At 41.6% G+C, this 71,871-nt stretch overlaps 2 protein-coding genes across 5 annotated transcripts; both read left to right on the top strand.

Annotated features, from left to right (window-relative positions):
- The first annotated feature begins 7,108 nt into the window (after window positions 1–7,108).
- TECTB (tectorin beta) lies at window positions 7,109–18,805 on the top strand. 2 transcript variants are annotated; one of them, XM_049810407.1, is made up of 11 exons: window positions 7,109–7,200; window positions 8,039–8,127; window positions 9,973–10,163; window positions 10,557–10,699; window positions 10,781–10,853; window positions 13,424–13,527; window positions 13,607–13,690; window positions 13,890–14,052; window positions 16,014–16,083; window positions 17,009–17,041; window positions 17,528–18,804. In XM_049810407.1, exons 2-11 carry the CDS (start codon window positions 8,052–8,054, stop codon window positions 17,578–17,580), a joined length of 990 nt encoding a protein of 329 aa, XP_049666364.1. In that variant the 5' UTR covers window positions 7,109–7,200; window positions 8,039–8,051; the 3' UTR covers window positions 17,581–18,804. The 2 variants fall into 2 exon arrangements, with proteins under 2 accessions (XP_049666364.1, XP_049666366.1); XM_049810409.1 differs by having other exon boundaries at window positions 7,117–7,204; window positions 17,528–18,805.
- A 27,413-nt stretch (window positions 18,806–46,218) lies between these two features.
- Window positions 46,219–66,378, top strand: ACSL5 (acyl-CoA synthetase long chain family member 5). 3 transcript variants are annotated; one of them, XM_049811125.1, is made up of 22 exons: window positions 49,507–49,647; window positions 50,829–50,942; window positions 54,189–54,374; window positions 54,923–55,031; window positions 55,722–55,786; window positions 55,865–55,966; window positions 56,300–56,399; window positions 57,620–57,798; window positions 58,495–58,527; window positions 58,746–58,797; window positions 59,351–59,424; window positions 59,878–59,955; window positions 60,162–60,296; window positions 60,761–60,895; window positions 60,971–61,066; window positions 61,594–61,666; window positions 62,575–62,663; window positions 62,744–62,860; window positions 63,308–63,451; window positions 64,415–64,516; window positions 64,894–64,965; window positions 65,381–66,378. In XM_049811125.1, exons 3-22 carry the CDS (start codon window positions 54,219–54,221, stop codon window positions 65,519–65,521), a joined length of 2,052 nt encoding a protein of 683 aa, XP_049667082.1. In that variant the 5' UTR covers window positions 49,507–49,647; window positions 50,829–50,942; window positions 54,189–54,218; the 3' UTR covers window positions 65,522–66,378. The 3 variants fall into 3 exon arrangements, with proteins under 3 accessions (XP_049667084.1, XP_049667082.1, XP_049667083.1); XM_049811127.1 differs by lacking the exons at window positions 49,507–49,647; window positions 50,829–50,942 and adding an exon at window positions 46,219–46,324; XM_049811126.1 differs by lacking the exon at window positions 50,829–50,942.
- The last annotated feature ends 5,493 nt before the right edge of the window (window positions 66,379–71,871 follow it).

Here is a 71,871-nt window from a genome sequence, read left to right on the forward strand (position 1 = left end):
GGAGCCTGTAACATCTCTCTACTACTATAAAATATGGTGAATGGAAAGAACCATCTCAATGTATATCATCAGTAGTGTGTTGGTGCAAGCTGAGGAAAACTATATCCTTTAACTGATCTGAAATTTGGTCTGTTATCTATGGAAAGTCTCAGAAAGTGACCTTTTTGGAGGTTGAATGCACTAAAGGCTATGCCTTGACAAAGTGGGAAGAAAAATTTTGTTTACGGTATCAGAAGAGGAAAATCCACTGAGACACTCAACTGGTGATGGACTGTGTGTCATCAAATCATCATTAGTAAGCTATAAGGCCCAGTGTGAATAGTAAACTGACACACAGTGGGGTGATTAGTACTTTAGGTGGTAAAATAGCCTCTGAAATAAATGGGAGTCCTCTGTTTCAGAAGACATGGCCTGACAGTCCAGGCAGTCATCCTTCAGCTTCCCAGGAAGCTTTTCTTATTCACAGGACAGACTCATCCAAATTTTGCTTGGATAGCTTCTCCTCCAAGCTGCTTACCGTTTCAATGACATGGGAAATAAGAGCAGTATGGCCAGCTCAAGAGACCTACACTGGGCTTTGTCTTTCTGTGGCTCAGTTCCATTATCTGCAAAACAGAGATAATGGTACTAAGATTGCGATAAGCATTATTATGATCACTTTACAAGCACAGCACAAGCTAATTAATATAGTTAAGTTTGATACATGTAGCTCTCAAAGCCACGTAATTCTTTATAACAAACAGATCCCTTTCACAGCAAGAGAGACTGTCTCCAAGCATGATGCTATCAGACTGCTGAAAAATCACAAACTTTTAAAAATGGGGACAACAGTAGTATAATGGATACAGTGTGCTAAGAAAAGTAGGTCTAGAGAATGAACTAGCAGGATTATGTAGCTTGGGAAACCAGAACTGTGATTTTAATCAGCAGCTGCTATTGATAGAAGGGCAGAGGTTTGTGTTTGATTTGAGAGGGCAGCACTACAGATGCTGAAAGATTATTTCATAGGGAAAACAAATGGATCTTAACTCTTCAAAGGATAGGAAATATAGTGAGTGTTTCTAGAACCCGATTTTTACCAGTCCTTCACATGTGCAATCCTATCCAGATCCCACAAAGTAGGTTTATAATTCAGCTGGCTGAGACCATTGGGTAATCGGGAAGTTGGAGACAGGCTCTGTAGCTCAATTAAGGGTAGAGGTGTTACAGAGGGAGCAGGAGTACTCCAGGCTCCCAAGGCAATACAGATTGCAAATCTGAGGAAGGGTTTCTAGGTTTAGGAATGTGAATGGATGGAGGCATTTCCAAGCCAGGTGGCAATCAATTCCTTTATTGTAATTCTGCATTCCTCCTGCTTCTGAAATTTCTTTATCAGTTTGCCTCTGCATTTTTCTTTGCTTTTTTTTTTTCTTACTTAACCATATTTTTAAAATAAGCAGAATACATTTAGGGTCAGTTCCTCAGAGGTCAATGGAACTGCAACTGAGGGACACCAAAGGAGAAATTTGCCTTTAATATATTTTTAATGCCTCACTGCACTGCAGTCCTTTTTTTGTCAGCTTTTCTGTAGCAAAGCATGTAAGCCTGGGCAAGCAGCATTATTTATGGCCAAGGCATCATGGCCAGGAACCAGCCAGAAGATCAGACAGCTGCTACAGACCCTTTCAAAGTTGTAGTGACATACCCCAACCCAAGCTGAGAAACACTATATTGCTGCAACCTCCCCAGCACTAGTGAGATAACATCCAGAAAAGAGAGCATTACTGGAGCAAGAAGAGCAATGGTTACTGTGTCAGAGCCAGCTGCCAACCTGAGAAGATTAAACTAATGAAGGACACAAAGAGTCCATTCTACCTTCTTTCTCACCTTCCTCTTAAAATCCCGCCCCCCCTCGCCAAGAGATCAAGACCTGTTGTTGAGATAACAAGAACTAAAAGGCTTACAAGGTGTTATACAGGACGGCATGGTTGAGATCCAAAAAAGCACTTAAGCACCTCAGAAGCCATTTCACCACATTCAGGTGACTCCAGAATGCTATTCCCCAGCAACGTCATTCTGCTACAAAACACTTAATCCACGGATTCTCAACAGAGAATGCCTGCAGTTCTGCTAGGGCACATACCAAGTGTATCAGTGCTATGGCAGCACTGATTACAGCTGAGGCCAGCAGCCACAGCCAAGCTGTCTTCAAAGGACAGCTGGAGGAGACAGGCCTGGTGGTCAGATCCCTTGCCCAGGACTATGGGAGACCCAGATGCAATTCTCCTTGCCTGTAGAGTTCAAAGCCATCTTTCCCCAGAAGTGCTCTAACATCTACCTAGAAGCTAGCCTTGGGCACTCAATGAATAATTTGAGGGCACTGTGCCGACTGGAGCAGGTTCAGGCATGTGTGCCGCACAGCGTGCAGGGGTGCTTAGACTTCCAAGGCAAACAAAAAAATGAATGTCAAGCCAACCAGAGCAGCGTGCCTTGTGGGTCTCAATTCAGATGCTCACACACAGACATCCAGTGCCATTTAAGATGTCCTTGAGTAGTCTGCATGGCCTCTGGATCCCACTCTAAAAGTGCTTGAGTCTCCTAGATGTTCTGTGTCACAGCTGCAGATATCTTGGCCCACTTACAGCACCTGTTAGTGCAATGCACGCCTCGTTTAGGCAAATGAATCAAGTGCCGGGCAAGTTTAGGCATCTCCAAAAGGTGGTAGCCCAAGGATGGCTGTGGTCTCACATGACCAGTGTAAGTCATCAGTCCTGGTCTTGCATGACCTGTTTTACATGTCTCATGCCTTTATTAAATCAAGCCCCATGCCTTTATTAAATGAAGCCCAAAATCCTTAGCCTGCATAACTAGCTAGCTCCAAGACAGCCCATAAAAAAATACACCAAATAAAACACTTACCCACACAAAAGCTTCAAGGAAACTCAGCTGAAAACTGATGTTTTCTTCCAACAGTAGCAAACCCCAGGCAGAACTTTGCTGGAGAAGCTTCCAAAGAATATTACTCTGAATACGCTGGCAAAGCTAAACAGCAACAGGATCAGGCATTCAAATGAACATAAAATATGATTATTTACTTCAGCCAACTCTGTGCTCGGCAAGATTTGCTCTTGTAAATGTCTGTGTGAATGCCTTGGAAAGCAGAAATGTCAAGGGAATGCTTCTTCAGCCGAGAGTCTGTGCTAACCCACACCCCAGGGAGTGCACGTACCAACGGCAGCGCTGCCTCACCAAGCGTATGGCTGCAGGTGATTACTGAAAAATTATGATTCAGCATTGCGTAGTTACACAGGCAGACAGGTGATGCGTGAGGTTTAGAGCAGAAGACTGTCTCTTCCGGTGGCCTGAACCTCCATCTCCGATTTTTACGGGACTCCTTCTTCCACAAACACGATTTCCTCTAATTTCCCCTCCTTCTGATTTGCTTTGTGCCATTATTGAAGAATGAGGACTTAGGGGGCAGGGTACCTGTGGGTCCCAGGTGCTCTGTTATGCACCTGCATGGTTCTATCATTTGCTCACAAGGTTGAACTATCATAGAACAGAATCTTAGTGTCATTTAGGTTGGAAAAGACCTTTAAGATCGAGTCCAACCGTAACCCTAACGCTGCCAAGTCCACCACTAAACCATCTCCCTAAGTGCCAAATCTACTCGTCTTTTAAATACCTCCAGGGATGGTGACTCAATCATGTGCTGAAGTGAGTGACCAACCACGTGCCATGAGTAACTAACTATTGGAAAGGTATTTATTCTATAAAAGGCAAACCAATGCTGAAATCCATAAGGTATTTATGACTCGAGGCGGTGAGTCTACACAGCACAGCTCACTGTAGACTTAGGATCCAGGACAAGTTTGACTGTACCAACATAGCGCTGCAATTCCAACAGGACCCATTAACTCAGAGCAGGCCCAATATAAATGCAGTTACCATGCTTCCAGACCCGGCATGGGTGTCTCCATGCCTGTGGGATAAATACACTGTTTATCTCAGACAAAACCAAGTATGCCAGGTTTTGGTGCATCGCTGGAAACACCATCATCAGTACATTGCAGCCTAGAGGTGAGTGTCACCAGATCTCACTCCTCCTGGAATCAGCTAGCTGTCTCCATTGATTCTCATTACCCCAGAAAGTCCTTCCATATAGCTAAGGGGCTCTTCACGTTTATTGTTTTATCCAAAACAATGAAACTTGGATGTCACAATATCCCTTGCAGATTCAAACAGCAGAACCTCGTTTTCTTCATGTAAGAACCAGACAGTAGATACTCGCACAGCTTTCCATCACAATGGAAGGAACAAAGCTGGAGAGACAAGCTGCCCTTGTAGGTGAAATTCACAATAAGGCCTTCATTTGCTCTTTGTCGAAATCTTTACAGATACTTAGATTGCTGAGATTATTCAATGGGCTTGGAAAGAGTCAGGGAAATGCAACAATCCTCAATGGTCTGGTTTGCAATTTAATGGCTTTCCTTTTTCTGTGTATGCAGTTACCGAGAGAAACCTAACCCCTCCCCAAGCCTTCACCTTTGATCAGAGTGGGTATCAAATGCTTGTTGGCTTAGGTACATTTTGTGCTTGTTTCTTATGCAAATGCAAACTACTATACACCAGCTGGCACTTCTGCAAATTTGTTTCATGGATTTTATTCTGTTTGCTACCTTTCACCTAAAAGGGCTATTATGTCCATGGAGATTACTTTTCTGTGAGAAGATAGCGAGAGATTTATTTTCTTTCAAAAATTATGGGACTAGATCCATCTTGGAGTAATTCCACTGAAACCTGTAGCATTACACCAATGATAATTTAATTGCAGTATTTGCTAAAAATCATCAGAACAAAGCTAATCTGTGTTTCAGGTGCTTTCTTAATGTCATGGCGAGGTTGACCACTTATATCATTTTTAGCAAGGCATTTACACAATGCCTAATCAAGCTTAGCCAAATATCTTATGCTCAAAATCAGCCCTGTGTGGGCAGACCTGAGAGACCAAGTCCAACCCCAGGGCTGAATCTGGTCCCTTGACCTCGAAGAATCAGTTTGTACAAGGTCATGAGGCCTTCCTCATGCACAAAGTCACAAGCTTTCTCCTGCAAGCCTCCCCTTGTTTCTGGACTATATATGCTTGATAACAGGGTGGGTCATAATGTCTCACCAGAAACTCTGGCTTCTGGTCCAGACCAAATACACACTCACACACACAGACAGACAAAAATAAGTGAATGCTTACACAGTGTATATTCTGAGTTGGGCTTAGGAATTCAAATTTGGGCCTCAATGCCTGTAGGATATGGGGTGAGGCTATAAAACAGACACCTAGAGCTAAATCTTCCTTATTTTAGGATTTCTGATAAGGATAATCCCTAGTTAGGTCACACCACATCATCTATGAGCTTTGGTTCTTGTTCTTGAGTCAATTAAATTCTTTAATTCAATTAAAATAACAACAAACCCTGGCTGAAGGATTTTACTCATGTGTACATCTTTCAGTAATCTCATTTAAATCAGAATGTGATGGCTTGCAGGACTTGGCTCGCAAGAAGAGTGAGAGCAGCCTGTTATGTGCTCTGTATTGCAATCCTTATGAAGCTTCAGGTCTAGGTTCAGGCTTATTATTTGAAATTAAACACAGAAATTCATGGGCTTTTCAACCTTTCTTTAGGGCTTTGGATCAGTTTGCAAGAAGCAGAAACCACCCTAATTACTTATAAACATTTTCATATCATTGTAGATTCACCTGCACACCATCATCACTGGGCGAGAGCTGGCATCCCTTACAATGCATGGTGTAGTCATGGCCATGCTTTGCTAATGCCATCTGGCTTGAGACGCTCCTTGTAGTGAACGCTTTCCTGAAGGTACACCCATAAATCTCACCCACAGGAGAGCTGAAAACTCATTGTCTAGCATTTCAGGTTAAGGTCAGGGCCACTGTGCTCTTCCATCCCACTCCCTCCTCCCTCAAAAACTCCAGACTAATGACAACTGGTACAGCTGTACTGCTGCGTAACCCCTACGTGCCAAAAGTTGCTTGAGAGAAGGCAGACCCACACCAAACTCCTGCCACAGATGGGGCAGAATGAGGCTCTCCACCGAAGGAGACACCAAAATCATCTCTGGGGAGCCCCACAGGACTGGGTCCCACAGGCAAGGTCAGCGAGATCCTCTGTGTTTTGTGACTCAAGACAGATATCAGAGCATAAGTATCTCAACAGCACCCGGATCTGGGTGGATACGCCCGTGCCCCAAGTTGAGGCCGTTTATGTGACAAGACTGTTTACAACTCACGTTTGTTATGCAAGCGTGTAAAATAGCAGTAGCGTACCCAAGTCCTTTTTCTGGGCCTATCACTAAAAGCTAACACAAACAGGATGTAATAGGCCACCAGAAAATCTTACCAGCTAACCAAGGCTTTCATACAGCAACCACATGATTGATGGTCATATGAGGAGCAAATTTGTTTCAGCTTTCTGTGCAATGGCCAATTTTACACATTCTATAGTGTAATATTTAATGTATATTACATAGTCTTATATGTAGGTATATAGTACCTTATATAGGTACTATAATTATGTAGTATGATACTTAGGCTTATGGAAGATCCGACCTAAATTCAGATTACATGCCTGTGAACTTTTAGAAAAAATAAGTAAAAAAACCCCAAAACGCAAGGTGGTATATATCTGTTGAAATTACTTTTGTCCACTTGCATGGCACAAAAGGTTGACATTGTCAATAAGCCATTCAAGACAGGCATCTAATTCCTATAAATACATTTTTGCTTAATTCTAGAAGGCAGCTGCAGCTTCACCTTTACAAAAATTCTACATTTTCCTAATTAACTTGTAAAACAAAAATTTTGTGCCAGTTATATACCCTCGGCAGGTTTCTGTTCAATTATTTTCAAGATCTGTAAAATGCCACCATAGGAAGTCTTTCAAAAAAAATCAAATAGCTGCAACACAGTCCCATCCAGGGGAAGAGAACAGCTTTTCTATAACTCTTTTTTCCCTCCCTCACTGGACAATACTGGTGGGTTGAGATTTAACCAGAGATGGGCTCCTTTTACAAGATTGCTTATATAAAGCGAAGATAATGCCAGCTGGGTTCATTTGAAAGAGGACATCTTGGGAAGAGCCGACAGCGCAGCTATTGGAATAAGACCGGAATGAAAATCTGAAATACTTAGCCCCTTCCTGTCTCGTAGGTATAATAATACTTAATTTCTTGTAGAATGCATAGGATTATAATTAGAAGGAATTGTCATTGAAATATACGGTATAAGCCATTTATAAATATGCATTTTTAAATAGAGGCTGAGTGAAAATGGTGAAACTGATTGTTTTTGTTGGAAATACTTAATCAGGAAGATTTTTTGTCTTTACCTAAATGATAATTGTTATTTCTGACAGTCTGCTCAGTAATATGTATATGAGGGCTGACACTGAGGAGTGTCTACTAAGGGAAAATATGAGAACTCCAGTCCCAATCCCACAGGCTGTACATGCTTCTCCCTGTTTTCCTAAAAACTCAACATTTAGCAGTAAAGGAGAAAATGCATGATTTACCAAAACTGAGCTACATGAAGTTAAGATTATATACATCAGGATAGCCATCACCACAGAGAATAGTTTCAGCATTAAATTTATAAGCACAGTATGTATGTTATTGCATCATATTTCTTCTAGTAATTTCTACTCCCTCTTTTCTCAGATTACATTATTTCAGTTTCACTTGGTTATACTAACACTTCAGATTTAGACCCTTTACAGGAACAAAGAAAAACTAGAATAATTAAAAGCCACCACTAAACTGAAATAGTACAATTGTCACAATAGTGACCCAGTGATAATAAAGGTCTTGGAAATATTTATCCTGTAGATGCAATTAAGTTGGGCGACAGAATATCAGTAATGTTATTTGTTTCTTTCTGCAAGAAGAACATATTTAACAGTAGCTACACTTTCAGGTCTGCAGTCAATGCATTGTTTCTCTTTCCAATTTTAAAGACAATTTCAGCTTTTATTCCCTGTGTTCTCAGATCATTGCAAGAAATGGTGACTCTTACTATTTATCTGCTGGTCATCTTGGCTCAAGCTCTTGCAGGGCCTTGCAATCCAAATAAAGCAGGTAAAATAATTTAAGTCTCTTATGATCTTCTCTTGTAATTAAGCTGCCAAAGGGTTTTCTTCTATTTAAAAGTGGAAAGTTTTTCTTCAGAAAGTTAACCTGTGGATTCTGGAGTGCTAATGCTTACATTTTTTATTTACATTTTTATTGATCTGCTTTCAGCTAGCACAATAAAGCACGTAAAACTAAAGTCCTAGCCCCACAGAGAATTAGGCATATGCTTCACACTGTGCAATAATCATAGTGCAATAAAGTTAAGTACAAGCAGAATTCAGGCATAAAATAGCAAAGAAAACAACAATTAGAAATTATCTGCAATAGCACAGGCTAGATGCAGCAGATCTTTGCTGCCCAAGCTGGGCTTCAGTCCCACTGACTGCAGATGACTTGTGGTGAATGCATGTGCTTGGGCTGAACTCCTGAACCACACTGCTAAACAAGAAAAAAACCCAAAATCACTGAAGGTAAGGCTCTAATTGCACACTGCTTTCTGCCTAGAAACTCAAATGATCTGATGCCAGGCCCACCTGTAATGTAGAATTCATTACAATTAAGAAATGTGCTTTAGAAATGTTTTGGAATACGCCTCAGTATAAAGTGTTTGCTTTGCATGTGTGTGACTGGCGCCAGACTACTGTCACTAATTTCATGGTATACCTTAAGTTTATGGCCCTCTAGCCGTTTATTTCAGTACCTGCATTTACACAAGCAGTTTCTCTGAACTGCAGGAATTTTCATAGCTGTAAAGTCACCAGAGTTACAAACCTGACCATCAACACAAGCAGAATCAGCCTGCGTGTGCTGAAGGTTTGTTAACCAGAAAGGAGTGAATTGTTAAGGTCCGTTATCGACCTTCCCTGAGTATTCCCTAACAGATATGGAAAGGCTACAAAATAAGGCTTTTATCATAAAAATGAGAGTGTCAAGGGCTTCAAAAGAAATAATTGAGTAATTCCAGGCAGGGTGCCTTTTTTCTGACTGTGGTAGTTGGAAGTCTTTCTCAATTTTCAGGTCACTAATGGTTAGTCAATATTTGCCCTTTAAATTCCCATTGAACATTCAGATTTGCACTGCCTGATTCTCTGAAAAATGTCCAATTCTCCTATCATGAAGCAATCAGTCTTTAAGTTATGATGTTCAATATTCATGGTTGTATTAGCAATCACCATGTTTGGAAACATATTCCACTGCTATTAACCATCACTGTTAACAGGTCTAGGATTTCAGTTCATTTACTATTGCTATTGACAGGGCTAGGCTCTTCATTTATTATTGCCATTAACAGGGCTAGGCTTTTCAGTTCATTTTTAGATCTTAGCTTTTAACTTGAGAATGGTAAAAATTCAGTTTGCGCTGGCACTGCAACACCAGTGAAAGGAAAGAAAGGGCAGAATATCTATCGTGGCCTAGATCTAAGACTGATACAAAAAGGTGCAGATCTACCAAAGCCTAACAAACAACTTCACCAATATTATTTTTACAGAATCAGTGGCGTTACAGAAGCCAGCTCTGCCAGCATAAACTAATCTGACAGATTTCAGTGCAGCCATTTTTCACTTCAGATTTCTCAGCAGTGTCTCTGCTCCTCAATCAGCTATTCCAGAAAGATTAAAAATTTACACAAAGTTCTGCATTGATTAGAAGGCCAAACTCTTCCAAAGAGGACAGAATTTAACAACCCAAAGGTTAGTTTTGTGTAGCAAAAGCTGCTCACGTTAGAGGACCCTCCAGCACATACCCCTGCTCACAGAAGTTTAATCCCAATGCAAAGTAGGTGTGCAGACCCACGTCTTTCAAAGAAAAACACCACTGAATATCACTCTAGGTGTATTATTTTCCTTTCAGATGTAATTCTGGTATACTGCTATCCTAAAACCATCATTACCAAAATTCCGGAGTGTCCTTATGGATGGGAGGTTAATCAGCTGGCACTCGGAGGCATTTGCTACAATGGGATCCATGATTCAGGATATTACCAATTCACGATCCCAGACCTGTCACCTAAAAACAAATCATACTGTGGGACGCAGTCAGAGGTAAGATTATCAAGGTCAACATTTCTGAGCTGGACTCAGAAATCAACTGGACTCACTTGAGAGAGTCCTGTTTGTTTCAGCTTGGAGTAGGCTTTAAGTACTGATGGAAGAAGGCAAACTCCAATATCAGGGAGAAGGAAGAATCAAATAGTTATGCTTTGCACCTACAGGCAAAATGTCTGTGTGTTAGTTGCCCATTTGCATCTCTATTACACAGAACATCTATATAGTATGGCATATGTATAGGCAGCACAGCATATAAAGAACTACAAAACCATGTTTCCTTGGGGTTAGTGTTTTGTCACCAGGGTCTTCATGTTTCAAACTACAAAGTTGCTCCTGATGCCTCAAAGACTCAGTACTGCCTACATTTCTCTGTCTCGCCATCCACAGTTCAAGAACCCCGTTTATCATTTCTACAACTCCATCGTCTCCAATGACTCCTCAGTAATTGTGAAGAGCCAGCCCGTGAATTACTCATTCACCTGCACATATAATGCCAACTACCTGGTGAACCAGGCTGCCTTTGACCAAAGGTACGTCCACTTCTGGGAGTGCACCTCACCTCATCTTCAACACCACATCTCACTCATACAGAAACCTTGTTACGTCCCCAGGGTGGCCACTGTCCATGTGAAGAATGGGAGCTCCGGCTCGTTTGAAAGTCAGTTGTCCCTCAACTTCTACTCTGTAAGTGCTCTTTGCCACCCAGCTTTTCGCCTTCACCTTCCACAGGCTTCAGCCTAAGAGCTGGTAAAAAAGGGCTGCTGCTCCTGACTTTTATGTGTCATGGAGCATGTCACTAGTCTGGAACAGATAATTACAGTGGAGTTTGCAGGGGTCCTTGTTTCTGCTGATTAACAGGCATATACTTAAACTGATCAGAGCAGACACATGCCAACTGTTCTTTTAATCTGTCCAAATCAGGCAGATTTTTCTGCTGAGAGGCACATTTCTAACATGCTGACAGGTTTTATAAGAAAAAGCAAAACTTGTTTGTAGTCCCACTGAAAAAGCAGCATGCATCTGCAGGCACTGCTGCTATCCCATAGTCTCTATAGATACAGCAAAGCTCCACGCATTTCTCTTGCAGTTTGCTTCCTGGTCTGCTCACCCAACAGATACCTCGTGTTCCCCAGAGATCTTTAGGTCATGCTGCAATTTTTTTTCCCAACAAGATATTGTCCCTGGATATCAGGTTGATCTTTTGAAACATCCCCCTCCTCTCCACAGCTCCGCTGTGCTGCTGGAGCAGCCAGCTCCTGATCCTGGAGCCTTTTTTCCAGCAAAGCACAGTCAAAAGCACCAAAACAGCCCCTCTATTTTAGTACAGCTAGAAAAGGCACAACTAATAACATACTGTGTTAAATTTATAGGCCAGGTAGAGGGAGTATTTACCAGAAGGTGGACTGATGGAAATCTCTCCCCCTACACCCTGCATTTTGGGCACCAATTGATCACTAAACACTTTGTCAGGCTTTGGGTGCCACATGAAAGCCCATGTGGTCTTTTTTTTTTTCTGATATATGGTACACTGGTAGTAGATACTGGCAAGGTCCCAGGAGGCACCACACTGCTCCTGTCAAATCCTGACGGAATGGCTACAAAAATAAATGATGGACAGTGAGCAATGAATCTCTGGTACCTTTAATTTTTTGCCAAACAACTGTTTTGTTCTAATGGCCATGGGGCTCCCAGGAGTCAAGGAGGGAGTGCCTGAACTGTACTAATACATTTTCCCACAGACGAGAAGTACAGAACAAGCTCAGAAAGCTAAAAGACCACTCCTTTGTTATTTTGTTCACGTTTGCACTGGGGAGAAAAGGTTACTTTCAATGAAATGTTCGATTTTAGGGTTTTTTTTTTTGCAAAATGGAAATAAAAGATTTATTTTTGCCTTGCTATACATCTCTGCTGCTGCCTGACGCAGCCCTCTGCCTCTGGTGGGCTATACCTCCAGGTGCTTCATGTGCCCATTTCCTCACCCAGAAGCAGTGCCCAAGCTGCAGTGTGACCCAGTGGAAACCCTCCAGTCTCACCTGCGCTTTAGTCTGTGACACACTGTTAACAGAAAAGGACTGTAATGCAGCATGAGGGGCTGGAGCCTGAATGGAAATCAGACCTTCAACACTGAAACCTGTTGTGAAGAAAAGCAAGATAATACTCTAAAACAGTGTAGAGCAATAGAGTTTGGAAAAAGAAGCATTATACCAGGTTCAACTCATTTTAGCACAAGGACAGATAAGAGTTTTGTGATAGTACTTCTGCAAGTTCTCTCCTTCGGGAGAATTCTTTGGTTAAATGAGAATTTCTCAGGGCACTTAACAGCCATAGGTCACTAACCTAAACACAGCCTTAAGCCTTAACTTCAGTGCATGTAATCTATCAGATGTTGCAGTGGGAATACTGTAGTGCCTCACAGCCACCTCGCTGTGTAGGCAATGAAAAGTACATAAAATCAGTACCAGGGAACTGAGCGAGCACCGCAGGGCAACATAGTCCAACAGCTCCAGAACTACATATACCTGAATCCTGCTGTGTAGATTTAACAAAGTAAACAAATTCTACAACTAAACATGTTACTCTTTAATAGTTCTGGTGCTAGCTTCATTCTGACCTTATGCAATAAAAAGCAGTGTGATTTAAGTAGGTACTTCAGTGTATTTGTAACAGAACTTTTTCATCTGAGCACCACACGCTGCACTACTTTGAGCAAACGGGCTTTTTAGTGGGTGAATGACTACAGCTGGCAGAGGTCTTTCCACACACTTGTGCCCCCACAGCTCTCCCCACGCTGGCCACCACAAGTATAAATCTCTGAACCCTTTGCACACAGGCACGTGATTTCTGCTAGTTTTCATTCCTTTTCCCTGACATGTGGCCATCTCCCAAGCCCCTTCCCATTCCATACGGTTATCTCCAGTCCCCTACTCCCACCAGCTTCCACCACCACCTCTGGTGTACCAGAGGCAGCAGCAAGCTCACTTCTCACCCATGCTGTGATATAACACATCCCACAACCCGAACAGCATCAAATTCTGTCACTTATTATCATTATAAGCCAAACATTAACAAAAAGATTTTTAAACACCATCTTGGGCTTGCAATAGTCCTACTACTAGGTGTAGAGTTTGCAGCTTGCAGGTAGTAAGAGCCCAGACTCCTGGAGTCCATGTCTCCAGAGCCGTCTGAAGTTGCCACCTGCTTTTGCTTTGCATGTCACTAGTAACGTATGATGCCTTTCTCTTTGTCTTTCAAAGAATGCCAAGTTTTCAAGTATAAAAGAAGCCCCTTTCGTCGTTGAAACATCAGAAATTGGTTCTGACATATTTGCTGGAGTTGAAGCTAAGGGCTTGAGCGACAGGTAGGCAAGGGAAGGAGTAATAATTAATAAATTGGCAATCAGGACATTCCTTGCTAATCTGGGGTTTATATCTCTCCAGGTTCAAAGTTGTTCTCAACAACTGCTGGGCAACTCCTTCCTCAGAGTATTTCTACCAGATCCACTGGCCCCTGATCACCAAGGGGTAGGTGCCGGTGGGACCGGGGGGAGCACCTCTGCCCAGCCCAGCCCTGAGGATGGCAGAAGGTCGGGGACTGGGGGATGAGGGGGCAAAAGAGAAGCTGGCCCACAGCAGGCCAAATGCATTCATCAGACCGCGACCTCAGGAGACGTTTCTCTGAAGCCGTGGAGGCTCTGACACTGCTTCTCCATACACAACACAGGTGTGCCACGGACAACTCCATCCTCGTGCACGAGAACGGGAAAACGAGCCGGGCGACGTTCCAGTTCAATGCTTTCCGCTTCCGTAACATCCCCAAGCTGTCCAAGGTCTGGCTGCACTGCGAGACGCACGTCTGTGACAGCGAGAAGTTCTCCTGCCCAGTGGTAAGGCCTCCCTCCCAGAGAAACACGCAGTGCTAAATTTAGACAGAGGATGCCGAGACCTTCCTGAGGGCACGCTGGGTGCGGAGCCAGCGCCAGGGCTTTCAGTAAATGGGGCCACCGCAATGTGCGAACCTGAGTGGCCAGCCCTGCACCCCGACCCCGTCATGCCACAGGCACTGTACGCAACATTGGGCAACTTGTTTAAACGTATTGAGAAACAAGGCAGCCATTGAAAAACCCAGTTCTTGTTGATATCCCAGGCTACAGTCCTGTCTGACAAACAGCTACAGTTAAACACAAGCCTGAAAAAAGGGAGAAAGTAGAGCTTTTTTCCATTTTACCAAATATCTCAGTGCTGAGGGCACCCTGGGGGCAGCAGGAGAACCTGGGTCAAAGCCCATCGCTAGTCAAACAAAACCTCCCAGTCCCCCTTCCCAAGGAAAGCCCTCTCTGCTATCCTGCAACGAGCTGCAGTAAGTTCCTGCTCTTGCAGCCTTCCTGTTCTGCATGAAGTACATAAATTGTCACTGGAGCAGGAACTGAGGTGGAAGAGTAGGCTCCTGTGATCTTAGGTGGGAATGAGGTGGGGCTGCTAATACGGGACTGTTATTTAGCACGGGGAGGTGCACACTGCTTGCACCAGCTGATGCAAGGGTAAGGGCTACTCAAGTGTCTGTCTTTCAAGACTTCCCTCTCCCTCCTTCACTAAGTCAGAGCTTCACTATTCTTTCTCGTGTGCAATGAGTGTGTCATTGCTATAAAATGAAGTCAAATTTTATTTAACCTGAAATGAAAGCCCAAAATATTCCTTGGCCAACATACTGTCATTTCAGCAACAAATATTTCTTGCTGGAGAAGAGAAAGCATCACTCCTGGTGAAAGCAAATTTTATTTCTAAACCCTTTCTCAGTCTAGGAGCCAAATTAAGATAGCAGCTCATTACCCAGCCTCAGTGCTAAGCAGGGGGGCACTGATTTGTGCAAAATTTGCAGGTTTGACAAAAATGCATTGTTAGAAATTCTATGTTTCAAAGGCGAAAGAAAAACTCTGGGCTTGGATTTTGTTGTTTGTTCTTAAAGATTTCGTCAACTTTTTATCCAGGCATAGACCAGGGTTAAAAGAAAACACAAAACCAGTACTCCATATCTGCCTTTCTGACAGTACTGCCAAACATCTACATCATCCTTTCAGGCACAGGGTGGAATTCCCTCCTCACCATCCAGCGTAGGTAGGATAATTGCTCGATCAGGCTAACATCCCTCAAGTCCACTTTCAACCCCAAAATGCAGCTGGTGGTCTGCTGCAATTAAGGTTGAACCAAGCTGGGGGTCTATGCTTACAAGCAACTCATAACCAGAATTACTACACGCTGAGTTTGTAAAAAATAAATAAATATGCCCACAGCTGGGGATCTGCAAAGGTCAGGGGATGGACAAAGACCTTTAATCTGTAGAGCACTGCCTCCAACACAGACCTTGTCAGCTGTGACAGCCATCATTAGTGCTGGACATGAGATGATCTATATGGAAGGGATTTGCTGCTTCCTGTTTCTACCCAATAGGCAACAATAAGAATTAGCAATAAACAACAGAAGCCTTCACAGGTGTCACCCTGTTTAAGGCAGGGTGGAAAGGGAAACTGAGGAGGGCCTGTGATTAGCAAGCGGACACCCATCTGGGGTCCTGCCAACTACACCTGAAAAGAGCACTTTCACTGACAGTCACTGTAAGGGCTGTGGCATGCCAAACCCCTCAGAAAATGCACTGTAAAGACTCTCCTTAAATCTCTCCTGCACCAAACCCCCCCAATAATTATAGGGGGAAAAAAATCCCTAGAAAATTTGCAGCAATATTGACACATTTAATTTCCTTGGATGGAAACATGAGAATTGGGTTTGGATCTTTTTTTTAATTATGTTTGACTTTTTTTGGTATACATGACTTTCTCTCTGATCTCTCGAGACATGTGACAAACGAAAACAGCGCATGGAACAAACTGGAGGTGTTTTAGTGGCAGAGATCGCTGTACGGAGTAAGTGACTGGGTTTCTGGGGTGTTTCTCCCTTTGGGAAGCAATGAAGGTGGGAGCCACCCGTGGCTTGCAGCGTAGGAGCAAGCAGAAGGAGCTGAAGCCCTCTGCCAGAGCCCTTTCCCCCGTGGCAGCAGGAGTCTTGAACTGAAGCTGGTCCCCTTTGGGCTCTGGCAGAAGAGCTCAGTGAAACTCTCCTCATTTCCAAAGTGAGTAAAGGCACCCATTTGGCATTAATGACAAACGGCCAAACCACTTACACAGCAGGTTAGCAACGTAAACTCTGCTCACCTGCATCTGACCTCAGCAGCAGCCCAGACAAGCTCTGATAGATTGCACATGAGTGGGAGAGAGGTCAGGCTTAGAAGCAGCAGGAAAGCTTTTCTTTACAGCGCGGATTGGTACTTCAGCATACCCATACCTCTGGTAGGTTAACCCTTTGTGCCTATCCCTCCTGATACACAAATTGAACTGCCATAAGGTTTCCCCATTATAAAGCAATGCCCATTTCCTTGAACTGCTGCCTCCTGGAGCCACCAGGAAATTCTCCCTGAGCTGGTTTAATTCTGCAGATCCAGCACATCTTTTGAAACAGGTCCTTGGAACAATGTATGCCTAAATCGTGTTTTCACTAGAGCCCTTCGTACTAGTTTATCAACTACATGACACCAACCTCAAAGCCAATTTAAAATGACAAGTACATGTAGAGCAGCATTATTATAACTCAGTATGTTGCACCAGTAAACCCCCATCAATTTTAGAAGATAAAAGAACTGAGGATCCTTTTATAACCTCAGACAGCAAAGCCAAGAGGAAGAAATATCCAGAATTTCAATGTGGCAAATGTTATCTGTTCTGCACACTGGTGCACTTTGCCCTATTTTAAACATGCCATCCCAATGTTGTCTTCTTCTCTTATTTTATACAGGCAAAGGTTTATCCAGATTTTACACACTCTCAGGTAAATAGCAAAGTATGACAATGAAAATATCAATCCCAAATATGGGTTTTTGAGTGACTCTGTCAACATAAACCCCATAATTCAAAGAAAGAGCTGAAAAATCTAGTAAACTTGACAGAAGGAAATATTTCAAAATGAAATTTTATTTCTCAACATTACACACTTTGTTTTCCTCTTTTTGGCACATCCTTCACTCTGGACAATAAAATCATACCAATAACTTCCAATACTGAACATTACTTCCTCGTATTTTCATACCCTCTTCCCAAAAAGGAACAAGCATGTTTCACTGCATTAACGGAGATGACTGAAAGCATTGCTATTTGGAGAGGGTTTGAAAAAGGACTTTCAAAGCCTATTTGTTAAAACTTGATATGGTGACAGAGCCACATTAGGGGCACGTAGTTGCACTGATGAGGGTGGGAAGAGAACGTGAAAGGCAGCTGACAGGGAAGTACTCACATTTAGTCTATGTTTCTCTTGCAGATATCATCTTCCACCTACTTTTTGTGATTGGATTTTGTGCTGGTTTATTATAATATGCAGCACAGCTGTGTTTCTTATCTTTTCCCAATCCTGTTTGGACCTGGACTTCTTAACTAAAGATGTTTATTTTACAGAGGAAAAATGACAGTCACAAAAAATCCTTGTGCACCATTTTACCAGATAAATAAAACATTCCATGAGCTTTGTGCCTTGAATACTGGAGAATCTCATAGCAGATTTGCCTCTCCCCAGTCTCTACGGGCATTTTAAACTAGCGGAAACCCAAGGGTTATGTATTCCACCAATGTCTCCTTTTAAAGACTTGTGATGCCAACAGTACTTGCTTCTACAAGGAACGCAGGGATGTGCAAACTCAGCATTTTTCAATGCCAAATTTACCTTCAGTGTCCCCCTTCCCTGTCAGGCTCAGTGTGGTACCAATCTCCCCTCCAGGCCTGGTCTTGCAAGGTCCTAGCTTGATCTGTGAAGCCTTTGAACAAGATGAAAACTAACCTAACATGTCAAGGATGGGAGAAAAAGATGCTTTTTATGTAGCAATAGTTAGAAGGTCCTCAGAATTAATTACCTGATATTTCTTTCCTGCTTCTCAGCGTTGTCAGTATTGATTGGTTAAGTAGAGTACGACATGTGCTGCAGTAGGTACAATACTGTTAGGAGGTGGATGTGTTGCTGACTGGAAAGCCTCAGTGCTGGATAGCTGCACGGTATGGATGCAAATTAAGCACATCTGAGGTTGGAAAACAAGCTAATGAGCTTTACACTTCCTTGAAGACATAGCTGGTGTCAGATACAACAGGGTCCAGGCGTTAGCTCTGTACCTGAGTAACAACAGCTCTTAAACAGCAAGAAGAAATCACTAGAAAGGGAAACCATGATTTCTAAAGCGCAGGAAATATCAGGACATGAAACAATTTCCCAGCAAGAGTGATGGTAGGTTCCTTCTGGTAATGACTAAAACAATACTGAACAAAACTCTTGAAAGTGTAAGAAACATTCCTAGGCCTCTTCCATGAAACTTGCAGGATCCTAAATGTGAAAGAGAGGAGAATGACTACAGCTGTTACACTTCTGTTAATGAACACAGTGGGTGTAACTGTGTGTGTACATACTGCAGCATAAGCACATTATAGAATTTTTGCTATTGTTTGCAGAGAGGAAACCTCCTGAATAATTCTATTAAATTAAGGATTTTAAGGTCCCTTTTCTTTTTGAAACCTCATTGTTATGAAGATAATGCATAGCTAGAACATTCATACATTACAGCCACACTTTTCAAAGACACATAGATCCCCCTTGCTCCTCTAGGTGCATATATATGCATACGTATTTATAAGTAACTGCGAAAAATAAAGCTGTTGAGAGGCTGAAATTACAGCAGACAGCATCCACCCCGACAGCCTGCAGAAAAACTGCCCGTTGTGATGGCATGCATTTAGCCATTACATACAATAGAGGGCACTCTCTTGACAGAATTGTTTGATTAGACAGACCAGAGTTAGAAGATCTGTCACTCCAAAATTAATCCTAATTTAAACACCAACTTCATCTCTTTATTCTGTAAATCCATGACATTTCGTTTAAATGTCCCAGTCAGGGACAAGGAAAAACCCTACTTATCTCAGAATATTATCATAAGAGCCTGACTCGATACACACAAAACACATCATAGAAGTACATAGCCTGTATTCGTAGAGAACCTCCTCACTCCATTCTGAAGATCAGATCTTTTCAAGTTATCTCCATCCAAAGGGCAGCTGTCACTCACAGGCACAGACGAAAAAATAGCTATTGATTGATTGGACCCCACAGCCCTTTCATGTAGGATATCGTTGTGGCCATGCAAAGGTCAAGTCCAGTGGCTTCAGAAAAATAAATAATAATTCTTGCAGCTAGGCAGTCAGGCAGGCACTCAAGGGGGAGACAAGTGTCCTGAGCTCTGTCAGAAGCTGCCTTGCACCCTGAAGCATAGAGATCAGCCTGCTGTCCAATACGTTTTTCTTTACTTTGTTGTTACAAGGAAAACCTAGTACCTACCTAATGTCTTAGCCTGCTCTTTAAAAGCAATTGTTGGACGTGTTTCTATTTGAAATTCTAAGAGAAATGTTGTTAAATTCCCCTATATGAAGCCTACCTGCAATGCAAACAGGTGCTCTATGGGGCAGCCAGTCTCCAGCCTTCCCAGATTGCTGCCCACATTGAGCAGCCCGTGCCTCCTCTCCTGCTAAATTTTCTCTGCGTGTGGTTTCATCCACATTAACACCCTCCTCCCACAGTCTGGCTCCCTCCGGGCACTTACGCACTGTGACACAAAGAATCACTGGAAGGGATTCCCCCCTGTTGCAAGACAGTCTGGTTTTCTGCTTACACTCATCTGCTCTAACTGGAAAATAACACCAGCGTTTTAATTCTGGGAGCAAACAGAGCAACATACGTCAACACGCCTAAGACACAGACATTCAGGATATATATCATATCGACCTTATTTTAAAAAGACAATTAAGCCACACTAGGTAGCACAGGCTTGTCAGTAACATGGCCCTGAAATACATTTTTGAGATCTTGCAGTTTTAAATTGCATTCTGCTTTTCTATAAGCACATTCAGCAGAGTCCAAATGATGCAGTACTGCATGACATGAAGTGGGGCATATAGATTCTATTCCTTGGTGAGCACTAAAACTGAGGTCTAATGCTAAAGCAGAGGTCTAATGCTAAAGCAGAGGTCTTATCACTATGAAATGTTTGCACAGCACTATAAATTTACACAGTGATTAATAAGCCCTGATAAGAGCATTCTGAGCACTTCTCATTGTCTGCACGCCCAACACTTCTGTGCTAGCACCTTTTAGTGAATACCTCAAAGTACTCTAGAAACAGTAACTGATTAATCTGGAAGATTTAATCTTCCCTTTACAAACTGAGAAAAACTGAGGCAGAAAGAATGACATGAGCGGGTCACAACAGGGCGACATGTCAAATAGATTGGTACTTACTCCAGTAGAGAGGAATGTTACTGGAACAACAGAAATAGTCATCAAGGAAAAATATGTAGCCTGATCTGGTATTTCTGAGGATGAATTGTGAACTGAGAAAATTTGCAAATTTTGCATTTATTTTATCTGTACTGGAAAAAGAAACTCCACACATACAGAAAATCAAGACAACAAATTTGAGGGTTCTGATACATGATGAATTACGTACCTGGTGACCCACAGTAACAGATCACAAGCATCCATAGCAAACATAAGATAAAACTCAGAGGTTAATTGCCTGAAAGGAAGTTTACACCAACAGGTTTTACTTCACACTTGTGAAGGTGTGCCACCATGCCTCAGTGGGTGGCAATCCTTACCCTCTGATGTACCCAGACCTCCATCCTCAGCTCACAACCAGCCAGACTCAGGCTGTTTGCCTGTGTAAAGGCCAATAATACTGTTTCAGCTTCTCTCTGGGTATATGGCCTGTCTCTAAAGTAATCATGGCACTCAGGAATTTCACAGACATAATAGCCATTACTTCAGTGTGGTTGATCCCACTGCAGACGGGTAGGCTGTTAGCCACCCGTGCTAGCAGTGCTGCATCACTGTGGTTTCTACCTTTAGCAACAAAAAGAGCACGACTATTCTTATTGCATATCTTAGATGTGGGGTGCAGGGTGCAAATAAATCTGAACCATCAATCCTGTAGTGACTATTTTCCAAAATGTAAAGAAAAGTGTGTGGGGGGAAATCCAAAATGTTTTGAAGTTACTGTATCAATGGTCCTTCAGTGGACTAAATGGAAATTTTATTCATTTTTTTTTCCTAGAAGAGATCTTCAACCACTTCACACCTTTCTTTGGCAGATGGGGAAACAATTTTCTTCCTTGCACCCATTAACAGATTATGAAAACGCATTTGCTACTAACCTGCCTACTGAGTTATTCTAGCAGAGGTCCCTCTCCAAAGCCAGCAGAAGAGTCATGACAAAAGCTTTGCTATTTCATGCCTATTTGCTCAATAGCCAGAAAGTCCCAAACACCATGTGTTTTCAGGATGTTATAGAAGAGGCTGTACAGGTCACTCGGGACTGACCACTTGAAGGGGGATGCTGAGAGAACACAAGTTGCAGCTCCATCAAGCAATGAGCCACTTTCTCCAGTGAAGCTAGGAAGGAGGAGGAAAAGGGATTAATTTATTTTGTGACCACTGTTTCTTGTTGTCCATTTCCTTCATTTGCCCTGATTTGTTTTGGAAATAGGCAGAAGTTACTGACGGTATTTTCTAAAACTTCACTAGGAATCAAGGAACGCAATGCATGTACATCACTGCCTCTCATGCTGACCAATATTGCCTTTGTATTTCTTCCCCTGCTTCTGATATTCCTTTGCATCCTCCATTAGCTTTTGTTTCCTACTTTCAAGCGTGTTAGAGCAACGCTTTGGTTAGCAACACATTTGTACAGAGCGTCAGTCAAAAAAACCAGGCAACGTTGACGACAAGAGCTCATCTATGTTCCTTTTCTCTGCCACAAACTACACCAGTACCTCCAAATGATCAACATATTTTCCCAATTTGCTCACCATGTTGTCCAAGATCTTAATGTGCCTACTGGGGCATACACAACGAGGTCACGTGTTTATCATCTGGTGCCAAGAAACACAGCATATAGTGTTTAGTTTCAGGTTCCAGCAGTTTCCTCCTGGTGGCTGGATTTCATGGCAAGGGAGGGAAGAACATGTCTGTTCCATGTTCCAGGCCTTTTCATGAGGTGCCGTGGTTTGATCATGCTTGGGTCCTCCTACCACATGTCTCTGCAGAATCTACATACACTGCTAATTACGTAGTAATTTCTCACACTAGTTTAAAGGGGTAGCTTGCTGAGGGAAGAAATAACTTTGAAAGTAAATAATTTTCCCATCTGGCATAGTTTAACACTGGCCTCACTGGAGCAGAATAAAGGTTCATCTAATTCAAAAGCCTCCCTCTGACAGTAACCACCACCAGCAGCTGCTTACAGAAAGTACAAAAGCAACAGAACATGGACACAGTGAATCTCAGGGTCCCCTATAATAACTATTGTAACCTACAGCTATCTGGCAAGACACAAAGCTGTAGGTTTGCATCCTGGCCAAATTCTATCATAGATTATTATATAATAAATATATCAAAGTATACTAAAATATAATAAAACTGAGATGTTGAAAGGAATAAAATGCAATTACCTGTGAGAAGGGGTTGCAGGGAGGGGAGATCGGGGGTATCTACCTTTTGGTAAGCACAACAGCAAAGGATGAGGCACTTTTATATATTTTATCCTTTTAGCTTATTTTGAGGCTTTTTATATGTAGCAAGATTAATGTGACCTATTTTGTTTCAAGATGAGACTTAGGCAAACATTTGCAATGAGTAGGGAGAGTACTGACCACATATATAGAAAACTAAACACGAGACACTCCGTCATACATGACACCTCAGGCAACCACAGTCTGTATTAAAAAAAAGGGGACTAGCTTACTATTTGCCTAATTAGCATGACATCTGGTTTCAACTGGATATTAATTGTCTTCATTTCCTGCTCTAAACCACCGAACACTGTCATTGTGGGCTGTTCAGCAGCTACTCTTTCCCTTCTCTGCAACAGCCGCGTTTGAGTGGTGAACAACTCCGGCACATTTCACACAGTCTACAAAACACTTTAGATACCTGTCAGGTGAAAGGAACAACGTATTTGGGGTAACAAGCCTTTCACAAGTGAGCGAAATTCACCCTTCATGGCTTGCTTCTTTTGACCACTTTTTCACAGAGAAGAAAATTAGTCTCTGCTCTGTATTTTTATCCCAACAAGCTCTTAACGTGGTGATGGTCCTTGCATTGCGCTTCTCCACACACACCGGGGTGGCTGTAGGGATGAGTCCTTGATTCTGTTGATAATCTCTGAACACAGCAAGCATGATTCATCATGGTCCCAGGTACCCATACGGCTATTCTCATTTTAGTATCACCCATATTTGACTGAAGATGTGTATAACAACAAAAGGGATGTGTCCTTCTTATAAAGGGTTCCAGCTTCCCACTTGGGAAAGCTTCCAGGCCAAGGATTACATGTCACCAGGGAACCAGTAGGAATTAGTGCCAGAACTTACACAAATAAGAATATCAAATCACGAGAAATTGTCTTTCAAATATGCAATGGACAAAAAGATATAATGTGAGTGCTTTAGGTACACTGGAGAGAAAGAGTGGCCACCATTGCTGAAACAGATGTAAAACTGCCAAGGAATTTTGCTGAGCTGCTTGAAATTTTGGGCATGGTGGAATTGGGGGGAACTTGGAGGGGTGCATGTGGTTAGGTTTTTTTGGTAATAGAGTTTACAATCAGTTATAGGATCTCCATCTAGCATTAGAAAGCCAGTAAAGCAATTACTAGTAAGCTTAGGTAAATTCTATAATCTTGTAGAATTTTTATTGAAACCATGACAGGTCAAAATACATACATCTCCTTCAGAGATGAAGGTAATATCTTTAGTAAGCAGACAGATACCTTACTCTGTCTATACTCATCTCAGGTGTTCTATGTTTCAATGCAAATACAGTACATACAGCTCCTTCAGGATGTAAATAAACACTTCCAAAAAGGATTGTATGAAAAGATAGTTCAAAATAAACAATATAACAGTCTGGCAACACTGGCTTCAGAAATCCTTGCTAGCTCTCTTCTCCATCCAGCAAACTCTCCCTCCTGAAGGGAATCCTGTTTCCCACCAGCCTACACAGTAACGTGGTTCTGCGATAGCTACTCGGCATTGCCCCATCTACCTTCAGACATCTGTCAGTGACTCGGGCCACAGGCTGATCTCGGTGCTGATGCCTAAATCCAGTCAAGTGGTACCTAAGAACAGACCCAGACCCAGCTCACAGACCCAGACCTGATTTGGCTGTACAAACAGAATAAAAAGAACAAGTAGGAAACTCAAATGCTGGGAAGGATATAGCAGTGCCAACAGACTACTGTAGAAGATTGTCTTAGGAATAACTTTAAAGTCTGTTAGCTTAAGATAGATCAAAAAAAGACAGAAGAAGGAAAAATGGAACAGTTGTGAGGAGAAGCTCTAGAAAAAGTGAATTTTACACCCCAACAACAGGAACTGACCACAAAACAAGAGCAAACTGTTTCAGGTAACCACAGGGGAACAACCAGGTTACACATTATGTCTGTTTAACGACAGGATGACTATTCTCCTGCTATAGTTCTGCCATTGCAGCTCTCTATTTATGGTCAGATATTAAAAGCAACACTATGCCCCAGGGCACTGTAACTCAGACACTGAACATATATCCATGCCCAGGTTTCCATCCCAAGGGTGAAATAAGATCCTCATTCCTTTGTAATTGTCACCTGAAGGTTGGGCATAATTTACCAAGGGGCTGCCCAGTTGTTGGCATTTCTTAACAGCTTACAGTTTATAAAAATATCAGGATTTAGATTTTTCTTTTATCAATTATTTCTAGGTACAGGGAAGTGGAGCAAGGTGTTATTGCAGCATAACATGATTACTGCAGCAGCACACTGTCAGCTTGCTTTGCCGTCACGTAATCTTTGGCAGCGCTTCAGCACCTCTGCACCATTCTGGCAGCAGAGAGCAACCATGAAACTGGTTTGATCAGTGCTTGGGGAGTCTGCGATGTGTGGAGTTACTTGGGCTGGGCCAGTGCTGCTGTCCTTGCCCTGGCTTTCCCAGAGAGCGTTTCAGTGGAGGGGCTTAAAAGCACTGAAAATCAGCCTCAAGGATTGCCTGGTGATGATTGTGGAGCGACAAGATTGGTGTAATCTCTTGACTAATTTTAAACTTGCTCACAGACCTACATGCCCTGATTTTCAGGGCTTCTAATTAATCAAGCAAGGTTCAACTTTATTTTGGTGACCAACTCTGGAAGACACTAAGTTTCACTTAAGGCTTAAACCTTCTAAGCCTTAGTTCCCACCTTTTGCCCTCTTTTTTTTTTTTTTTTTTTTTTTTGATGTGACTGTGCACACCACAAACTTCCATTAACATTTATAAAAGGTCATTGTCATCTTTGAAAAGAGCAATGCTCTCCTCACTCCTCAAAGTGCCTGACGGTTCAGTTCTTGTGACCCTTAAACATACTCACTGGTAACTGAAGTTTGGCAATATTTTTTATGAAGTCCACCAAGTGGCCTGTCTTTAGGAGGAAAGCCATCCAGCCAGCTGACAGAAGCAATTAATTTTGTTGGACCACAGGTGGATGCAGACAGCTATTTAAGAATCCATTTCGACTATTTTTTTTCTTTCATTTTTACTTTATTTTATGAACTGGGGGGACACACACCCCAAACTGCTCTGTCATCTAAAGCTCAACACCACAGGCTGTTAAAAATGGAATATTTTCTTCCTCACAGAAATTTCAGAAAGTGGGAGACAAGCTACAAATAAACAAAAATATATCAAAACCTGTTAAAATATAGTTCCTTCATGGAAAATTGTCTTTATCTGAGTGAAGAATACCGAGAGTGTAACTTTTCCAGCCACCTATAAAGTATGTTTTTCTAAAACAGGCTCCTCTCTCCCAATTCATCAATGTACATCAAGCCAGCAATCCCTAGGAAGACAAGGCATTTAACACATTAAAGTTGTGGATGAGAGGAATGTGGTCAGTCTCAGCTTCTCTCTGCCTTTGCTGCATGTTAAGCTGGATGTTTCACCAGTAGTTTCTCCCATTTTCCTTCTAGAAATGAATGAAAATCTGCAGAGCGAGAGGATTCCAAACTGCACATTTTACCCTCCTCAGGTTGTTCCGGTCCAATAAGAGTAACCTGCTAATTACAGACACCCAATGGACTGATATTTTACTGCAAGGGTTTTTTTGATAAATATATGATTGCAACAGCCCTGCTCATTTTGAAACCAGCAGGATCTAAGGCTGCCTGGGGAAGAACTGCTGCTGAATGAATTCAGGCTCCAGTTACACCAAAGCCCTTCCACAAGCTCTTGCATAGACAACAGAGCTACTTTCATGACTTAGTATCTCAAACATGGTACTTTCCAGGCTGGTGAAGAAGCGGCCATACTTCTTCCTCCATCAACTGCCACACTCTTGTGAGAAAGGCCTTGTGGTATCTACTGGGGGTGATATGGCTGAGGCATCTGTGCTCCCTGAACACACTTCAGCTACCAGCAAAGCCAAGAGGAGGCACTAAAGCAGCTTTCAGGATAAGACTCGCTCTCCTGACCCTTATACTGGCTTTTTTGCTGGTCCCTAGGAACCAAAGGGGATTTTAGCAGGACTTGGGACAGACAGTAGAGCGACTACATTGCTTTTCAAAGGCACATTGTGCTTGCGCATGTCCAAAAGAAACAGAAAGCATATTCCAAGGGAGGCGAGCAGCAAAAGCAGCCTGCCTAGGATGTACAACTCCTGTTCTCGTGCCACATCTCTTCATTCTGCTCAGCAGCCTTTCTAAACGTGTTTTCTTTCTCCAGAGCAACTGGGCTAACGAGCTTGGTCAAGGCATGACATCCATGCTCGTATTCCCAGTTCTGGACTAAATCAGGGCACCCATCACCAACTACTTGTAGACCTGCTCAGAGTCTTCCAGCAAGGTTTGTAATTCAATGGAAAAGACCCAGGACAGAATGAATCCTGTCAAATTTCCCCTGCTTAGTAGTGGGGGGAAGGACAATAAACATTCAAAAATCATTTTCTAGAATGCAAGGTAGGGGACAGCCTGCACATTGGCTGGTGAACTGTCTGAACCACACAGAACTGGCACCAAGCCAGCAATGCAATCAGCGATGCAGCCGCAGCTGGTCAGATTATAAAAGCATTGCGCTGTACTCACCTTCCGCTGCCTGCCTGCCCTCAGGCAGTACCTCTCCCTAACCCACATATCTCCTAATGACCTGGAGTTAAAAAGCAAAACAAAAGGTCATTCTGAGCAGTGTTTAAGGTAACTAGGTCATTTTGTCAGAACTGCCTGGATCCAATTTGGAGGTACTGATCTCAACCTCATTTAGTGACAGTTAAAACAGTACATTTAGCTACCACCTTAAAATACAGCTATAGCTGGTATACGCTCACAAGGCCTGCAACCACTCCTCCAGCTACAACCTGTGATGGGAAGCAGCCTGTTGGTTAACTCCAGCTGTATACAGCCAGGAAAATCACCTCATTGAATGCTTACCATACAAATGGATTTTATTGCAGTTTCAGATTCGCGGTAAGTGCTCTTTGACCTCAGACGTCCTTCCCATCATTTAACTTCTTATTTTTCTACAGGCTTAGCCCCATGATTTAACATTTCCTTTACAGGCATGGCATACACCAGGACTGCATCATGCAGGCAGGCTAAGTAAGAACATACCTTAACCAACAAACCTAAACCAAGGTGCAACAAAAATGCAGCAGTCTCAAGATGCTGCCTGGATTTGGTATTTGGCAAATCATTTTCAGTTAAAAGTACATTTTGTTTTCAATAAATACATTCCAACTTTGTCCCAAATGCAGCTGTGATTCCAGACCATAATAATTAATTGACAATCCATATCTAGAACTAGCTAGTATCATTCTTCAAGTAGGAAGGAACAAAAACATGTCTAGAAATGTCCTATGTCACTCTGACACGGAGTTTGGGATTCCTTAGTCCCTGGGGACTGAAAACCACACACAGGTGCCTCAGATGCACTTTGGTTGGAGACAAACTTATTCAGGTATGGAAATCTGGGGAAATCACAAACTGAGAAAAGGAGGAGGCTTAATTAGAATATCGTATTAGGCAAGCGCTGTACAGGGAGCACAATGTCAAACCTCTTCCTCTGAAGAAAGGGAGCTGTGAAAGGGCTGTCCCTTCAAGTCGTTCCTAGCCCTCTTCCAAAAAAATCTAAATACTTAGTAGATTCTCCAGGAGAGACAAGGGTGACCAGGAACCCATGCTCACAGGCTTGGAGAACACTGCTGTTCTCAGTGCATCTTCCAGGAATATGTCCTGGAAACCAGAAATTATGCCCCTCCTCTCATATGCAGTTAGTAAGTCCAGCATTTAATCCAATCAATCCCCTGGAAAAGGCTAGAAATTAAGGTTGGCTCACTGCTGGATTGTGAGAACATTAATGCATTAGTTTAATTGTTGATTTTCTCCTATTGACGTAATAAAAGTCATAATTAGTTCGTAATAAAAAAATTTAAGTTAAACGTACTGCATTGCTGCTGACCTTAAACCGTTAGACAACAAAGACAACAAAGTTTCCCATTTAGCAGATCTGTTTAACTTCTAGCATAATTGACTAACATCTGAAGAGCTGCAGATTAAAACAATGATTGCAGGGGTGAGGGGGAAGTGAAGAAGCGCACACAGTTATTTCCCTTCCAATTTGTCACAGAACAAACAGAGCTACTGATCAGTACTAATACTCCACAAACTAAGTTTGTCACCACATAGCAAACACTTATGTACAGAATTTAACCACAGACGTGTTCCTGGAAAGCCCACTGGGCTGTAATTGAGTAGATAAACATGTATTACTTGCTGAATATCAGCCGGTTGGTGATTGGTTAAAGATCTTGTGGTGTTGCAAAATTAAGCGCTTCGTGGCAGCTGGAAACTGCCACCAATATTTTAACCTGAAAGTAAACTGCCTGGAGGTAATACAAGAAAGGACTGCTTTTTATGCAAGAGGATTGCCAGCTGCAGGTTCTATTTGCTGTGCAGAAAAATAATGTCTTCTGGAATACCAAACCAAATCTATAAAGTGCAAGAAAAACCCCTGTGAAAAGCATTTCCATGAGTGATGGTGGGCAACAACCTAAACCAGCACAGAAACATCTGCAAACAAGACATCAGTGACAAGTAAAGACACCAGGAAACAACTTCACTCATCCTCTCATCTTCTCTCTCCTCTGCTTTTGTGGAGGCAAACTAGTTTTCAGAAACAAATATTTTACTAAAAAGCTGTAAAAAGTTCATTAAAACACCTTTTTTTTTTTTCTGGCAACGTTGTGTTGACAGCCAAGAGCTCCATCAAGATCTTGGAATTTAGTAGCTTCCAGTTATGCGAGAGAGGATTCTCCCATTTTTTAAAAGTAGAAGTGGGTATTTCTCCCTCTTTCAAAACTGTAGGACTTCTCAAGGAAAAAAAAAGTAAATTCCCCATTTTTTTTCCAAAATTCTGAAAAAGTTAGAATTTTCCAATGGGGAAAAGCAACAGTAACAAGAACAAAGTTTGCCCCACTCCCACTGCTCAGGGAAAATATCCGTTTTCATGCCCAAAATTAGTGAGAATATCTATCAAAGTCCAGCACCTGAGAGTCCAGGAGTAACTGCTGCCTCCAGAGCTTTCCCAAGGAAGAGACACATGTACAGGCTTTATTTCTATTACTCCAGTGTCTGGAGAATGCAGGCGGGTGGGGAGACCACCTCATTACAGTGGACATTAATTAATGCTGATAAGCAGGGAAGGTTTGTGCCCTACACAAATGGGTGAGTCACAGAAAAGTCCAGGAGGACGGGTGCTGACTCCGTTCCTGCTCCACTCTGGCAATGGGCAACCTGGCAGGCAGGCACACCTCACCCAACACTCTTCATACGCCCAGCCCTAGCATCGACCACCTTTCTAACCACCAACCCCCACCACTGTGGCAATTAATAAAATGCATAATAATATAATAAATAAATAGAATAAAATAATTCTCCTCTTCCACTGATTCATTCTGACCTGGCTCTAAACAGCCTGACAGGTGGAGGAGGACACTTTTCTGACTTCTTTCTGACGTTTTGCTTTTACGTGTATTTTCTACTTGTGTCACTTTTTGTATGCTTCGGGAAGGACAGAAAGTTACTGTTCTGATTTGCACTGTCCTGTTCAAGTACTGAACGTGCAGTCACGTAATGTCATGCGTGGGAGTGATTTAGGTCAGAGTTTATTATATTCCTAGTTTCATATGTGAACACTTTTCTCCTCCTCCCCTCCCCCCAGGTAAGAGCAAAATGCTTCTTCTACCGAAGTAGATCAAAGTCCTCCTCCTGCAGTTAGGAAGCACCAAGCAAAGAGGAAAGCAGCACATGCTATCATCAGCATGGTCTTGGGGCCAAGTACAGCGCCAGCAAGAAGTCTGTCAAAAGATCATTTATTTGTGTATAATTTACCTAGCTAGACTCAACGGCCTATGCTTGGGCTGTCTATTGCTGCAATATAGAATTACATGTCTCCCTAAGGTAACATGACAGAAGATAATATAACTGTATTTCAAAGATGACATAATAATGAGATTAGAAACTAAATAAGAGACAGATCTTCAGTGATCACAGCTTCCAAAAATTGTGCGCTTGCAAAATGCACACAGCAGATTCCTACAGAACTTAGATACAGACCGCTATGAAATGGTCCCGAGTACAGACATCCTAATTAGAGATAGTCCAACAACTGGATCAGATATCCATTCAGATTCAGAATTTTGCTCTGTGTGGATAAACTGTGCTTTTAAGCTACTGGTTATTCTGGATGGAGATGCTATTTTTGTTACAGTGTTTGGCACACAGTAATCCTTGCTGAGTGTTCTGACTTGCGCTACGCTACTGAAGTGTGTAATGTAATGGAGTCCATGAAACAAATTGCAAAGAGGATGCTTGCAGTATTAGTCACGATAGTAGTTTTCAATATTCACTAACAGCATGGTACCTGATCTGCATTTTAGCACAAAGAGGAACACTTCCTATTTAGGAAGCCTCACATGCTCTCTGCAAGAGCTAGTAAGAAATACAAATCACATTTTAAACAGCTAACAGCAAGGACAGAGTCCACACGGTTTCGGAAATGCTATAGTCTTTGCAGCCACATATATCCTCAAAAACTGACAGCCTTTGACCAAGTGTTTATTACCCACTTGAATATTAACAGTAACAAACTTGGATGTATTTCTTTACTGCTAAAAACCAAATATGCACTAAGGAAATAATCACCGCTTGCACACTATCCCATTTCTATGTCCCATAGTATGAGACAAGTTTCTTACCTTCCCAGGTAAGAAAAGCTAATTGTAAAATTCTGATAAAGCCGAGTTGATTTGTACTTGGTTGTGCTCCCTTAATGCATTCCTGCTGACACTTTCCAAGAATACCACCGACAGATTAGACAGACAAAGGAAAACTATATTTAAACTGAAACTTCTAGCAGCAGATGATATGTACTTGACATTTTCCTGGTGAAGGGTTGCATCTTTTTTTTGTTGTACCCAAGCTTAGCAGCAATGGTGACATTGACTGATCTGCTTTTCCACAGAGGTCCACAATTCATCTGCTTAATCCTACACAGTAACTTCAGGTGAGCTTCCAAGTAATGCAGCAGAGGTCCAGCCTGAGGACGTTTATAAAGTACTTCTGCTAAACACTGTAGAGGGGACACAACCTTGACAGAAGCGTCAGAGAAGGACATTGTCCAGCTTTGCTGTCTTATCATACCCAAACGTAGGGCTAGTTCAGTCAGAAGGCCATAAAAAGTACCCTAGAATTGGTGACAAGAAGATGGCCTTTTATTTTGTGTCAGAAAATAGAAGGCAAAAGTTATTCTGTAGCGCAACTCTGAATTGTTCTATAGTCTTCACTAATGACAATTACCACTGGCTTCTGCTTTTCATCTCAGTTTGGCTTTATTGGTCCACCACAGATTTCAATTGTTTTCATACTTTATAGTACCATAATCAAGTTCCAAGAGAAATCTTAGGATTTTCAAGAAAAGTCAACTTATTATCTAATACAGTTGCCATACAGCTGAAAAATTACCAAATCCAGCATAAATCACAAAAGCTGTGATTTTGTGTTTTACTGGACAAATTCATACCCAGAGAAAATCCATTGATCCAGGTACTTCCCCAGTTCTTCAGTTAAGTTCTTCAAGAATTTGGAGTAAATCAAAATGTAAAGATTAGAGCCCAAATTTTGGAGACATACATATGTGTGGTATTACTAGATTTGGAATATTCTTCAAAACCTCAACTCTGGATACTTTCTCCTTGAGAAAACCTTGTAAGGCTGATTTTTAACAGCTTTATGTCATTGATGATACCATAACTGAAGTTAACCAACTGAGTAAGGTCTACTGAGTACATTGGGAAGTACCCAGCCAATGAATGCAGTTTAGAAGCATGTAATTTATTTTTTTTTACAGTTACAGCATAAAAAGAACAAAATTAGAGAGAAGGATTTCCTGATTTATCTCCATTTTTATCTGCAGCTACATGGTTCAAAGACTACTTTTCTCACGAATGTGCTATACTGGCAATGACCACTTCTCTAACCGCTGACACGTAATGGCCAAACCCCCTTTCTCTCTACTCTCCACCCTCAAAGCTGCCTTCAAATTTCAAGGTAAAGTTCTGACATATCAGCTCCAAAAAGTATGAGCAATTTGGAGATTACTATTGGCTTGCTGAAATGGCTGATCCATAGGAGCTGCTATTAGACTGATAAACAGTGCTGCCAAATCATTGTTAGCTTCATAGTATAGTTGAGCACCCATGTAACTACTTCACATTATGGGTGCTAATCTCAGGGAAGGCCAGGGGAAGAAAACACTTCACTGCTATCAGTCCGAGCATTTCATAACAAAACCCAGAGACCCAATAATCTTTATATTAGGAAGATAATCCTCACCCTCCACAACTCCACCTACAATACAGCCAGAGAACTCTTTGTCCAGAGAGCAGTTTTGTCAGTAAAAAGCTGTCCTGTATGTAGACTTCCCACCTCTCCACCGCTCATGAAAGGAAGTCTGTCAGCCACCTATATATACAGATCAATAAAACTTGCTTTTAAACCCCGTGACTCAATTATCTGGCGGCATTCTTGTACCTTCAGCAACAAACATGAGCCAATGTCTTCAGCCCTTAGGAAAGTGAAATTGCTCACACCACCTTGTTCCCTCTGGCAGGGCTGAGGTTTACTGCTGTTATCCTTGGGTAGGATGCAGCAAAGGAAATGCACTCCAGAGCAGCAAATAATAAGAACAATGCTTGAGGGCTTCTCAGACCTAAAAACACTTCACTGGTTCACACTGGTGAAGTCTAAACACCCTGCAATTTTATTCAGTGGTTTATATACTCTACAATTTCCCCTAATTGAGCAGTGTTATGTCCTATGAAACATCCTGTCTTTTTCTTAGTAACATCTCCTTCGGCATTTTTCCTACCCTTTAGATAGTAGGAAATACAACTACTTTCCCATTTTGAAATCAAGAACAAATGGATGTTTTCCTTACCATGACAGTCGCAGGAGGATTTTCACACAGCACCTGTTAAGCTCTAGAAAAAGCTGCAGTTATGGGTTTTTTTTTCACAGATCTTTAACCCACATATACTTGTCTAACTTCCTCTGTCAAAACACTGCTGATCTTTATACGATTGGAATACCTAGATCAAAGACCAAATTTCAATGGTTTTGGCATTACATTCACACTGGAAGGGACCATATTGAAACTAAAGAGCTTGCAGGATAGAGGATGCAACAGATGACAGTGATTAAAAACAGGACAAACAGAGGTAACTATATGGGATCATGTGTTACCTAAGTAACTCTTACGCAGTCAGCAATAGAGCAATTTTTTTCCTATGATGTGTCTCTGTATCAAGATGTATACCCAGTAATTCAAAGGGGATGACCAAATTTTGCCCTTAAGTAGCCTCTGATTAAAAAAAAAAATAATTAAAAAAAAAAAATCACTTGTCTTGGGAAAAGAAGGTCAGTAAGAAATGAAAAAAAGTAATCGAGCAAACAAAAATGTTGCAAGATGAAAGCTAACTACTCTTCCATAGAAGTATGTCATGCTGTTTGCACCAACCCTGTGACAGCACAGAGAACTGCATATTACTCCCTGCAACCTGAGCTGGAGCCCAGCAAGGTAGACACGAGCAGGAATAGCTGCATTAGCTGCTCGTGGACATTCTCTGTTTCGACTTAGTAGAAAGCTCATTAAAACACAACAGCAAGATCCCTCAGAGCATAGAGGCGCAGCCCACACTTTGTTAAGGAATAATAATCTCTGCAGCAACAGGCAACTGCTCAAGCTTCAGGCCATGTAAACTGTGGAAGAATTGAGAGGGACTTCTCCCAACCTCCAGTAGAAATCCACGTTAACTGGCAGTCACTTAAATGCATTCTCTTAAGACGACTGGAACCAACAATCACAAGGGCTCTCTGCATGAAAAGTTTTACTTCTTCAATTTTAAACTCTATTTTAACTCTGGGCACTGAAACTCCATTAGAAAAGTTCCAATGTCTGAAAATCATATGGAAATTCTACCATAAAAGTGGCTTCATTGAGAAAATCCTTTTTCAAATCATTGCAATTTAATGGGAAAAATCCATTTCAGACTGAAATTCTTCTTCACCATATAGATCTATAGCAAATCTGTACCATTTGCTATAGCTCTTTGAAGACATACTTGAGGTGATCTTGTAATCACATAAAACATACCACTAACAGACTAGAAAGCCAATTGGTAGGCAATGTCCCATTCAGACAGTGTTTTCAGGTCTGTAAGCTTGCGAGTAGGCTGGATAAGTCACTAAGGTGAATGCACCGCATCAAAACAAGTTATTATTACGTGAGGGTGTAGCTGCCACAGTATAAAAGACGGTTGAGTAAGCAGATAGAATAGCAAAGAGTGAGAAGCTAACAACAGTGCTAAGGTGCTAAGGACATTACAGAAACAACAACTGATATTCTACTGAAAGAGGTGAGTGACTGTAGAAAAAAAAACCCTAAATTTAAAAAAAATGTTCCTTGCTTTGTCCATTTCTTGGGCAAAGGTGCTTAGCTAATGTTAGCTCCCTGTCGCCACAGAGTTGAGACTTCAATGATATTGTTGATCTCTTCTCTCTCCTGTGACACAAAGCATGTTTTGGTCTTTCGTAGTAAGCTCATTAAATGATGCTAGGAGAGTTTTATGGTTTTATGTATGAGGAGTATCTTCTCTAGAATATCTAGTTCAACATACCAGTCTTGACTAACAGCTACTATATGATCATTTGCTTTGTGCATTTGCACTTTGGGGCTGGAGATGGGAGAAAGAAAGGGGATGGAGAAGGGAAAAGAAGAAATTCTAAGTTCTTAACTCTTATGACAACTATTTTATACATGGGAACCTGTGAGATACTGAATCAATGTGTACTGGTATGTATTTTTGAAGAGCATGTGGACTTACTGCAAGACTGGAAGCAAGCAAATAGCACTGCAACCCACAAGAAAAAAAGGAGCATCCCAGCAACAGCATAGATGTTAATTTCTTCTAAATAATGAAGTACTACTAAGGAATATAAACTACACCAGTGATTATATCGAACTAAGTGAAGCCATCAACTTTACTGTCTGGATACACCTCCCCAGACAAATATCATAGGGTTGTGTTTTGTTTTGGTTTTTTTCCCTTGAGGTTTTTTTTTTGTTTTTTTTTTTTTTAAACAAACATGGATTGCAAAATTTGGAGATAAAGAGAATGCAAATGAGATGAAATCTACCTGGCTGTTACAGAAGTGTTTCCTAATGTGTCTTCTTGCAAAAAGTTAATCCCAAAAAAAGAATTTAAAAGCACCAGTGCAACACTTTTGAATTAAATGGAAGATAAGGAAAGTAAAGAAAGACTCATTGTTTCCAGCCCTTGGCAGAATCTCCAGAGCCCTGGGTTCTCCTCCAACTTTGTTGGGAGGCTGAAGTCAAATACGACCTGCATTAGTTCCTGCTGTACCTTTGAATATGGGACCCTCTCCTTACATTTAGTCAACAAGCTGGGATCTGGATGTATTACTCTAATATGAAATAATTAATGATATTACTTACACCAAAGGTATTACAGCAATATGTGGGTGTTTAAAATTCAGAATGGTATGTGACTGCATATCAGGAGGAAGTCTTGCAATGACCTGCACTCCACACCATGGGCTGGAACATGTGTAAGCTTGGGATCTCAGCACCCAGAAGAGAACAATAAAGGGTGTTACCACAGAACAAGTCTTTTTTGTGGAGTATACGCAACATATGGAGCAGATACTGTTTACTATGTTCAAGTAGTTTTTAGTCTTTACAAAGTGACTGAACAGATTAACACAGTTCATGTGTTCCTCTGTTATTCAGAATTATCTGCCAAATATTCATATAATTAATGATCCATTTCTCACTGATAATGCTGATTTGACATTTATAGAATTTATAGCATTTATTGCGTGCTCCTGCAATCAGATGGACAGGTTGCATTGTACGATACAGACATGGGCCCTGCTTGAATGCCATAATTGCCTCAAGGAAGGTTTTAAGTTGGATGTTACCAGTTATATACAGAGATGTGGTGTTGCAAGAATATATTCTAGCATTTGTCTTCCTATTGCATGCTTCTACGAGGAAGTACCTTCTTTGGATTGCTACAGAGCGAGTCGAAATGCTGTGATTGCAGTCATAGCAAATTCATTTAAAGCTACAGACAGATTGTCAGAGAAGCTCAAAGCGCGGTCTTGGGGCAAACCATGTTATGGCAGGTGTTGTGTTTGAAAGGTTAAGGAAGGAGCAGGCTCAGGACCTCCAAGCAGCCTCAAAGACAGTGTTGACCCATGGTGCAGAGATTAATCTTGGCAGTGCACACTGTGGTGTGGGTGAAATTGCCGCCTCAGACTTAAAAGGCACTCAAGGCAGCATGAGCTAGTGCCTGAAGTGCCATCCCAGGATGTACAAGGCTGGGGCTGAAGACACACTCTGCTTCTGACTAGTTAAAGCATTTCTCAGGTTTGTATCAACCACAGCAAATTATACTGCAAAACTCTCAAGCCCAGCTGGAAAGTGCCAAGACATTGTGCTTCAGCATTTCAGAAAAAATAATGCAATTCTCTTCAGCTAAAACTGTCCTCTTGCTTTTTAAGGCTTGAAAGATCCTCAAAGCAAAACAGAGCTCAGTCAGCTTTCTGAAACTGCTAAAGACAAAAGAAAACCCCTTCCCAACCAGCTCTAACACTGGTATCTTCTAGAAAGTACTTCGTAGGAAACACTCTGAACAGAAATCAGCTCCTCATAAGAGAAAATGATAAGAGCTGACTGCAAAAAGCCTTCGGCAGCAACCACTGGGGGCTCAAGAGCTCAATACAGCTGAAGAGCATTACTCGCCCTTTGCTGTTAAGTGCTTTCCCTTCCGTCATTTGCTATAATTAACAGACAAACAAGCCCCATTCCCTCCCAATCCCTAACAGAAAATACCAACTTCATAGCACAAGCAATATGCTTCAAGATCTGGCGCAGGCACAAAGCAATCCACATCAAAGGCAGGTCTCACCAAAAGTGGATGAGAAGTCACAGGAGCACCGTGTTAACACTATGTTCACTAACACAAAAAACTTACACAGAAGCAGCAATCCTCAACCTCCTCCCCACCCCAAATTTCCCAGCTTGTTGTCACAAAGTCTCATGTCATTTTAGCAACTACCGGCAGGAGAACTGGAGTGTCACTAGAATTTCGGTATTTTTTACTGAGGAAGAAAGTATTTGAGTATCATGCTCTAAGCTGTGTGTACTGCAATAACCTGTGAGCTCAGAGGCAGAAGAAACATGTCAGAGGGGATAGAGCTCCCCGATAAAATCCTCCTGGGTCCTCAGAGCAATAGTCTTCCCCTGATGCATTCCTCCAGAAAAGCCTGGAAAAGGAACACAGTATTTTTGCATCTGCTGGAAAGCAGCCATCAAACTGGGTCTTACCAAGGACGACAGATGCAAGTTTGAGTCAGATATTAGGCAAAACCTTCTCCCATGCCAGCACTTCCCACTGAAATTGGGAAGACATTGGTCCAAGCACTAGTCACAAATATACAAACCCCAGAATCGCAGGACTGGGAAAAAAACCCAAGCAAACCACAGAAACACATACTCCACCTCAGCTGCTTTTGAACAATCTGGTCCAAAAGGGCCAAAACATTCTCCTGCTGAACCTGACAGGTGAAGGCATTAAGAGACCTCCTGGCATTACAAACACCATCAGCATAAACAAAAGCCAGGACAGAGTTACCAAAGGACGACTGGTCTGAAATGACTGTTCATGGCAATCCAGATAGCGGAGGCCAGCTTCTGGCTGCCATGTGGGTAGAAAGCATTCCAAGGTGCTTGAAATGCCACAACAAGCTCGAAGGTGTCTGCCCCATTAACCAAGGCATTGGCTAAGTTCATAGGAGCAAGAGCTATTGCAGCATTGTAACAGAGAGGAGTCCTTCCCTGGTACTGAAGGGCACACTGCGACCATGCTGTCACCAAGGGGCCCTACACCTGAACCTCAGACACTTTCCTCTTACTCCTATTTTATTCTGCTGGCTCCAACTTCTTTGCCTGTCACCAGATTTTAATTAAATAATCCTAATTAATCAGAGCATTTTGGTTTAATTGCTTCAATGGCATCCTGAGTTTGGACTCAATATATATTGCAACTCAGGGCAGGTCAGATTTTACAGCTTGTCATGTACTCTTTATCACACTTCATTTGGAAAGAAAACAAATGGATATATGGGATGCAGTGTAACAGTAATTGAGAAATGAGGCAAGTACTACTAGCAGTGAAGTGTGAGATTGCCTCAGTGTTCCTGTTGTCCATCTCTCTCCATTCAAGCCAGAAGCTGCACCTTGTATAACATAGGCAGGGTAGAAATTCTCTTCCTGGACAGAAAACTCTGGCAGGTGAAGGGGAGAATGAAGGCAATACTAGTTTTGATTTATTTGCTTGGGTTTTTTCTTTGTTTGCTTTTCAAATATTTCCCTTGGTTCTCCAGTGAGAACTGAATGAACACATGCAGCCTTGTGCAGCAATGGACGTGCTCCTCCGCTCAGGTCGCCTTCAGACATAACATGCATTTTATGCAAGATGGGTGGTTTAATTTGCTTTGACACTGAATGCAACCAGAACAGCTGAAGAAGTTCCAAATCCTCCAGCAACCTAGGTAAACAATGTCAGATACCAGCAAAAGATCCAGGAGAAGCAGTGGATGGCACGTGGTGCCCTCCATGTGGCTCAGGGTACCAGCAGTGTCCTGCAGAAAGGGGCTACCAATGGCTGCTCCAAACATCTACTAGCATTTTTTTTTCAGCCCAAATAATTTTCTTTGACCTTCAAACTTTTACACAGTCAAGATCCCACAGGTAGCCCAATACCACTGGTAACAATGGTCATGAAACAACCAAGGCAGAATAGGCTGCTTGTCTGTTTACAGCCAGCATGAATATATTTTCTGTTCACTTGCATTCTGTTTATTCTGTAAATTTTTTCCTCTTTCTGTAATTTTTTTCCTTTTTAACAAAGTTTGCAGCACTGCATATTCTTCATTGGACGTCAGGAACAAATCCAGCATGGTTTACTGGTACAGTGACCGAGTCTCATTTTGTCTTGTTCACGTGAAATATCCCACATGCTCTGAAACAGAAGATGTAACCCAGACAATCTATGTCTGAGCTTGCCCTGAATAGGCAGCTGACAAAACATGGTCATCTGCCCCAGCTATGGCCTGAAATCTTCTAAGAAAAGTTCGCAACATAAACAGTAGGTCCTCTCCAAATCGTTTGGGGCTGGGACACTGGTCTTGAGGTAACTCGGCAGTATATCAATAGCCATCTCAGTGGGTTGCTGCATAAGAACTAGTAGTATTATCAGTCAGAGGTAACTAGGTGGTTGCCATTCAAACCACAAGGTGATAAAAGGTGTAGAATTTTATGTGATGCATTTCATCTTGAATTCATTCGCCACTAGAATCATTGTAAGATGAGCTGCAAGTTCAGGTCCTCTAATCCGCTTCCTACCCAAGCCAGAATCAACTACGCCCTAAATCAGCACATACTTCTGCTGCCATCCTTACCCAAGAAAAATCCCTGTTCTTGTAATATATTTATTGCAGAGACCTCTCTGTCCATAGAAACTTAAATCTAGGAAACATGCTAGCTTAAAACACCGGAGAAGCCCCATGGAACACAACGGAAAATCAAGTCAAATGTCTGTGCTTAGGAGCTCATCATGACAAGTATGTTTAGCAATTTTTCAGGACTTCCCACAGGCTAAAGTACCTTTTGAGAATTATATTTGCTATAGCTAAGCCAAAAAGCATCAGATTCATCCCTATGTATTGCAGTGACTGCAGTGTAAGTGCCATAGACATGCATTAGAGCATGTTACACACCCATACATCATACATTGATTAACCAGAGTAGACAAAGTCATTTACTCACCTCACTCCAAACCCTTACTAAACATGACCCAGGGGTTATAACTTTGCCACAGGAAGTACCAATTGCCTGAATTTGAATATCACTACCTTTTTTTCTCAATGTATTTCCTTGAACTGCAATATACACCTACGTATTTTTAGTCAAGCAACTGGCTTTTTTTCAAGTTCAGTAGCTTCAGTTGGCACAAAATTGAATTTGACAATTCTTTATCTACACAGTCCTGAAAAGCTATTGAAACTACCTCAATCACAGTCCCTAAATTTCTGAACCTACTTTAAGGCACCAAAACACAAGTGCCTTCATCAGTAATAAGCAACTTCAACAAGAGAGGCTTAATTAAAATCTAAATCCACAGTTTAAAGCAACGTCTCTTTTGTGATCTTGCACTACGATGATATCAAAAGCCTTCTAAAATTTAGCTCCAGTGGTCTGTTTCAACAGATTTCTAAAGAAATATGTACAATTACTTTGGAAATTAAAGACCAAGACCATGCCAGTACTCATCAGACAGCATAATTCTTTCGCCTTTTTAATCTATGCATCTAATGAAGTCCATAGAATAAAATCACAAATGCATCAGATACCTTATTGCACAACAAGCCACATCTTGAACTTCTTATACTCAGCTGGGTCTTTAATTGGGACAAAACTGACTCAGTCAAAGCTTGAGCTGAAGTGCAAGTGGGAAGAACAGATTTCAGAAAGTCATAGGCATTCTGCATTGTTCCAATAATAATGTATAATCAGATGATCTGCTGTACTTTAGAGGCTGGTTGTTACAGGTGAGCTTTGTATTGGTTTATAATGGCACCTCATCAACATAAATGGCATTATCTCTAGTCTGAAAGGAAAAAAAAAGCCCCTATATTATAGAGTTGCTAAATTAGAGATGGATCCCAGAATATCAGAACAGAACCCCAGCTCCTCAGCATATCAGAACAAGAGCTGAACTCCAAGGCTTATCCTTTGTGTTAAGCACAGGTGAAGTCCAAGACACAACACATGAAGGACTGTAGCAGACATCTTAGCAAACCAATGTATTTACTAATCCACCATCAAAAGCATGGTATCTTAAACAAAAAAAAATAATAAAAAAAAAAAAAAATTGCTGGCTCTCTTGTTCAGCTAAATTACTCCGGACTGACATTGACAAATGAAATCTTCATGGCTATGTATACTAGAAATAGAATTTGGTTGTTTCAACAAAAGTTTAACCATCTAAACAAATTACAGCACTGTGATAACACTCAGAAGCAATCCAAGTGGTCTTTAAACTTTCCTCATCTAAATATTACACGTCAGATATTGCTCACTTTGAACATTAGCTTTCTTCTCTTTTATTAGTCCGTAGATCCAAAGTCTAAAGTCACCAAGAAAGAGTTGGTCCATTTTTTTTTACTTCCAGTTTGAATGGTCAATAGTCAAAGTCTCTGTTCAGAAACTGTCACATCTGCTTCTCTTGCCCACAATTTATCCTGGGAAGGTTAAGTACAGGAAAATGTTCAGGTAAATGTGTAGGCAGAGTAACAGAGCCAAACTATGAAAACTACTAAACAAATGAATCAGAAGCCTCAGTTCTTAGATTGTGTTTCAGGATTGGATTTGAAAGTCTGGAGCTGATGCGGAAGCCAAGCTCTGCATGAACACAACAACAAAATTGGGTTGAGCTTCAAAATGTCAGCACACCCTCAACTTTGGTAGGCAGGTCTCATTTTCACCAGGAGTTAAATACCATGAAATCTTCATGAGTTGCGGCAAGCTGGATCTAAGCTCATTTGTATCCATTGTGTCTGCCCACTTCATGTTTGAGCAGCTGCCATTATGTCATCAACTTTTAGAGGAGGAAAAGATCTGATAATTTAATCTGTCCACAGACTTTCATCAAAGCCTTGCTGTCACAGCCATGCAGCCAGGCAGCATGTGTGCTGGATGGTCTCCAGAGTTAACATGCGATATATGGCATTCTGTGCTTTTGAGATAGGAATGGCTTTACTTTGTTGGAAATTATGCAGAGACAGCTTCATTAATTTTTCATCTATGATTCTTATCAGATGGAACAGAAGCAATCAATGCCAAATATCTTCTCTGTCAGAGCTCAGAAGAACTAGTCTTTTGGGGACAAATTCTGATCCCAAATAGATCAATGTAAATCCACAGTATTACATAGTTTCCAGTCAAAATCAGTAGAATTATCTGTCAGTTATGCTAAGAGTCAGCAAGTCAGGATATAAACCAGATATTTTTAGTCCCTGCGAAGTGATTGGTGCCAGTTCATACTTGTGTGTATTTAACACCTACAGTTATCTTAGAAGTCTGTTTTGTCTGGGTTTAAAACCATAGACACTGGGACATGCCACTCGAGCTCTGCATGGAGAGAGGAGAATTCAAGATTATCAGCACTAACGTGGAAGCAGCAAATTCAGTCAGATCCTTCAATTTTATGCAGCACCCGTACCCCCCAAGAAAATATGTGTGCAGCTGCTCTTGGGCACCCCAGAGCAACTGCAAGTATTCAAATATGAAGTTTCATTAATTGATCTAAACAGTTTAACTACACATCCATCCCTTTTATACAAATGCTTTAACACAGTAAGAATGACTTATAATATCCTGACACCAAACTTTTCTACTGTCAGGGCAATTATTTAGGCTGAAGGGTTAGAGTTTGTTTCATGTTTATCACTCAACAGCCTATTGCATTTGAGTAGATTTCACAAGACCAATAAAAAAAGGCTTCTTATATGTTACCTAGAAGTGATTAAACTCCAGCTTTGTGTGGTAATGACCTTTAGCTCCACTCTTCACAGCTCAGACTGGTTGCACAATCTCAGCAAGAATCACTGTTAATCAGCATTCAGGGATACCACACAGTTGTGTGTTCACTGGCAGGTATCTAATATATCCTGTGGATCCTGCTGTCAGTAAGGGAGCTGGAAGAAAGCTGGAAGAAACACTCCTTTCAATTTCTTTTGCTCCCTTTTGGTGCATATTCTTCACATTCAAGTGTCAAGGGAATTGCATAAAGAGCAAATGATTAAATTGCTTGTGTGATATTTGAAAGAAATGTTAATGTGACTAGTGATACTTCAGATAAACACAGAAAATGGATCTAAACAGAGAAGGCAAACTATTGAGCTTTCTAGCACCTATAAAAATTAGCAAAAGAAAATTTGGATTATCACATGCTTAAAAACCATGTGCATGCAGACACTTCTGTCAAAAATTAATACTCTGAATAATATTTTGAGCCATAACCTGCTCAGAGATTTTGAAAATGACTAGCTTGGTACAATTCATAGAGCCCCTGCTAGCCTACAGAGAATTCTTCATTCCATGTGTCATCTGTTTCCTTTGTAATTTAGTCCTGAGGGGAAAAATTACCAACATTTTAATTAACTGAAAGCATTTTTTTTCCAAACTTATGGAAAAAACCCTGTGTGAGTAGGTCTACCTTGAGCTTCTCTTTTTCAGAACTGGGACATAGGTGATGTTTCCACAGCTGTTCTAGTCTATTTTATGTCATTGGTCATGTTCTTTGGTCACTGAGATCACAAACTACGGCATCACTCATTCAGAAACAACAAGGAACACAGCTAATGTACACAGACAAGCCTGCACTACTGAATGCAAGCCCATGTGTCTTCTAGGGCTTGTGAACATGTTTTCTCACACCTACTTTCAAAACAAGCTGAAGAATGGTTACCCATCATTACCAATTCAGCAAGACTTTTGATTAAGAGCCCAACCTACCCGAGTCAGAGATGACACACTCACTGCTCAGAGTTGCTTAGAACTCCCAGAACGGTTTTTACCAGTGAACTAATCAATGGTCTTTATTCACTGGGAAGCAACTATATAGGTGAAAGGTGACAAAGCATCACAACTTGGATTAATTTGCTGTTCAAAAGAGGTAAAAAGCCATGTACTTTATGTACCAGGGAGAAAGGATGGAGAAGGAAAAGCAGTTAGAGCTTTACACATACAGCTAGCTAGAGTAATAAGCTTTGTTCCCTCCTCACATGACTCTGCTATGCTTCCACCTCTGCATCGGTATGTGAGATGCATCTAGGAGCCAAAACCACAGATGGTGTCAGTCACTGTAGCTCTTTTGAGGCAGTTAGGCAATATCCGCTTACACTGAACAGGTACCTGCCCAGCTACTAATTATTAGTATCTATTGCATACCTCATAACAGCATTAAATTGACTGCTTTGTTTCCCACATGCAAGCTGCACCACAGACTGGAGCCAAGAGACTTGCACACTGGTACCGTCTCTTTACACCAAGTTTGAAACCATCCCACTCATTTTCTTTCATCCTCCTCAAACTGACAATTTATAAAAACTTAGAGGAGATGATTGCAAACTGAAGGTCTAGGATGATAATTTGTGTTGGCACAGATGCTTCCACTTTTATTCATGTCCACTGATACAGGCAGATTCCCCCACCCCAACCAAGAATACTTAAGATCATAAGTGAAAAGTGTTAATATTGGTTTACCCTTCAAATATCATACAGGAGTCAAATTCCAGCACCAGTCAAACCAGGCCTGGATCAACAAAAGCTTCATGATCTTGACCAGTCCTGACAGTATTAAGTGAGAGCTGAAACGAATTTGATATTCAGCCTTATATCTTGGATCATGAGGAGAAACCTTCTTCCAAAGATCACATCCACAGCCTTTGGAAGCGAAGCAAAGAAGCTCCACCAGCCAGCACAGCTTGCATACCGCATCACTCGGCTGAGTCTTTCTCAAGCAGTGTTAAGCACAGCAGCTCTGTTACTCCCATTTTGCAGATGGAAGAAGACAAAAAAAAACCAAACCAACAAACCCACCCGCTTAAATCAACACAAGAAATCTCTGATGAAGCAGGCTTAGCCTACTTGCCAGTCCAGCATGTACAATACCCTTTGTACAACTTCAAAAGAGAAGGTGCATCATGGTAAGATAACCAGCCCCCTGTACATCCCAACTGCACTGAGAGCCCCCACCAAAAGGAGCACACTACTTCATGGACCAATTGAGCTGCAAAGGGAACCCACGCCTCAGCGGTCGGACGCGATGAAGGAGAGGCCCCTACACAAAGCAGTAAGGAAAAATATCAGAATATGTTTGCTTGTTCAAAGCGCAATCTAAGAGGCAGGTTTTCTCAGCAGAACAAGACTTATTCAGTGCCCCATGCATACTCTGAGTAAATGAGAGTCCTATTAAAAACCCAAGTGCACAGCTTTTGCAGGGCTGGGGTTAGCTTTCACAGCGTGCTGCTCTCTTCTAAAGCTGTTGCGCAAGAGTCGTATGTTTAACATTTCTAACCAGCCAAAATTGCTCTTTATATTTGATCAGGAATAATTTTTTTTACCTTTGAACCTGTTGCAACGCAGGTTCAAAGGTTACCTGGGTGCAGTGTTGCCTGTTTATTAAAGCCACACACCAATGATTCGGGGCTTAGTCCTGCCACAGGAGCTGGGGAAGCACCAACCCTTGAACAACCGCCGGGAGTTGTAAAGCAGCAAAGGAAGAAAGCTGCACCAGCCCCTCCACCAGCGCCGAAGGAAGGTAAGCAAATCTCTCCTGATCAGAGCCCACGCTTCCTGAGTACTAGGCTTCATGCTCCTGCAGAGAAGTACTGCAAGTGGGACAATAGTCTTAATTTGCTGCAACACCTGGATCCAATGCACTCTTGTACTCCCACTGTGTGCTGTTAAAGGCAACAGCTGTGTAATTGGCCCCACCTTATTAAAAAAGCAAGTCTGGGCTCAGGGGTGGCATACAGAGAAATCACAGCCTGAGTAGCAGCAACCACCTGAACACACCCTGTTGCTATAGACTGGCTGGAACTGGCAAACCTGACTACCATCCAGGCTGAAGCCATTTTCTTATCAGTTTGTTAGTTATGTCTATTTAAAGATACAGTACACAGAGTACCAGTGCCAGGCTCCCATTCAGAATCATGTTTAAAACAAGAGTGCCAGAAATAGAAGAATTATTGGGTTCCACAGCATCACAGGTAGGTTTTGAGATCTTGTCAGTAAAAACTTGTTATATGCTAGATCATTTATACACACAAGCTTATTGGCAACATTTGCTACAGTAGGACCTTAATCCCTAAGTAAGGACACAGAAGCTGGCTACAATGCCTTTTTTTAATGTTTTAAAACCACAGATCTTAAGAGCATGGCGTACCAGACTGCTGCCATCGCCTTGGTACAACTGCTTGGTGTAGCTATAGAGATGGAGCCTTCTCTGCTTGTGTACAGAGCTGCAGCTGTAACAAAGGAGAGGATAGTGGAGACAAAGATTAACCAGAAATCAAGCTGCAAGTAAGAGAACTGGCAAAAAGCATGCTGCTCTTCCAAGTCCTAAACCCATTGTCCTGTCTGTACTACCTTCTCTAAGGAACCCACTTATGCTCCGAGAAGAGTATTTATATCCCTGTGCAGTTATTTTGCTTTAAAAAAGCCAGAAGGCTGCCCTTGAAAAGTGTAGCAGAGCAATAAAGAATTATTATTTTCATAGCACTAAGAAAACAAACTGGAATTCAAAAAACCTTCAAATGAAGTGAGCCCACACTTCCCACAGACTCAAAATTTAGATCCAAGTCTTGAAGTGACAACAGAGAAAACTACACTGAGCTAATGCTTCCCCTTCATTTATTTATATCCTCTGCTATTTGCTATAGGTAGATGGGCTCTTTTGGCATCTTTGGAAAGCAAAAGCTCATGTAGTGCCATAACCTTAAGGTTTATTATAAAAGTTCATCTTATCCATCCTCTACGCAAACCTCTTGTGACAGTCACAAGACAGAAAGGAAAAAACTTGAACTCTCTATACATGTATTCAACCTATTGCTCATCTTAATTTGCTAACGGGTATGAAAGATGGAGGTATACATTTTATATACATGTACAAAAAACAGCAAAGGTTGAGTTATTCATGACTGCTTTATTTTTTGGCAGAGAATTACTAGCAACAAATGGATTTTTGCCTGTAATAAAAATCTGGTGTTTATTCAGATCATTTGAGGCAGTATCAAAAATTAAAAGCCTCAAAATTTCAATGTCACTTGGGAAAAAGCATCAGCTGTATTCTAATTTATGAGCATTAAACAGAACCAATCATTAAGGAGAAGCTATCCTCCCCAAGGCTTTTCTATGTGCATCCCTTAACCCAAATTATGTTGGAGCCGCAACACCCACTGAGTCCAGGCAATGCAGTGTAAGCTTACCAGCTCAGGGACCTCTGCATCACATGCTGGGCTTCTGGTACAACAGTGCTGCAGGCATGTTCTCTTGCACCTGCAGACAGAGTCAACGTATCTGAGATACACAGCATTGCTACCCAACAGCTCATCAGAGACAGGGCAAATTCACTGCTTTTTCTCTTCCTCCTGGAAAAATCACAGCCTAAGGCCAGATACCTAAATGGGGAAAATCCTCAGAGGCACTCAAAGAAGGTGATAATGGAGCTGGCTGGGCTGGGAGCCTGGCCTTCTTTCCCTTCTCTGTAAGAGGCATTGCCTTTCGCTAAGCATAAATGCACCTTGACTGGCACTATTAAAGCTGAAGCTTACAGCTTCACTTAAATGCCACAGGAACAGGTCAGGGTAGGCAAAGCCAAAGGCAGAGGAGTTTTATGTAGAACAAGCTATTTCTTTTTCATCTTCCTGTAAAAATTACAGCAAAATCAGTGAATTAAGCCTCAGATTCCCTAAAAGTATATCTGCATTAGTAAATAATGCCACAATTACAGTGTAAGTTAGCTTTACCTGAATAGCATAAAGTTTACAGCAGCAATAAAAACAATTGCAATTAGTAGAGGCTATGTGTTTTAGTAAGCTAAGGTCCAGGATGGGTTGCATTCTAGATGCAAGTACATGCGATGTTATTCCATCCCAGCTATAGTTAGTCTAGCTAAGCAGATTATTCTGAAATCATGCATTGTGGAAAAGCTTTCAGATGGGCAAACCGTTAAGTGGGAAAACAATTCCAAGATCTGAGGTCAAGACACTAAAGAAGAGAGATAGGTGAAGCTACTGTCTTCCCAGCCCTCCAAACCTGCTGGAAAATTCCAGTTATATTAGACAAGCATCAGAGAGAAAAAGGGAAACTACAGCACCTATAAATTTTTAAACAGAGAAATGCAACTGTAAAACCATGAAGAAAATCCCTGTCATAGCAGGAAACAAAACTGAAGTTTGAAACATGATTCACTGCTACCTTGTGCAAATAATTACATATATGTAAGTCTATACCACAGCAGAAAGAAGTAGGTAGCTTTTGAGTAAGAAAAAAAAAACCAAACCCAGAACAAACCCAACAACAATAACCCCACCAAAACCAAATAAACCAAAACCAGCAGCAGAAACTAGGATCTAGCCACTAGCAAGTATGTTCCAGCAGTATATGAGAAATACTGTACTCAAAGCATTTTGTCAGCATTACAGGCTACAAAGCTCTTCTCAACTTAATGTACATGTAGCTATAGAGAGAAAATTGCTATTTTTGAGAGAACAGCTTTATACACAGAGAAAATAATAGCAAATAGATTATAAACAATAAATACAATTTCAAAAGGGTTTGGTCTGCTTTTCACCTAGCTCTTCAAAATGTGTAAACTTCAAGCTCCTTTTATCAACAAACAAAAAACCCAACAACTTCCTCCGTATTTTATTTTTATTTCTTCTAACCACTTCAGTTCCCCTGTGCAAGTTCCTCCCATTTACAAGCTCCCTTCCCAGCATGCTTTTTGCTTGCTGATTTATTTAAACTGGGGAGAGGGAACTAGCTGTAGTTTTTAACATGAGTGTTACCTAATTCGTGTTAGTTTGCTACTGTGCTGGTGAGGCTCCGAGGTTGGTTTCCTACCCCATCTTCATAATGGTAGGTATTTTTGATCTCTTTCATTTGGTTCTTATCTCTGCATTTGCTCTGAAATATTTTCTGTATAAGTAATGAAGTTCTACTTTTGTTTTATTGTTAATGGGCTTGCTTGTTGTTACTTACATGGGCTTTACTATAACCTATATGTAAGTGCAGTGATTAGCTGCAGGGTTCAAGACAATGAGTTTTTTCAGGAGCCTGCTAAGAAATCTCTGGTAGTATGCTATCAGTTAGATGTTAACCTCAGGCTGAGTTAAGTTCAGATATATGTTTGCTCTTTGCTCTTCATAGTATAAGTGCTGTAATAATATGTGGTGATAAGACATTAGTATCTACAAGTTTTTAGTGCTGCCTTTTCTCTGTGTGGCTATGTAAGGTGCTTAATGATGATATTCTAGCTTTCTTAGGAGTTCTATGTGAATTTTCAAGTTGAGCTTTAGTTCTAGCTCTTTAAACCATGCTTGTTGTGTGTCTAGAGATAATTTCCTATTCATATAACATTGATGCATGCATGTTTTACAAGAATGTTATCCTGTATTATTTAATAGGATAAACAGTAACAGAACCCATTATACTGACCATCTTTTAAATTTTTCAAAACTTCAAAGGGCTAGTTGAATGTTCTACCTTTCTGAGTAGGTAGTTTTCAAGGAGAAAACCTGATACAAAAATATATATCAAAGCTTGGCTTTTCAATTTATCTGACAAAACTACTTTTAGTTCTACGCAGTGTTATGGTGTCATTGCCCTCCTCGTGGAGGGACAGTACTATCAGACATAGTAAAAATCTTTATAAAAAATGGCCTTTCTATTTAAGTATACTGAAAGCCCAAGTTCAGTAGGTTTCATAAGCAAGGCCGAGAAACAGCCTGTAACACGTAGTCTCAAACCACAGAGCACTATACTTCCTGAAAGTAAGTTACTGAGGCCTCGTTCTCCCCCCCACCCCCAGCAGAGCGCTTCTCAGGCAAGATCAAAGGGTGCTTGAACTGTTTGGCTCTGACTTTCACAAGAGCTACTCTGAAAGCAAAGCCTAACTAAAGTATATCTTAGGCTTAATGCACATTACTGTGGATTTTGCTTTGTGGTTTTTACATGGCTCTGTTCAGCAATCGCTGCTGAGCTTTTGCACTTTACCTTCTCTCTGGATGCTAAAAGTTAGATGTTCCTAAACCCCGCAGAACACAAGACTTCTTCTTGCTGCAGCTGGAGGAAGATGGGATATAATGCTTCCAAGGAGTAAGAACTGCCACAGTGGCTCACATCTGCAGGACACCAGCAAAGAGCTGCACTGTGTAAGCAAATATAAAGAGTCAGCTACTAGTGGTTAACTAATTAATTAGTGACCCCAGTGTAGTTGGTTGTACTCCACTCCTGCTGCTTGGAAAGAATGTTACCTTACTAATGGTGATCAAGAAGTTCTCATGATCACCTCAAAAGCATACACAAACTGTTTCTTAGGCAAACTTGAGACAAAGACTATAATTCTAGAAAACATTTTCCCAGGGAGTGCATGACTGTTGCTTCTGAAATTGTGCAAGTATCAGAGGTTGTTTTACTGTCTGTAAAGAACTACTGTCATGGAGATGATGCTGATTTCTTTCTTCATACTTATATGCTTGGAGGCACAAAGCTCAATTACTTTCCAGTGGATAGAATCTCCTGACTTGGGAAGAATGGAGAATAACTGTTTCATTCCTTCTAGCTAGTGACAGAATTGTTGTAGATGTTGTGCGGGGGGGCATACAGTAGAAATGAGAACATGTACTCCTGAACTCAAGGCTGTAAATGATATGACTGTAATCTCTTCTGATAAAAACTAAGCCTTTGCACTCCAGAGCCTAGTGCATCTTATCCCTGACCATTGATCAGGGCAGAAAACCTAAGTAGACTTTAACTGTCTAGCATCTTATTGCACAAGGGGCCTAACAGGTGGTTTGAGACATCCTGTGCATTTTGTATCTTTCTGGTCACTGGGAGCCAAGCCTTTCCAAACTCAGGGGTTTCAAGCACTCCACCCCTGCCCCCACACACTTAAGAAAGCAGCTGGTGCTCAGACTTGCCCTGCAGTGCAAGCTGGTGTCTGTCAAAAATGCCCTGGTTTTGTCTCGTGCTGCACGGAGTTGAGTTTCCACTCAGTTGATATAGATCAGGTATTATGTATGCACGGGCCGTTTGGATTTGTTAAGCTCCGGTTGTAGCTGCTCCATAGGACAGATCTAGGGTAGAGCTGTTCTCTTCCCACGGACAGAAAACTCTGTCAAGTACAGACTCTTATACTCTCTGCTGGCTCTTCTGCTTTAAGGACAGCAGGATTAAATAGCTTTTGGAGGATAGCAGAGGTAATTAACTAGCAGAGACTTGTATTTGACAAGTAGTTACAGCAGAAGCTCTAGGTATAGGAAACAACTGTCCCAATGATGGGAATTGAGACAAATTTGCTGTCACTCTCTCACCACAGCTTGAATAACACACCTTACATACTTTGATAGGAGTGACTAAAACCCATCTGAGGAAACATGGTTGGAAAGTAAAAGCAAAACGCTGTTACTATTCTATTTATAAAGTAGGAGAATTAGAAACAGTCTTTCAGATATGAAAAGCTTTTTTTTTGTGTATTGCAAAGATGATCTAGGTATCTGTGGGTTTTTTAACACAACACTAACTTCTGTAGCTTTAAAGGATGTTAGGTTTTGACTCTCACATGTATAGCCTCATTCAGTGCTGTAAGAGGACTAATGAAGACAGTTACGGAAAAAAAAACCCAACCTAGAAGCAAATGAGCATGCAATACTTCCCAGGCTTTATAGAGATAAACTCGCCAACAGGTCTGTCTTTAAATTAAAAATCCATTTGGCTTACAACTGAAAATCATCCTTGACTAGCTATAGGGATGCTGGTTAGGTTACACTGGGATTAGACTAGTGTCTGGTTTCTCTTTCTCTCTATGCGAGAGACTTGTGAAATCCATTCAGAATCTGAAGGCAAAAGCTTTGCTGCATTTAATCATCTTCAGGCATTTCTCAATTTCATCAGGTGTTCTCTCTGAACTTTGATTTCTCTGCTTCGAGCACCATTATCCATCAGAGCCTGATGTTCAGTCATCCTAGTTGTCTTGGCAGAAACTGCCTTGCATGCGAGTCAGTGGGGAGATGAGAACACCCTGACAGAAAGGTTTTCAGTGACTTATCTGCTGCTGCATGGAACATTTGGGGTTGGTGGGTTCTCTGATCCTTACCACAAAAAGGTCAGACAATTGTCCTCACTAGAGAACATTAGGATTGCTGATTAACGCAGCCACTGGAAACTGAAAACTACAAGCCATAAACCAGATATGGGTGATCTAACTCTGCTCAGTCTGGGCTCAGAGACTCAAATTCTGGCTTAGGGGCCTGGCTGAGTTTACTAACTGGAAAATACCTTCAACTTTCTTGGAATTATAGTCAAAGGGTAACTGGAGCGCATTGCTCCAGAATGCCTGGTATTCTTGTACAGGGATTTAGTTAGTTGCTAGCTGACTTGCTATCTACTGACCCAGTTCCCTTGATTCTGTATGAAGGAATTCGAAAGGGTGTGGTTATTCATCTTGCAAAGTGTGATGTGTCATGTCCTGCATAGCTATTTAGATACTAGCAAAAATAAGTTGGTGAGATCTGAGTTGATTCAGAACAAAAAGCAGTCACCTGTGCTAGATTTGTTTTGGCCATTCAATCTTAAATGTACCAGAACATTTTACAGATTAAAGTACTTGTTTCTAAGGGAGGAGGCTGAGGTAGATGTCTCTTTGTCTCTTATAAGAAATCCTGCATTCTCAATTTTTGCTTCCCTGCCCTTGAAGGAAGAGACTCTGGAGGATGCAAGCAGCAGAACTGCTTCTATATTTCCCAGCCAGACTTCCATTGCATGCATTGACTTCCAGGTCACCACTTCCCAGTGGAAAGTAACTTTCACAGTATTGACTTGTGCTGTACTTCATGCTGAGCACGCTTTCACTATCTGAAATACTTGTCCAGCATAAACCCTGCTTTCCAGTAAGAGCAGCTGATCTTGAAGATACTGCTTGTGTTGCAGACTTATGTATGTAAGGTAACTTAGCAATACCCCTACTATTTTAGCAATACCCCCTCCTATTAGACAGCTATAATATTGAGGCGTTTTCTTACTTCCACTACTCACGTCACTGAACTGTAGGCATTTTTTGGTTATACTTAATTTGGGAAACTACATGCTGGTTTTCCCCAGGCAGATTTTTACTCTTGAATAGAAAGAATTGACATCTGTTCCTCCTCTGACTTAATCAGGCTTCAGCTTTTTGTGGAGGTGGATGCAGCAGGGATTAACATTTGTGGGGACAGGTGACTTGAGATCTTTTAAGAGGCTTAAAGCATTGCATAAGCGTGCTTCATTATGGTACCAGGACTCTGTAGGGGCAAACTGCTGAAATGATTTGTAGTATTGCTTAACAAACTACTTAAGTAACCATGGCTCATAGGTAGTGAGTGATTCTAACTCATGTCTACTAATCCTCCTGTTTGTTTCAGGTTCAACTCTGGCTCCACTGATCCAGCACAATGATCTGGATACTTCAAGTCTTGTTCTCACCGCTCCCAACACCAGCATTGATTAGTCTGATTGTATTTGGAGCTGGCATCTTCCTGTGGGTGATAAGCAGGCCAAAACCTGTTTTGCCTCCTGTTGACTTGAACAAGCAGTCAATAGGAATTGAGGTAATACTTACTCTGCTTGTGGGCATGGACTATTTTTGAGCTTAATCTGAATACTGATCCATTCTGACTCGGTATCAGTGGAAACTCTCCTGTCTGATACATACAGCCTTCTCTCCCAGGTGTACAACTCAACAATATGGTGGGGAGAAGGGAAGTCTTAAGACACTAAGAGTGAGAAACAGCAGCTCTTGGCAACAGGATTAGGTGGGCTTTTTGCCGGACAGCCTTGGCTGTTACTGACTTTTTTCTGTATTTTAAATGCTTTGAGGCTGGTGGTAGACTTCATGTAATTAGGCAAGTGGTAGCACTCAATCTTAGTCAAGTTCTCTCTAATAACCTGTAATTGAATATTAATCTAGGCCACCTAGAAAATTCCTCTGCATGTGACTGATGACTGAGGAGATCAAAATCAGGAAGGAAAATGAGACTTCCCTAACAATGCAATGCTACTGAAATGCTTTAAAGGGGATTGCTGGAAGAATGGCTGAGGAACAAATGACATCATTGCATCTGTTCTGCACGGTTCCATAACTATGCTCTGTTCCTAGGGAGGAGCCAGAAGAGGTGCACTCTTGACAGATAATAACCTGCTTTCTTACTACTTTGAAGATGGTAAAACCTTGTATGAAGTTTTCCAGAGAGGACTGCATGCTTCTGGTAAGCTTTGCATCTGCTAGTTAGTACTTGCCTATCACAAGTAAATAAAATTATTCCAAGCTCTTTTGCCTTGCCTTTTGTCTGTAGTAATAGTTCAGGCTAGCAAAAGCTTTCCTAGCTTTCTGTGGGGTGGATACAAAGTGACCATATTTATTATTTATCCCCACACACACACACACACATACACACACACTGATTTAGAAGTAGTCTTAGTTGGCAGACTGGGCAGGAACAAACATCTGAAATGTAAGATGGTGGAGTTCAGTGAAGAGTCAGCAGATACCAAGCATCAGAGAGACTTGGGGGGGAAACACCTCTACTTTGCCTTATGATGTGGGGTTTAGTGTAAAATTACTGTCTGCTTACAACAGGAATGAATTTCTACACATGTGGCTTCAGGGGTCCCATGAATGTGGGCTATATGTGATAGCTTGCAAGCAATTTCAGTCTCCTGTGGGTTGTGAAATGGAAAAATATCATCAGATCTTGGAAGTATTGCTTGTAAGGATAAAGCCAACAGTCTTACAGTCTTGGTTTGGTCAGAGTGCTTAACTATGGACACTGTGCATTTGCATGGTCCATGCAGTTAGCTGGATGACTGAAAATATTTCCTACTTAAAGTGTTGCATTGAAGTGCTACACAACTTCAGTACCGAGCTTTACAATTGCTTTTCTGAACTCTTCCATTAGGAAATGGCAACTGTTTAGGCTACAGGAAACCCAACCAACCTTATCAGTGGCTGACATATAAACAGGTGAGTATTGTACATGACAAATGATTTAAATTGGGATACTGTCTTGTAACACTAAAGTGGGGGAAAACTGTTTTACAGGTTTTGGACAGAGCTCAATACCTGGGATCAGGGCTTCTGCAGAAAGGATGCAAACAATCATCAAACCAGTTTATTGGCATTTTTGCTCAGAATAGGCCAGAGGTAAGCAACAAATTGAATATTCTTTCCCTGAATATTCTGACACCCTGGGGAGAGAGGAAGGTCTGTATTTAAATAGCTTGAGGCCACATGGGGAACAATCACAACTGGCTTTTCCTTTTCCAGTTCCCTTATTACTGACTGAGCACATAGCATTCCAGGCATGCAATACAATGATTTCGAACTCTCACTACTCTAAGAATCTCATGGACATGCTCCCTGCACATCCCCCACTACTAATGTGTGCATGGGCTAGTCAAACTGTATGAAATCTGTAGGTAATCCCGTCTTGTGAGCTGCTAGTTTTCCTCAGCTGTACCATTTTTCTCTCTTCAGTGGATCATTTCAGAGTATGCCTGCTACACTTACTCAATGGTTGCTGTTCCACTCTATGACACTCTGGGGCCAGAGGCCATTATATATATTGTTAACAAAGGTAACTATTGACTTCCATTATTTCATAATGATTTTTCTAAGAAGCTTTCTTTTGAGAAGGCTGAAGTTCAAGGGAATTTGATGCAAAAATCAGAGTAGCTTTAACATTACTGCTTTTATACTTTTAGAGACAATTTTGGCAAATTAAGCTGCTTTGCAAGGAACATGGTTCAAAGCCTAGAAGAAGCCAGTGGGCTTCCTATGTCTCCTAGGGTCTTGAGTGCAAGTCCACTGAAGACCTGCTAGATCTTGTGGACCATCTTGCAGAGTGCTCAACTATTTGCTATTTGAGGTTTTGCAATCTTGAACTCCCACACTGCCAAACAATCAGACAATGTAGACAGGCTTGCATGCAGATTAAGACTAGATGTGTGTCTCTGATTTAAAGTTGCAGGATGTAAAGAGTGGAGGAAGGAGGGGTAAAGATATGCTTTAATCTGTTCAATCTATCCGGTTAGGGCCCGTTGTTCTACAGAAGCAACAACTATCATGCCATCATGGAAGAAACTGGTGAGGAAGCTTGAATAAATCTTCAAACTTTCTTCCCCCAGTCTTAGGAGAGATATGGGGGGAAAAAAATATCCACTGTTGTCACAATGATCTGGGATCCAACCCATAAATAGGATTTGCCAAGCAAAATCACTTTAACAGTTATGCTGGTGAACCTTGCAAACAGGTCTTGCCTTGGGACTCCACAGCTGTGACTTACTAGGCTAACAGGGAAGCAGCATGTTCAGGCAAATCCAATTCCTCTGCCAACTTCAGGGGAAATGCTTTTGTAATTGCATAAAACCCTTGCACATGCAGGGAAGCTGAGGCATTAACTCAATACTTTTAGCTACCTCTTTGAAACAGGTCCAAATTTCTTTATATTTAAGGAAGATGGCTAAACCTAAACAATCAGTGAGGACAATTCTGAGCTTTTATGGCAATACCAAAAGTTTAAATGCTTATCTTTACTGTGACTGAAGGTATTTGTCTTCAATTCCTTGGCATTTGCCCTCACTTTGTATAGCTAGAAACTCAAGTTTGCCCAATCACTTGGCCATGGTAGAAGGAACCTTCTTAGCATTGTAAGCCAGCCACTGAATTCATATGAACAAATGCAAGTGGTTTCAGAACAAACCAATGCCGTGTTCTAAATGTATGTGCTACTGAGCTGTCACTCACTAGCCTCACGTCTTCTAAAAAGACTTCTGAAATGTAATTTCTTTTCTGTAGCTGACATAAGCATAGTGATCTGTGATAAGCCCGAGAAGGCACAGATCTTGCTTGAGAACTGTGAGAAAGAAAAGACCCCATGTCTGAAGACTATCATTCTCATGGATCTTTTTGATAAAGAGCTCAAGGACAGAGGAGCTAAAGTGGGAGTTGAAATTCTAGCACTGCAGGAGGTTGAGGTAGGTGACTAAAGGCTTCTGCTTGATCTTGCAGAGGAATACCTTGCCAGCTAGACATCTGGACCTTCTCTGGCAACAATGGCACTTAATGTAAGCATTATCCAGTTGTCACACCTGTACCTGAGATCTTGATGAGCAGTCATTTTGACACTTGATATATTCAGCAAAAAGGGACTTGCAGAGTTCAAACCACTAACTGAAATTGTGTCCGTGTGTTGTGGACAGTCAGTCTGCATTAAACTGAAGACTTCCTTAGCTTAATTCATGGTGCAGTTGTAACAGGATTTATCATGCTTCCAAGCTGGCAGTTGAGTCTAATTGAAACTGTAAGTGCAGATTACTGGCTGCTTTGATATCCCAACACTAGGCTTAATCTCCCAGATATGATGCATAAATGTGAAGTGTAAGAGATGTGGCCTACACCAGATAAAGTATCTCCACTCTCAGGACTTCCAAATTCCTTAAGTAGTTCTGATCACTTTCTACATACTCAGATTCATGCTTTCTACAACCCCAGGAGTCAGCTTTTCCAAGCTGTGTGTATTAAATTCAGGAAGACCCGCATCTCTCTCTGAGACAGTATCAAGAGGCAAAGTAAAAACAAGTGTTGCATTTGAAATGCAATTACCTATTCATCTACTGTTATTGCACATCTTTCTGTTGCAATTGTTAAGCTGTGTTTTCTCTCTAACACAGGAGCTGGGAAGAAACAACATCAGAGAACCAGTTGTAAGTATCTCTGGAACAGTTATAAACTTGCAAAACTAGTCTCTGAAAAGACCTCTTGCCATGCTGCTAGTAGAGGAGGCTGGCAGGATTTTTTTTGTATCTTGTCTTGCTGTTTCCAAACAGAATTCCTGGTTCATACCACTTTAGGAAGTCTGTGTAAATACTGATAAGCAACACAATCCTTAGACTGTTGACCTTATGTAGCTTCTTCCCTCTAGCCTCCTAAGCCTGAAGATCTTTGCGTTGTGTGTTTTACCAGTGGAACCACAGGTAAGAGACTATATAGTGATGCTTCCCTACTAAAACAATTTCCCTGTGCTGAAAAAAATAGCTTTCCAGCACAAAAAAAAGGAAGTGCTAACAACAGAAGTAAAACAGTATATTAGAATAGTGTCAAGCCACTACTGCAGTTTTACTTGGGATGTTATCACTACAAGTCAAGTACAATAAGACAAAGCTTCTTAGAGGTGGGGGGAAGAATAGCCAAATTGGTGTTGTCTTACCCTATGAAAAAAAGTCTTAATGTTAAAAAGATTGGTTGTTTAACTGTGTCTGTATTCTGATCCACAGGGGCTAGCGAAACATCTTGTTTCAGCATTCTCTATGCTACTCCTAATTACTCTGCTGTTTCAGTAGATGTTTCCTTTATATAATATTCATAGATGAAAGCACTCAAGATGAGGCATATTTGTGATCTCTTAAGACAATGCATACTATGACTGAGCCTAATACCAAGATAGTTCAAACTGAGCCAAACAAGACATGGAAAACTGACAGCAGAAGCAGTCAGAGCCACAGCTGACTTTACTTGATCTCTCCAAAGGTAACCCTAAAGGAGCCATGCTGACACATCAAAATGTTGTTGCAAATGCTGCTGCCTTCCTTAGAAGCACAGAGGTAAGCTACTGCTAATGGTGATCATTAGGCTATGTCACTTAGTCATGAAACTAGCTTTAACGTAGGCATTTTCTGCAAACCATTCACTCCCAGCAAACTCATCCTTTCGCAAATGCCCATATTTCAATGGGACAATAGTATGGCAAGAAACTTGGTTTAACCTTGAACAAGAACTTCTACAGAGAAGTTATTCTAGAATGAGCGAGTCCTAAATGCCCAGAGTACTAAACTACCCTATTTCAAGTCTTGTTAGAACATAAAACTAATCTTGATCCAGTATGGCTGAGTTACAGCTGCAAATTTTGAAGAGGTGATGGATAAGCCTGAGTTACTTCAGTAATTTGAAGTTTCTGTTTCAAAGAACTCAAACTGATCCAAACTTTATTCACTTCCTACTTAAGAGTAACTCAAGCAGGCATAGGGGGTGCTAACTTCTATTTCTTTCCCCTCTAGAACACAGTTGAGTGTACAAGTTCAGATATCACCATGTCCTATCTTCCCTTGGCTCACATGTTTGAGAGAGTTGTACAGGTACGTACAGATGTATGCATCTGAGCTTCTATAAATCACATTATAGTAAAAGGTATGATAACATTCTGTATTTCCTCAAAGGCTATTCACACAGGAACTTTCCTACCACTGGGCACTGAAAATCATGTTGCTTTCCATAGACAAATAATTATGGGTAATGAAGCTAAGAATTATCCTTGACTAAGCTTAGTCTGGTCAATTTTTAGACTGTGGTCTACAGCTGTGGAGCAAAAGTAGGCTTCTTCCAAGGAGACATCAAGCTGCTAACAGATGACATGAAAACCTTGAAGCCAACGCTATTTCCAGTTGTACCAAGACTGCTCAATAGAATATATGACAAGGTATGTGAGCAATTTTAGCTAAATCATCTTTGTCTATATTTAAGCATGCATACAAGTTTAAATTAATATTGAATGCATCAGGACATCACCACTAGTTAACTACTCCTTAGCAGAAAGAATTTTTTAAAATCCTTTCTGAGGAGATAAAGAGTCCTGGGACCTGGAGTAGAAGAACAGTGTATCCAGTCATGACTGGGCTAAGTCTGTTGCGGTTCAGAGACAAAAAGTTTGTTTACTTTTGGAATGCAAATGAAGCAAGTGCAAAGCTAAAAGAATCCATATCCCTCAAAGCTATGGCTGAAGTATGTCAACAGTAACACAAATTAGTATTACCCCCTGCTTCGTATCCTAGACCATGGCAGAAGTGAAGACAGACCCTAGAACATCACAGTAAGATATGGTGCCTCCTGACAAAGCAAGAACTGGAGGGACAGATGTGAGTTATTGACACTTTTTCCTTGCAGATACAAAGTGGTGCAAAGAGCCCAGTGAAACGTTGCCTGTTAAACTTTGCTGTGATTATGAAGATGGCTGAAATAAAACAGGGCATAATTCGAAATGACAGCATTTGGGATCAGCTAATCTTCAAAAAAGTTCAGGTAAGTTATTCCAAGTGTAGGTAAGCTGAGCAATGTAGTATTGGGAGAATCTGATGGCTCCTGTTTCACTTGCAGGAAACCATGGGTGGAAGAGTGCGTATAATGGTGACAGGTGCAGCCCCTATATCTCCTTCTGTACTGACATTTCTTAGAGCAGCATTAGGCTGTCAGGTAAGCTGAGTTTTTTTTCTTTAAGTAAGACCTGATTATGTCTAGATAAGTGACCAATGATAAGCTGTGGTCCAGCCCAGCTTGTTCCTGGGGAGATTGCTGTCAGTCTTCAGTATTTACAGGCTACTTGATCTGAGTTAACTGAAACAGGAACAAAATTCTGCAGGGCTGGCTTCAGACTACACTGCCAAAAACCTATCCTGTAGGCTCTGGGAAGAGGAACAGAGCAGCAGAAATAGGAACATACAGCACTCAAAGCCAGGCAGCTGCCTCTGAGCTTTGTGGCTTATCCTGGCAGTCAATGAGATCCCAATGAGAACAGAGTTCGGAGAAGGAGGTGACCAAAGCAAGGTATGGATAGGTGAACTTGAAGAACATCTGGTTACACCAATAAGACCAAGAAGTCTTAAAGGCCAAGATTGTCTTGCCTTCCTTCCTAAGAAAACCTGAGCATAGGCATAGTTGAAACTGAGCTCTTTCACACCAAGGACTTGATGTTCAAAGAATATTCATCCTTTCTCACACAGATCTTTGAAGCTTATGGCCAGACTGAATGCTCAGCTGGATGCACTTTCTCAATGCCTGGAGACTGGACAACAGGTATGGTAGCCCAGACTTGGACACCCCCCCCCCCCCCCTGCCCCCAGCTGTCAACTTGAGCTGCCACTCAAGCTTAGGTGCTCTACTGCTTTTATTTCAGTAAAAATTAAATCCTGGGTACTTAACTTCAAAGTGATTCTTGGTAGCAACAGTCACCTGCATGCTTAATAGGTACCAAAATTCTTGACTAAAGTAGGCAAGGATCTATTATGTAAAGTGAGGTAGGTCAGCTTAGACCCTGTTCCAGTCTACAGGAAAGGAGTGTCTGTACAGACCTGACCAAACTGGACAAGGACTTCCTAAAAGGCTTTAAGAAACTAGCTTTAGCTCCCAAATAACTTGTTTTACTCAAAGAATTATGACTAAAATATCAGAGATGATACTTGACTATTTTCCTGAAGAACTACCTGACCTTGAAGATTTAGCTTTCATCATAGCAAGGATGTTTTTAATATTAGGTATTCTAAGTTCAAGCTCAGGTCACTATCTGTGAGAACACAGTAATGGCAGAGCATAATGAGGATGAAATGCAAATGAATACCAGGGTCTGTGGGGCAATTCTGCAGAGGCAAGTGTGGTATATGGTGGGTGTGGTTGTTTACACCAATAAATGGCTCTAAGCATTGAGACTTAGCTACTACTTATCCTGCATTAACTGTCTAAAAATGGCATTATAATAACTTTCTTGAACATTTGGTGTCAGACTCCTTTAAATAGCACTGGTTCTTGCTAAAGCAGTGAACAAAAAGCCATTAAGTATCTACTATCACTCAAGTCTTTCATATGTAGGGGACACCTGAGTTCTTCCATTTCACTTCAAGACCTAGTCTTTCTAGCTTTAGATCAAATAGGGCCAACTGCTAGCAGAATCCCCAAAACATAACTGTCCTTGTTTTTTTTTCTCTTAGGCCATGTTGGAGCCCCTCTGGCTTGTAATATCATAAAACTAGATGATGTGGAAGAAATGAACTACTTCTCTTCTAACAATGAAGGCGAGGTAGGTACCATCTGCTGTGTGTGTCAAGAAATACTGAAACATAAGACTTCGTGACTAACAATGTTCTGTGCTTGCTATAGGTCTGCATTAAAGGACCAAATGTGTTCAAGGGTTATCTGAAAGACCCTGAGAAGACAGCAGAAGCAATTGATAAAGATGGCTGGCTCCACACTGGAGACATAGGGAAATGGTTGCCAGTGAGTAATTGCTTAACACAAACCATCCCTTGGATGTGAATTCCTGGCTAGTTTACAGTAATCTGGAGAAGTGAATTCTAGGATAAAAGCCTTACATGGTACTTTGTTATCATTGACCAAGTAACTCCAGGCAAAGCTCCAAAGACCAATTGGGTTACAAGATCTCAAATAACACCTGCTAGGCCAGTAGTTAAGACTATGTCACTTCCACAGTGAAGAACAACAAGGTGTCTTGGTTTCTGTCAGAGGAGAATAAAGGAGCTGTCTAATTGTGTCCTGAGCTAACTGGAGAAATTGGAGGAAGTGCCCCTTCTCTCTGTAGAGAGCAAAGACGAGTTCCAGAGTAGCATGTGCCTTTCATACAACAAACCCAAACCTATTACCTTCTACTTCTTATAGAAGCAAGACAGAGACTTGAAACTAACAGCCTCCACCTTTAACTTCTAGAATGGAACACTGAAGATCATTGATAGGAAGAAGAATATATTTAAACTTGCACAAGGAGAATATATTGCTCCAGAGAAGATAGAAAATGTCTATATCAGAAGTGCTCCTGTAGCCCAGGTCTTTGTGCATGGGGAAAGCCTGAGGGTAAGTGATGTTAGGAGTGAGCATCCTGGAAGATTTCTCCCACAATGAGTTCTGGAAGATCAGGGGACAAATGTATGCATATATAAGAGTCCTTGAACAAGATCTGTTCCTGAGAGTGCCGTGTTTATAGGAATATCCTTTTGGACCTATTGACACCAAAGAAAAGGAGATCTTGGCATCAAGTTACATGTTGGGTAGAGACTAATAACTTACTTGTATGGGATTAGTATGTCAGCTCAGCTCTGTAGCTCTGTATAGTTTAGAATCACAGAGTAGTTTGGGTTGGAAGGGACCTGTAAAGGTCATCTGCTCCAACCTCCCTGCAATGAGCAGGGACATTTTCAACTAGATCAGGTTGCTCAGAGCCCTGTCCAGCCTGACCTTGAATGTTTCCAGGGATGGGGCATCTACCAACTCTCTGGGCAAACTGTTCCACTGTTTCACCACCCTCATTGTAAAAAATTTCTCCTTCATATCTAGCCTAAATCTACCCTCTTTTAGTTTAAAACCATTACACCTTGTCCTATTGCAACAGGCCCTACCAATGTTTGTCCCCATCTTTCTTATAAGCCCCCTTTAAGTACCGCAAGTTCTCTTCTCCAGGCTGAACAACCCCAACTCTCTCAGCCTTTCGTCATAGGAGGGGTGTTTCTCCACTCCTTTGCCACAGAGATGTCACCAATGCTAGCAGAGGCCAGTCTTCAATCTGTAAACCAGCCAAAAGTAATTGCTGGAGCATTCAGCACACATAACAAACTGCATCAGTACTGCAATTACTGCTGTCAGAACTCAGATAAGTGACTTGAAAGTCCTTGTAGCTAGCTTCCAAACTCTGGAAATGGATGGGAATGTAGATGTAGCTTGTTATAGAGCTACTGTCCACAATCAAGTTCACATAGACAATCAAAGTAAATTCAGATGCCTTATCTTGGTCTCACCATGACTACTTCCACTTGTTTTCAGTCTTTTCTAATAGGTATAGTGGTTCCTGATCCTGAGACACTTCCAGAATTTGCAGCAAAACTGGGAGTGAAAGGTTCCTATGAAGACATCTGCAAAAATCCAGTGAGTGGCTTTATGTTTTTAGTGCGTTATAGATAGAATTTGATTCTGAAGTCCAATCTTGCATTGCTTTGACTTCATTCTGCCCACCTTTTTTCTAAATTAAATTGGCTTAATGCTGGGTGAGTCATGCAAGCAGCCTTACAGTAAAAACTGTATAAGTGTCTCTTGATGTTTCAAGGGCTATCACTGTTTCTTTTTCAATGAGAAGACAGATGTGACCTTGTAGCGGCCTTAATATGAGAAATCTTGAATGTTGAAATATGTATGTGTATTCTTGCCAACCTCAGTTTTCACTGACTGGGCAATGGGTATGGTCTTGAGTTGCAATTACAAAATGGCAGCTTCACTCACTCTGCTCTTGCTCTTGTTTCTTCTAGGCAGTGAAGAAAGCTATTTTAGAAGATATGGTTAGACTGGGGAAAGAGGCTGGCCTTAAATCCTTTGAACAAGTGAGTACTTCCAAAGCTTGCTTGTCACGAGCACCTGTATTGCTAATGCAATGGCTGGGAGGTCTTCATTCCTGTTATTGACTGTGCCAGGATGGGACCTAAGGCAGCTGTCCTGGACAACTGATTGCAGTAGGCCCTGAAACATTGACTGGCTGCCTCTCTGGACCAAGACAGGTGGCTGCACAGGGCAACAGTAGAAATTGCCATGAGACGGAGTGGAGGTTCACTACAGGCTGCAGGAGCTGTACTGTAGTTCCAGCCTATCCTCTTGCTGTGTCAGTCAAAAGGAGTTTGACCTGCATCAAAAACCAGTTTAGTTACTAGAGCTCAGTTCTTGCACTGAGCTCAAGGAAGCTGGGAAGAACTGTCCTCTAAGTAATTATGTGTCATGTGCTAAACTATTTTATTTTAATAGGTTAAAGACCTGTACATTCACACAGAGATGTTCTCTGTAGAAAATGGACTCTTGACACCAACGCTGAAGGCAAAGCGAGCAGAGCTTGTTAAACTCTTCCAGAAGCAGATTGAGGCCCTCTATTCAAGTGTGCAGGAATAAGCGACCAGTTTTGTTTAAACTGCAGGGCGTATCCAAACAAATCTGTGACACTACATGACCTATGGAGAACACAGGCATGAGTGGAGGGGAGCAAGGAGAACTTAAATATATTGTTTCTGGTATCCTGGGAAAAATGACTTTCAGACGAAGATGGCTGTACTATAACTGACAACTGGCAGCGTTCACATCTTGCAGGACTAAGCATCAGCTGTCTAGGCAAAGCCAGAACTTTCATATTCCTTGGACTCTGACTGAAGTGCAAAAACACTCAAGAGCTTTAGCCTTTACAAGGCAGCTGTATGCACTTCTCACTGTCAAAAGTAAATCTTGTTTTCCTGCTCCAACTATGAACTCTATTGTGACCTTTTGGGGATTGATCTACAATCAGACTGAACTCTTTCACGCACTTACATGGTCTTTTTGGGGTAGTTAAAAAAACAAGATAGTTAAAAGATAGTTAAAAAACCAAGTGCAGGAAAAAAACACTTCAGTTTCCACTCAGGACGCTATAACCTGTCTCGCCTCAAGCTGTCATAATATGAATTGGAGCTTAACATCTATTCAGCAAATAGAGAAGTGAATTTCCTGTTCCTAGCCCTAGACCACACAGTATAGCTTGTTTTTAATGAAAATGAGTAGTCTGGCATCAACTGGTTCATAAGGTATGTGTGTCTAAATTATGTATGCTTTATACTCTAGTAGGGGAGGCACTGGATCAGTTTTTGCACATGTTCTCAAATGCAATGGCAGTTATAAAGCCTCTACACTTACAACTTTGAGCCAGATAAGTGGAAAACTTTAGCTGTCATTCCTAAGGATATAGGATGCAATAAATTGTAACTGCACAATCAAACTGAGGCCTGTGTGAGTGACTTGTTTCTCTGCTGCAACCAGACTGTCAGCTGCAAGGTTTACTGCTGCCTGGTTATATATAGCTGCAGCTAGAACACAACTGCTGCAGAAAGCTAACTTGTTTCCTGTGCTGTCACTGCTCAGCCACAGCTCAAGCCATGAGGCAATAAGATAGTGCCAGACCACATGTTGCTCCTCTATTCAACTTTCCTTTTTGTGTAGTAAGCCAGTATGTGCCAAAGTCTTCAGCATAAATTCATTCTTCCAGCTCAGCCTATTGCATGAAATAAAGCACCAGATATCATTTTCTAGGGCTAAAGCTGCTTCTTTAGAAAACTATTTAGGCAAGATGTGTACTGTCTCCATCTTCAGAAACATGTCTTCACTCAGTGTACGCTGTCTCTGCTGACAGTTCCTCCCCATCCCTGTAGTAGTGGGCTGTATCAATCCAAAAGGCAAGGCCGTGCTAACAAGGATGTAATGGGGGGAGGAGTACATGCAGCTTTCCCATGCCAATTCTTGTCTGTGGGCTTCTTACAGATAGTGGCTGTTCCTCTCTGTATTTAATGCTCTTAGATATCCCAAAATATAACCAACCAGTAGATCTGTTGGTCAGTCAAGACCCACCTCTTGCTGTAAGGCATCTTTAGGTTTGACTAGTAAAAACAACTGGCCTAATTCTGTTTCTAGTCTAGACCCAAAGAACTTCACATTTTCAGGGAACTGTTGTGTCACTTATTGTGCTTGTCATAATGTGAGGCTATAAAGGCTTCTAAGACTCTGAAAGTGCACGTAACTATGCTGCTCATCTTTCCCATGCTTCCTTAAAACAATGTGGCTTAAAAGTTACTGATGGCTTGACCTTTCCCCTGAGGTGAGACTGGGGAGAAAAAAGGGAACCAGAGGGAAGAAGAAATGTATACTAAAACTGGGTTCTGATGAGCAACTCAGTTGGAGACAGTAAATCTAGTGCAACTAAGTTCTGTATAAACTTGAGGCTGAATCCTGTGATGCTACCTGCTGCAGTGCCCCAAAGGTACGTTGTTTATTGTATCAACAAGTGAAACTTCCCTACAGAGATCTGCTTGGATGTTGAAGCCCAGCACTCTGTAGAGGGCTTTTCAACTAGCAGAGTTCAGATACCAATCACAGTGCTTCATTCAGCTTAAAGAGATCTCCTACTTGTGAACTGAGTAGAGAATGCCTACTTTTCTGTGTCAGAAAGTAGTAATTTTGTAAATGTCACTCTCTAATACAGTAGAGATGCTTTCTCTTTTGGAAGAGGAAAACCACCTCCATCTCTGAACTTGGTTTGGTCTTAATGGCAATTAAGCCTCTTCTCACAGTGGCAAACTACAGTGCTTTAGATTTTTCATGTCTGTGGCACCTGCTAATAGCTGTTACAAGGACAGAATTGAATGGGTAATGGCACTGTCTGAACAATAAAACATACACAGCAATTCAAGTATAAATTGGTCTGAAACTGGTCTCTTGGGTGCTGCTTCTGCCATATGAACTGCTTTCATGATATAGATCTGAAGTGAAAACAGGAGTACTTTAGGCATGCTTGCATGGAAATGGTGCAAAAATTATTTCAGGCTATTGTTTGAGCACTGGAGAAAGCTACAGCAGGCTTGAAGTACTGTTATATTCAGTGAACAAAGATTTCAGGTAAGGATTGGCTATAGTTACAATGAAGTTCAATTGTCCACGACTTTTTTTCCCATGATACAGACTGGCACAAAAATAATGTCCACTCTTTTCTACTTCCTTTAAAAAGCTTTCATCTAGTAGCTGTCCCTTATGAATTGATCCATTTGGTCTGCATTATAGATATCTATACATGCTGAATAATGAGGTATCATAGAATGGTTTGGGTTGTAAGGGACCTTAAAGATCACCTAGTTCCAACCCCCCTGCCATGGACAGGGACACCTTCCACTAGACCAGGTTGCTCAAAGCCCCATCCAACCTGGCCTTGAACACTTCCAGGGATGGGGCATCCACAACTGCTCTGGGCAACCTGTTCCAGTGCCTCACCACGCTCAGAGTAAAGAATTTCTTCCTTACATCTAATCTAAATCCGCCCTTTTTCAGTTTAAAACCGTTACCCCTCATCCTATCACTACACTTCCCAATAGAGAGTCCCTCCCCATCTTTCCTGTAGCCCCCCTTTAGGTACTGGAAGACTGCTGTAAGGTCTCCACAGAGCCTTCTCTTCTCCAGGCTGAACAACCTCAACTCTCGCAGCCTGTCCTCATAAGGAAGGTGCTCTAGCCCCTCCTCATCTTTGTGGCCCTCCTCTGGACCTGCTCGAGCAGGTCTATGTCTTTTTTACGCTGGGGGCCCCACACCTGAATCCAGTACTCCAGGTGGGATCTCATGAGAGCGGAGTAGAGGGGGAGAATCACCTCCCTTGACCTCCTAGCCACACTTCTTTTGATGCAGCCCAGAACGTGATTGGCTTTCTGGGTTGCAAGCGCACACTGCTGGCTCACATTCAGTTTTTCATTCACCAGTACCTGCAAGTCCTTCTCCTCAGGGCTGCTCTCAACACATTCTCCACCCAGCCTGTATTTGTGCTTGGGACTGCCCTGACCCATGTGCAGGACCTTGCACTTGGCCTTGTTGAACTTCATGATGTTTGCATGGGCCCGTGTCTCAAGGCTGTCAAGGTCCCTCTGGATGGCATCCCTTCCCTCCAGTGTGTCAACCATGCCACACAGCTTGGTGTCATTGGCAAACTTGCCGAGGGTGCACTCAATCCCACTGTCCATGTTGCTGACAAAGACGTTAAACAGTGCTGGTCCCAATACCGACCCCTGAGAAACACCACTCATCACGGGTCTCCACTCAGACATCGAGCCATTGACAAACAACTCTTCGAGTGTGACCATCCAGCCAATTCCTTATCCACTGAGTGGTCCCTCTGTCTAATCCATGTCTCTCCCATTTAGAGACAAGGACCATGACTAGTAAAGATATGATTCACGTAAGGTAGATATTCAATATGAATGTTGATGATATAGCTTCCTTTTAATTAACAAATTGGAAACAATCATATGTGCTGCATCAGGGATTAGATTGCCTGATTTCAGCTCTCCAAATCATCTAAGAATTGTATACCAACATACAATTTGTTAAGTGTATTTTCTTTCCATCTCTATGAAACAACCCCTGTGACCGCAACAATAATTACTGGTTAGTCTCTTCTGTTCCTGATCCAGAAAGGAAGCGTTCAGACGGAAATACTGACTCTTAATTCATCATTTGGCTTTAATGAGGTTCTTTTCAATCAATGCTCTCAAGACAGCTCTAGAATCTTTCTCTAATGTCGTAGCTAGGCAACTCAGCTGTACAAACTAAATAACGAGTGAATTACTGGCTTCCTAGCATGGGAAGTTCTCTTTTCTCCTCCTGATCACTACTTTGCATTTGAAAAACTAACAATATGGGAGATGCTTAAACTCTAGGACAAGCTTGTATTTACTCAACTCTTAAGGGATCTGGATTAAAATCAGAAGCCTCCTGGTTAATACTACTGTGAGAGAACTCTTTCATCCATTTCATCTACTGTTGGTAATCACCTCAAAGTTACCAGGCATAAGAATACCAAGAACAGTCATTTGCAGCCTGTTGTGGTAACCTAGCCCCTTCCTCATTAAGAACTGAGACACCTGGCACAGTCAGTAGCTTCATTCTGCAAAGGAGAGTCTCTTTGGATTGGAGTCCAAAGCAAGGGCAGATGAGCAGAAAGCAAAACTTGCATTGCTTTGGTGGTTGAACAGGCTGCCTGAGACGTCCGTTTACTGTGGCCAGTATTGTTTGGTTTTATGACAGATTCTGTTTCTGGTTTGGTGCAAAAACTGCCTGAACTAACGTAGGTGGCTATTTCTTATTAGCCTATTTCATTGTTTTCCTTTAAATAGCAGGGCAGGGTTCCTCTTCAGTATGCAGTTACCCTTACTTTCCATCATACTAGAGCCTGTGCTAGGTGTCATGGACTGATTCTGGGAACTCTTGTCAGTATGTTTCAAACGAATTGTCTCGCAAAGGAGTTGACTGCAGACAGAGATGGGTTCTGCGGAGGCGGGACAGTGCCTCTTCCTGCATTAGTCTCCCTATAACCACAAAAGGTTTGCGCCTGTGCCAGTATGAGACTACACTCGGACCCTAAACAAGACAACAACCCAAGTACCGCAGACCCATTCCTTGAACTCTTTGAGAACTTTCTAGATGAACAACTGTGCATGCTCAATGATACTCCTCCTTTGGGAGGGACACTGATAACCAGAGACTATATAAGATGAAAAGGGACCCTGGGCAGCGCACGTGCCCACTATGGACTACATCTGAAACCGGACCTGTGAGATGTCACTGGATCCTAGGGTGGTGATCTCTCTCTCTCTCTCTTCTTCTCCTTTCTATCTATCTTGCTCTTCCTTCTCTTTGCAGCACTTTATCTTGCTTTTCCTTTTCTTTGCCACATCTACCTCACATCATATACATAGTTCGATGTTGTAGTCATTTGAATAGTTCATCCATAGAGTTAAAGTTTGATGTTGAATCATTTTATCAAGTCAGATAAACTTCTCCCCTCCCCTTTCCCTTTGGTTCCCTGACTCACCTGGCAGACAGCAATATCTAGAGTTTTCACACATATGTATATGCTTTCCTACTGTTTTCGCTCAATAAACAATTTGATTGATCATGTGGTGTCGCTTCACCTTAATTCACTCTGAGGGGATTTTGAGCTTTACACGACCTCCCACACTACCCAGGGTAGCTTGCTGATTGGGTCATGACACTAGGCTAGTGTGGCATCACAAGTCTAGACTTGCTGTTAGACGATAGAAAGGATGCAAAGCTCAAAATTTTAAATAAAAAGAGCAATTCTTCCCTCACGAAAAAGCAAGAGATAGTTTAATAGAGCTAATTGCTGTGTGAAAAAGACACTTGCTTTTTGGTTCCCCCAGATTTGGCTTTTCTAGGGATTTGAACCTAAATGAAAATCAACAAATTCCCTGATGAGTTGCTGCAGAACAGTTATGTCAAATCTATACCTGCTCCTTTCCTTAATAAACAAAGGTCTTCCTCAAGCAAAAAGCAGGGAGTGGGGAATGAGGAAGGAAAAAAAAAAAGGTAGAATGGGATGGTAGAAAGAAAGGAAAAGAAAATCTACTAGTATTAAGAATCAGAGTTCCTTACAGGTGGTTTGTCTTTAAACTTCATGCTGATACAGTTGTTTTCAGCAATGGAAAGACAGCTTGCATTTTCTTTGCTGCAGAATCTCTAAACACCTTTAGGAGGTATGCATGTTGTTTTGGCTGGTTGTTCGTAGGCAAGCACTACTGAGTGAAGGTGTTGTTAACAGTAAATAGAAACACCAGTTACCCGTGCTACAAAAGGGAAGAGGTGGGACCGAAGTTACAGCTACAAGGAAAAAAGATGAAAGCATTAAAAAAACCCCCACCGAACACAGAGTCCACTTCAGATTG

Source organism: Accipiter gentilis, chromosome 9, assembly GCF_929443795.1.
Source record: "Accipiter gentilis chromosome 9, bAccGen1.1, whole genome shotgun sequence".
Taxonomy (NCBI): Eukaryota; Metazoa; Chordata; class Aves; order Accipitriformes; family Accipitridae; genus Astur; species Astur gentilis.

Bases quoted from the DNA above. Each gene is read 5' to 3' on its own strand.
- ACSL5 (XM_049811127.1), top strand. From the start codon at position 54,219: ATGATCTGGATACTTCAAGTCTTGTTCTCACCGCTCCCAACACCAGCA. The intron at 58,798-59,350 runs GTAAGAGACTAT...ATCTCTCCAAAG, and splicing joins TTTTACCAGTGGAACCACAG to GTAACCCTAAAGGAGCCATG. The intron at 62,861-63,307 runs GTGAGTAATTGC...TTTAACTTCTAG, and splicing joins ACATAGGGAAATGGTTGCCA to AATGGAACACTGAAGATCAT.
- TECTB (XM_049810407.1), top strand. From the start codon at position 8,052: ATGGTGACTCTTACTATTTATCTGCTGGTCATCTTGGCTCAAGCTCTT. The intron at 10,854-13,423 runs GTAAGTGCTCTT...TGTCTTTCAAAG, and splicing joins TGTCCCTCAACTTCTACTCT to AATGCCAAGTTTTCAAGTAT. The intron at 13,691-13,889 runs GTAGGTGCCGGT...TACACAACACAG, and splicing joins TGGCCCCTGATCACCAAGGG to GTGTGCCACGGACAACTCCA.